We start from the raw sequence: 67,916 nt of genomic DNA, 5'->3' as shown, positions 1-67,916 counted from the left end.
GCCTTGGCGACCTACCAATCCCTAAATTACGAACCGTTCAAGTACCTCAGTGCTTGACAGGAGGTGCGTGTGCATCCGAAGTATAGAGGAGGCGTATCATCCTCCTCCAGCTCATCCAGCAAACGGTCGAGGTCGGTATCCCTATTCGACGCCGGCGAGGATGAGGTGGCTAGCCAGCTTGCCGGAGCTAACTTGGATAGCCCCGACGCCTGCCCGAGCAGTTCCCAACGCCGGCCGCAAGGAAGGAAGAAAGCGAAGGCCAACCGCCGTCGCGCCGCGACTCCATCCGCCCTAGCTCCCGCTCCCTTTGTGCCACCTCAACCCCCCACCAACTTGTTGTGGACCCTTTTGGCCCAACTCAATTTGGCCGATAGGTCAAATATGACCCCCAAGCAACTTGATTCACATTTGGCAATGATACGAGGTCTCCGAATAACATTGGGGATAGGGCCAGAGGAATAGTCTTCAACGGGGGTATTTTTTAGCCTTTAATTATGTATTTTTTATTTTTTAGGATTTTAATTATGTATTTTTATTTTTTAGGATTTTAATTATGTAATTTTTAATTTTTAGGATTTTAATTATGTAATTTTTAATTTTTTTGTAATTTGTAATAGTATTCCGAGTATTTTTAATGCATTTTAATATTGTGAAAAAGTTTTTATTTAAATTAAATAATAGAATGGTGGGACCCTTGAGCATGTCCTTGCGGAAGAGCATGGATGTGGGTGTTGTGCTCTTGAGGAAGAACATGATGTAAAAAGGTAATAAAAGTGGGTCCGGGCCCACATCCGTGCTCTTGTCAAAGAACACGGATGCGAATGCTCTTACTAGTAGTATATTGTACTCCCTCCGTTCCTCTACAATTGAGGCGGAACTTTTGGGCAAGGAGTCTAAGAAAATGATGTTTAGTGGATTAAGTAATTAGGTAATAAAGTAGAAAAAATAGTTGGACTTTTTGAATTTGAATTTCATTTTTTATTTGAAATTTTTATTTAAAGTAAACACAATTTGTGTTACAAATTCAATTTTATAAATTGTTTATTCTTTTGTTAATTAACAAAAACTTCAAAATTAAATTTTGAATTTAAGAGAGAGAGAGAGCAGAGTACACATATGATAGAGAGTAGAGTAGAAAGAAAAGTCTTTTTTTATTGATCCATTGGTGTTGTAACATTACATTAAATTTACAAAGGGGGGAATTAAATTGAAACTGGCCCCCCTTCACATTAATTGCACTAAAGGAGCTGTAACAGTACATGAAATTGAAAAAAAAATTGATAGGGGAAAATCTGGCGCCATATTCTAGTCATTGCTATAAATACTCCTCCACCAACTTCAAACATTAAAAATCTCAACCATCAAATGGAGTAAATGCTTTCCTTGGCTGTTGAAGTCTTTTAAATGCTCATAAATGGGGCACCAAGAGTATTCCTCAGAATTCAAGAACCAAGTGGTCCAATTCATCATCAGAAGGTGTGTGGGCGGTGTACCTCCTCGTGGCACACTTAAGGAAGCACAACTGAAGTTTACAATCTCCCGGCAAACCTGTACAAGGTGGTGGAATGCTGCAAAGAAACAACAACAACGAGGAACATCAGTTCAATTGGTAAGTGTAAAAAAAGTGAGGCCTTACCCCAAAAGGCTGCATCTGGATGTTGATCTATTAAAGAGTATGCATTTCTCCAAAAGGTGCAACCTCTTGAGTGTGTCAGTGGGTTTAAGTTGTTCAAAAACAACAGTATGGAGGTGGGTTAAGGATGGCCTGATTATACCACACACATCAGCCATTAAGCCCAATCTAACAGCTGCAAACAAGCTGTTGCGACTGAGATTCACAGTTGAATCATTAGAACTTGACAGAATCCTGAACAAAATCAGGTTCAGGAATATGCACAACTATACATATTGATGAAAAGTGGTTCTACATGACTAAAGGAGCTCAGAGATTCTATCTTGCTCCAGGAGAGTAAGAACCTCATAGAACATGTAAAAATAAGAAGTTCATATCAAAACTAATGTTCATGTGTGCAGTTTGTAGGCCATTGTTTGGTGGTCATGGTGAAGTGTTGTTTGATGGAAAAATTGGAATTTTTCCTGTTACCAAACAAGTTGCAGCCAAGAGGTCAAGTACAAACAGGCAGGCAGGCACTATGGAGACAAAACCCATAGAGAGTATCACAACAGATGTGGTGAGGGATTGCTTGATCAATAAGGTAATGTTTGCATCTTTTTAATGCATTTAATTTATGCACATCAGCCATTACATACCAGTGAGCCTACATTATCATGAAACACTGTTAATAAATGGTGTAATGTTGTGCAAATGATGATTTTATGCATGCCACATTATTGAGAACAAATATTGTCTGCCATCATAGCCAAGTGGCCAGATGGGGCAACTAAAGTTCTCAAGATACAACAAGATAATGCGAGACCACACATCAAAGACAATGACCCAGTTTTCAGAGAAGCTGCCCAACAAAGTTGTTTCTCAATATCAATTGTGCAACAACCACCTAACTCACCTGACACCAATGTGAATGATTTGGGTTGGTTCAGGGCAATACAGTCACTACAAACTCAGACTGCATGCAATAATGTGGATGATTTAGTCAATGCAGTTGAGAAATCATTCCATGAATTACAACCAGAGACTTTGGATAATGTTTTCCTAAGTCTTCAAGGCTGTTACATGGAAATTATGAAAGTCCAGGGTCAGAACAGATACAAGCTGCCCCACATGGGGAAAGCACATTTAAGGAGGACAAATCAACTTCCACTGAATCTAGAAGTTCCAGTGGAGCTGGCTATGCAAGCAATTGCTTATCTGCGAGACCAGGGGAGCAACCAAGGATTGGAGACAATTTCCCAAGCCTTAGGATTATGAAGGTATAGAAGAAGTTTTTGTGTTTTTTGGATAGACTGTCAATGTGCATGAATGATGCATTTATTGAAGGAACATGAATGCACATATCATGCTAGTTTTTTGTGTTTTGAATTGACTGTCACTATGCAACAATGATGCATTTTGTGTTTTTAAAAGGATGTAAATGTGCAACTATGATGCAATTTGTGTTTTGTAAAAGGATGTAAATGTGCAAAAATGATGCATTTTGTGTTAAGGTTGTGAATGATGCAACAATGACAGTTGACAAATAGAAATTCACAACATCACCAACCAAAGTCACAACATCACTAACCAAATTCAAAACATCCGCCATCAACAATGACACACACTAACAGCCCATACTACAGTAATCACAGATCACAGATCACAATTGGAAATCACGAATTTATGCATTTGTCCCACAATGCCTTTCCAGCCTCGGTGACGACATATCTCCTTACAAACTCTTCATCCGACATTAAGGTTGCATCGCCTTCATCGCCAGCCTTGCATTTCTCCCACAACGCCTTGCCAGCCTCAGTGACGACATATCTCCGTTTAAATTCTTCATCCGACATCGCCTTCCCCACCAGCTAGGCCTCCAGTCGGGGAGGCGCCGCCTTCACCGCCAGCAATGTATCTTGTCGGGGTGGCGCCCCCTTCACCGCCAATTACGCCTCCAGTCGGGGGAGAGTCGCCAACGCTGCCGGCGGGCTCGCCTATGGAGGAACGACAGATGTTCGACCATAGATGGTGAATTAACCCTTCATCATCTCGGGCTGATTCTCGAGATCTACGGCGGGAACCGGCCGAAATACGACCTCTACCCCGAGAAGCGGCCGAAATACGACCTCTTCCCCGAGAAGTGGCCGAAATACGCCCTCTACCACGCGACGCTACTGGAATACGAATGATGCGAGGTTAATCCAGCCGTCTCCATCGGCGAGGGGGCTGCGTGGCTGTCTCCGATCGTCTGCGTTGGCGATGTGCGACCGGTGCATTGTTTGGGGTCGGCGAAATGAGAGAATAGACGGCGCGTGAGTTGAGAGAGAAGAGTACAATCGACGTTGTGAGTGAGAATAGGAGGTCGGAACCTTGATTTGGTGTTCGAATTTCAGAGGCAGCGACGAATTTTAGATCTAGGGTTTTAAAGATGAAGGAGATGAAGAAGAGAGAAGGGGGAGCGTTTTTTTGTTTTAGAGAGAGATAGGGAATGCGGCGTGTGATTGGGAGAATTAGGGTTGGGGATAGTTTTTTTAAGTGTGTAATTAACTTAATTAATTGTGATAAGGGATGTTAATTAAACCAGCTAAATCACCATTAAATATGCTGATTTTTTCCATTTTTAGAAACGACTCAACTATGGAGGAACTTCCCGAAATGAAAAAACAACTCAGCTATAGAGGAAAGGAGGGAGTAATAAAGAAATGAGACGATACTTATCTTATATGAGCATCTTATATAAACACTAAAGTTATTTGATTATATATTTAATTTAATTTTAATATATTAAAAAATGTTATATTAATTTTTTCATAAATATAAAAGCTCTATTTATTCGTTTTTATCATATCATTTCTCTATTATAATATATTTTTATTTATGGTATGAAATTGAAATATTTTCATACACATATATATACATCCCATAGTAAAAAAAATTTATTTCACAAGGAAAATAAAATATCCGAAAAAATATTCTTTGATTATGGAGGATGCAAAGTATAATTGTGATGACCATAAAACAGACAGCATCATAAATGACGACTCAACTCTTTATTCGTTAATTATGATTGATATCTTAGTCCCATACCATACCCTATCCTAGCGGCATACCCTATCATTCCCTACGTTCTCTCTCTCATTTATTTTAGCGGTCATAATCTTGCAATCTACAACTATATATAAGTAGGCATTCAACTAATAAACCCCATTCCAACATCCTACCAACTCCCAGAATAGCATATTTTGCTAGCTGTTGTGCCGGAGCAAGCTCCTCCGCCCCAGCAGCATATTGTGCTGGACGAATCATGAGCCGCATTCGATCTTCTTCCGCTCTCTACCTTGCGTTTCTCCTCCTCTTCTCCCTTTATGTATCCGTCATTGCCGATGAAAGTGAAGTTGGTAACACACACACACACACACACTCACTCTCTCTCTCTCTCTCTCTCTCTCTATATATATATATATATATATATCACTATAACACAGCCCTAATTCGTTAATTGCAGAAAATTCTCCTATTTTCATCCAGATTGTGTTTGCTAATTCTTTCTCTTCTTTTTGATTCACATCAAGATGCATTCCTCAATCTGATTTTTGCTCATTATTTTCTTGAGTATTGATGTCACAAAATCATTGTTTTAATTTATTTGACCTGAGAATTAGTTCAACTCAACATGCTTTGATCTGGCTAAGTTGAGGATCATAGAAGATGAGTAAATTAAGGAGGAAGATAGGATGAATTAATGGTCCTTTGACAGAAAAGCGCATTGAAAGATGTCTCATATTGTCTATACACATAATATTGGCATCTTTGGCAGACAAGAATATGTCCACCTGGCTGACTAAGTTTTATAATGTCTTAATAAATAACTTATGCTAGGTGCATGCAGTATGTTTTGTAATGGTAATTTTATTTATGTTTCCAAGATAAAGCATACTTTATATCCTTTTGATGCCTACTCCAGCTCAAATCTTAGTATACAATCTAGTATACAAAGATTCCTAATATTGTTTTTGAGGCATAAAGCATGCAGCATTGCAATCTTTTATCAAAGTGAAACTTGTAAGCCTTTTCTGTCCTGCATTGGCACAAGTTAAGAGTAATGTGTGCTGTCCGAATCTTGCTTTCTGTGTTATGATGGTTTGCTTTGAGTTGTATGATCAAGATTCTAACATGATAATCTGGAAATGTTGTATCTATGTACATTTTCTTGCAACTGATCGGTGGAATTGAACTAATCTAAGATTTCCATCCTTAAGAAGTTTCACTGACTTATTCTTCGCAACAGAGGATGAAAGGCCATTTACATACACCCCAGGTGCTAATAAAGGGCCAGGGAAGTGGGCTGATCTCGATCCGAAATGGAAGGCCTGTGCAAACGGGAGACTTCAATCTCCAATTGATCTTGCCGACAAGAGAGTGGAGGTCATGCCTAAACTAGGCACTTTGAAAAGGCAATACAAGCCAGCTCCAGCTCTAATTGAGAATCGGGGCCATGATATTGAGGTATACAGATCACACTTGGAACTGGAGTTGAGCGACATGTTTCATGTAATTCCTTTGTACAGAGCAAACAATTAACCGATTTTTATCAGGTTGTATGGCAAGGAGATGCAGGGGGTGCTATACTAAACGGAACGAAATACAACCTACTACAGTGCCATTGGCACACTCCTAGTGAGCACACTTTGAATGGGAAAAGGTTTGGATCAATTCTTCTCGTATCTCGACCATTGGAGTACTAGCATTTGCCTGTAACTGTACTCTTCCTCGGCCAGTCGGATTATATATCATATGAATGGATTTCTTCGCGTGCAGATATGAATTGGAGATTCATATGGTTCACAACAACTCTCTCGGTCACCTTGCTGTGATTGGTGTCACGTACAAGCTGGGACGTCCTGATCCATTCCTAGCTAAGGTGAGTGGTTTTGAGTTGGTCTACATCTTATGTCATTGATATTCTCGAAGATCACTGTATGTTAGCAGTTGCTGATGATGTCTTACCGTCCTCCCACAGCTTCTAGAGACCATCAAAGCATCAGACCATGATGGGAATCATGTAGGAGTGGTTGATCCTTGGGAGATCAAGTTTGGGAGCAGAAAGTACTACAGATACATCGGCTCTCTCACTGTTCCCCCTTGCACAGAAGGGGTTCTCTGGACAATACTAAAGAAGGTGAGTCGAAACAGTATCAAGAGAGGATGCTGCTGTTGAAGATGTCTGAAACTCTTCTTGTGATGCAGGTGAGGACTGTATCAAGGGAGCAAGTGAAAGCACTAAGGGATGCTGTCCACGATGTAAGTGCCACTGCTCCATAACTCGATGATTTTTTATGTTTCTTACATTAAGTCAGCATGTTCATCGTATGTTACATCCCATGTTTCAACCACAGATTTACATGTTCCGTATTGTTACTTCTTGTTCTCAACAGTATGATCCTTGTTGTTACGTCTCGTTTCAACCATAGATTTACATGTTCCTTGTTACATCTCTTTCTAAACAATGAATTTGTAGGGATATGAGAGGAATGCAAGGCCAACACAGAGCTCAGATCTAGAGGTGTACATGTATCGTCCGGCTAATTAATTATTCGTACTTGCGCGGTTGTATATGCTATTCTTGGAGCAGTAATAATTTTGGAATAATGGACAGCAGATGATTACTGTGCTGTGCATTTTTATGTGTATTTTGTTAACTTCTTGATATATTTATACAGTATGCAATGTTTGCCCAGAATATAATGTACTACATTGGAGGTTGACTGACGTTAATGCCTTAACTTTGTTACTAATTAAATTAATATTCGATTTTTTCTATTCCTTTTGACATTTTAACAAAATATTACAACCTTAGGATAATTGTATAGAGGTGCTCAACACTTGAAATACAGTACACTGTTCATAAATTTTCACAAACAGCAGATTATTACCCTGCTTAATATAACAGCTGCATAATGGTGCGCCGTTTAAGAAAGTAAACTAACATGAACACGTAAGAATGAAATTTCCTAATTTGAGGAAGATAGCAGAAGAGAAGAAATTGCAGAAACGAAACAATGTGCATTTTCCTGAGCAATTAGGAAAGGTAAAACAATTAGCATGAAGGATTCATAGGTGAAAGAAGCGGAACTAGAGAACGAGGCATGCTTCTCTTTGAATTTCTCAGTCAGTCACTGCACAAACAAACACATTCAACATTAGAAGTTAGAACCACCATCATTGGAATTCATTGTAGCCAAACCTCCAAATACACCTGGTTAAGAGGGAAAGAGGAAGGAAAGAAGTGTAAATTTGCCGTCCCCATCCAGCACCAGGCAAAATGATTTGTGGCCGTCTCATTCAGGAATGATGAGCCAACAAATCCACATTGTTGATGACTTGATGCCTTTAGCTTTAGGCTTTAATTGCATAGTTTGGTAGAGAGTTGAAAACTTGCAATTGGGCAACAGAATCTTCATAAACATCATTTGCTTCCTCCATTACGCACTGCTCCTTTTGATTACTAGTAGTACAGTATTGTTTAATATTCGTCGTTGCATTTTTGGAGTACACATTTTCTTTACTTATTTTCGGTATTTATTTGGTTTAAAATTATACAAAATGGGCATGTCAATAAGGAATGTGTAATTTCGGCTACTATAATAATATTTTGATAGCTCAATCTTTTTTGTGGAAAAATAGATATAATTCGCTAAGCAGTGGAGTATTTTTAGATGAACGCATAAAATGATAAAATAAGGAGACAAATTGGCCTAAGAACTACTCTAGTAACCAACGACGTACATAATAATTCGTAAAACGCTAGTACGCGTCAACATTGACCTTATTCAACTTTTATATCCCTTTAACTAAAATATAGAAGTAACTAAATACTATTGATACCACTACTACTACTATAATTATACTACCTACGTCCCTGAAAATTCGTCCCAGTTTTCCATTTTTGTCCGTCCCCCAAAATTTGTCTCATTTCACTTTTACCATTTTTGGTAGTGGGTCTCATATTCCATTAACTCATTTCTACTCACATTTTATTATAAAACTAATATATAAAAGTAGGTCCCACAATTCACTAACTTTTTCAACTCACTTTCCATTATATTTCTTAAAACCCGTGCCCGGTCAAACTGGGATGAATTTTGGGGGACGAAGGTAGTATTTATGTAGCTAATTTATTAAATATTCCAGGTGAGGTCTATATTGCAATTTGCAAATCGTTATTAAATGTGTATTTATTTATTGAGAAAAAAAGCAATTCAATCCAAATAGATAACGAAACAGCCAATATTTTGATTGACCAACCCCACCATAAAGAACGAATAAGGTTTTAAACATTTTTTATAACAAAAATTTTCTTTTGTGAAAAAAGATTTGCATAGTGGTTTTCCGTTTTTATAAATAAGTATTTTTATAAATAGAGTCAACTACAAAAATGGTCTATAGATTATGGGTTTATCTCGCCCATAGTCTCTGGACTTTAAAAATATCGTCAGACATCCATGAACTAAGGGTTTATCTCAAAATGAGTCGTTTTACCATTTTTTATACGAAAATACCCTTTTAAGGGTTTTGGCAATTTGGTATTTTTACACTTTTAACATTTTAAATATGATATTATTTCAGTGATGTACTAAATCTGATATTATTTAAATCTAATATTGAAATAAAGATACAAAGTGAAGGATGACAAAAGGTAAGAAGATTGATAATTTTGAAATAATATCAGATTTAATACATCACTGAAATAATATCAGATTTAAAATGTTCAAAGTGTAAAAAGACCAAATTGCCCAAACCCTCAAAAGGGTATTTTCGTATAAAAAATGGCAAAACGAACAATTTGGAGATAAACCCTTAGTCCATGGATGTCTGACGATATTTTTAAAGCCCAGAGATTATGAGCGAGATAAACCCATAGTCCATGGACCATTTTTATAGTTCACTATAAATAATTCAATATCCTATTTAATATGCTCTCATTAGCAAGCATTTTCAAGTGTTAGTAATTCAAGCACATATATTCTGCATTAAGATAGGTGATCAAATCAGAAAACGAGAGGGGAAAATCAAATACAATAAACAACTCCAACTTTTATTGACTTCTAATAATTTTTCAAGTTCCAACAGAAGCAAAGTCCATTCTGACATGATCTAGAGCGCCATGGCATTACAGATTAAGGGCTTGAGCGTGGTGGCGGATATGATCGTCGATGAACGTAGCAATGAAATAGTAGGAGTGATCGTAACCTGGTTGCATTCGGAGCAGCAGCGGCACCTTGGAATTCCGGCAAGCCTCATCAAACTTTTGCGGCTGGAGCTGTTCACTCAGAAACTTGTCCGCATCTCCCTGCACAAGACAGAATGCTAAGATATCAGCAACAACCTTCGCTCCTCCTATACTTTTGACTTGAAAGTAGAAAGAAACGGTAAAATCTCAAGTCCAAACACACAAATGTTAACTGAATAATGAAGATACAAGCGCAGTTAATCAAAGCAATGGTTTTTCTATCAGTTCAACTATAATCTGAACAGACATTTGAAGTGATGGAAAAAGGCGAATTTTACCTGATCAATGAGAATAGTAGCTGAAACATTGGTATACTTCGATACAAGAATGCTGGCATCATACTCCTGCATATTGACATATATATCTTATGTTTCAAGTATACACCAGCTTCAAACGGGCCATATATAATCACAGAAAGATCATACCTCCCAGGCAGCCTTGTTTTCACCCAAATAATTTGTGAATGCTTTCTGGCCCCATGGACAGTTTATAGGATTTGCAACAGGCGCGAATGCTGAAACCGACTGAAAACATGCAATAAACAACTTAAGCAAAAGGATTCGGGTGCAAAGTAAATGAAGGCCGATGAGAACATAAAATTGTACACATCAACCTTGTACTTGTCCAAGTTTTTAAGGTAAATTGTCAGTGCTCCATGTCCACCCATGGAATGACCAGATATAGAAGCACGAGACGTGTCAAGCTGAGGAAAGTTCTCCTTAAGAACTGCTGGCAACTCTTTCACAACATAGTCGTACATTTGCCAGTTCTTCCACTTCTCTTGTGTAGCATTCAGATAAAATCCAGCACCTGTTCATCAGAAACCTTTAATAAAACAATAATACTAATCCTTCATCTTGAAGATGCCAGTGTTTAACCAAGCAGGAATTAGGAGGCTTGTTGTGAACGAAGAAAAGCTGCTAAGACAGGTTATGTCTTAATTTATATCCATTCATGAATGACAGGGAAATAGAAGAAAGAAGGTAGTAAATTATAAAGGTCCTCTTTACAGACCTACACCAAAATCCCAGCTATCAGCTTCTCCTTCAATGTTCATGCCCCCTGAAACGAAAGGAGACAATTCACCATTAGAAAAATAACAAGGTTTAGAGATAAGTATATCTAATGCTTTAATTAGGAAGGAAAGTATGGAGACAAATTAAAAAGGAATACAGAAAAACTATTTACAGTAAAGCACACGCATAAATTGAGAACCATATGAAACCAAGGCTTCATATTCCTAACTTCGGACAACATGATAAACCGCAGCATGCTCCTCATTTACCATATGGTCATAGAGAGGAATCAGTCATCAATATAATATGGGAACTGATTGTTGGAAGTGTTAAGATTGTTGAGGTTGATGAGAAAGAAAGAGACCGTGGCAAAGTTGATCAGCATGTGAGACATGGCGCTGACATGGATCCATGCACAGCTGGAAAGATGGGAGCATGTATTGAAGCTCATTATGGAAGCATTGGATCACCACCTTCATGTCCAGCTGTAGCTCGTGAAGTATGGGACCACCCTCGTACGTTTAAGGATGTGTTGCTCCAAGGAATAAAGAGCACTGCTGTTTGTCAGGATTAGCATCTTAATACATGTTTAGTTGATGTTTTAGTTAAGTAATTATAACCGTTTGAGAGGTCTAGATGGTTCCATGAACTTGTATTTATTGCTGCTTGTAATGGAATTTTAGCATCAATGAAACAGTAGCAAATCAGATTCTCATTCTATTCTTGGCTATCTTCATTCTTGCTTTCACAATCATGGTTTTATGTCTTTCTTTTCATGGTATCAAAGCAGGATCCTTGTGATCTTGTCTCTATACTCCTTTTCCCTTTCTTGTTTGTTTTCTACAAATGGCAAGCTCCGGTTCAACATATGGAGGAGCTGTTCAGACTTCAGAGCCAAGGAGCTCAACCCATATATGCTCAGCTTCCACCAATTTCGGTAAAATTAAATGATTCCAATTTCTTGATGTGGCAACAGCAGGTAGATGTCACGGCCTATGGATATGGCCTCGAAGGTTATTTGAATGGTGAGAAGCAACCTCCACCTCAAACCATATTCATTGCAGAAGGAGAAGGAGGCTCCATCGCTGCAAATGAAGATTTCGTCGCCTGGCAGCGGCAAGACAGAAGAGTGGCGGCTTGGCTTCTTTCTTCTCTATCAGAGGGAGCACTTGGCCTTGTTGTTGGTCTGAGATCTTCAAGGGACATCTGGAGTGCCCTTGAAACCAATTTTGCCAGCCGGTCCACTGCGAAGATTATGCAATATAGGCAGATGATGCAAAATCAGAAGAAAGATTCACTCACTATGAGTGAGTATATTGGGAAGATGAGAAATTACTTCGATCTACTAGGATCTGTGGGCTGTAAAGTGTCAGAGGATGAACAAGTCATGCACATCCTTGGAGGCCTTGGGCAAGAATATGACCCGGCAGTTTGTGCTGTAAGTTCAAGGTCTGATTCATGGAGCCTCGGAGATGCCACTGCCTTCTTGCTAACTTTTGAGTCTCGGATGGAGATTACAAGATCTCATTCTTCCAGCTCAGAAGGGTCACAACCTTCCCTCAATCTGATGCAGCAGACAACTCAGAAAAGAGATTTCAATCCCTACAACTCCAGCTCCAATCCAGGAAGTGGCAGAGGTGGTTCAAGGAACCAAAGAGGTGGAAGAGGAGGCAGAGGCTTCGGTAGAGGAAGCAATAAAGTAGTCTGCCAGTTGTGTGATAAACCTGGGCATAGTGCAGCCAAATGCTGGCATCGATTTGAACAGAATTACTCACCTCCACAGCCTCAGTTCAGAGGGAACTCACAAAATCAACAGCATCAAGGGTATTTTAACCCCTCAGCACATCTGGTTCAGGCAGCCACAGCAAGACCTCCTCCATCTTTGAATTCTGCTGCTGCATCAGAATTTGGTTTTGAATCAGGAGCTTCAACAAGCTGGTATCCGGACTCCGGAGCAACTCATCATGTGTCTGGAGATCTTAGCAATCTCAACACTAGCTCGGAGTATACTGGAGGTAAGAGACTTTTACTCGGGAATGGATCTGCTGTATCTATATCTAATATTGGTGAATCGGAATTGAAGCCTCATTGTGATTTCTCTAGAAAACTAATATTGAAGAATCTGTTGCATGTTCCTAGTATAACCAAGAACCTTCTTAGTGTATCTAAGTTTGCTAGAGATAATTGTGTCTTCTTTGAATTTCATCCTGACCTTTGTTTTGTCAAGGATCTGGAAACCCGGGAAACCGTGCTCAAGGGAGTTTTTAACAAGGGACTGTATCACTTTCTAGTTGACCACTCACCAATCAAAGGAAGCTATAGCTCAGCCATTCCTTTTTCTTCTTCATTCAATCAAGGCAATCCATTCCAGCAGCCAGCAGCCTACTCTGTCAGTTCAGCCATTTCAGCTCATAGTGCTAGTCTAAATCGTAGTGTTGATCTTGAATTAGCCTTGTGGCACAATAGACTAGGACACCCTACTTTTGATGTTGTTAAGAGTGTCCTTAAGAGCTGTAATCTTCCCGTGAATTCAGTTAATGAAAATCAATTATGTCATTCGTGTTGTGTATCTAAGGCTCATAGACTCCCTTATCATGCTTCTGAATCTGAGGTTCATTCCCCTCTAGAGCTTGTGCACTCTGATCTGTGGGGACCATCCCCTATCACCTCAAGAAATGGATACAAATACTATGTCTCTTTTGTTGATCATTTTACAAGATTTACATGGATATACTTGTTAAAGACTAAAGGTTCTGTTATGGATGTTTTTAAATTATTCAAATCATCATCAGAAAATACTCTGGGAACCAAAATCAAATGCCTACAGTCTGACTGGGGTGGAGAGTATCAAGGCTTGAGCTCTTTTCTCAAACAAAGTGGCATATCTCATAGAGTTTCCTGCCCCTACACTCCTCAGCAAAATGGTTTGGCTGAGAGAAAACATAGACATGTTGTTGAGACAGGTCTTACCCTCCTGACACAAGCTTCTCTTCCAATTCATTTTTGGGATGATGCTTTTGTCTCTGCGGTTTTCTTAATCAATAGAATGCCATCTAAGGTGATTGGAGACATATCTCCATTTCAGAAGTTGATGTCAAAGAAGCCTGACTATTCGGCCTTGAGGGTTTTTGGATGCTTGTGCTATCCCTTGGTTAGGCCATACAACAATCACAAGTTAGAGAACAGGTCAGAAAAGTTTGTTTTTCTGGGGTATAGTGGATCACACAAGGGATACAAGGCTCTCCTTCCAGATGGGAGAGTAATCATTTCCAGAGATGTTATCTTTGATGAGAAAGTTTTTCCTTACTCATCCATTTTTCCCACTGATGCTTTGAACAGTTCCACTATTGCCCCACACTTTTCTGCAGATCCTGTTGTGCAGGGTCAACAAGTTACCACGTCTGTTGCTCCTGTGCAATTTCCTGATGATAATCATTCTCCACCTTCTTCACCTCCTGGTTTTCTTCTTGACACAGATACTCAACGCTCATCTTCAGCCGCTGACACAACTGCTGCTGAATCTGTCTTAGGTACCCAACCAGTGATTGCAGCTCCAGTTGTCCCTATGGATGACACAAATGTCTCCAGCAAACATCACATGACTACAAGGTCTAAGGCAGGTATTTTTAAGCCTAAGCTTTATCATGTCCTTGTCACCTCACACTACACTCCCAAATCAGCTTCAGAAGCACTTATCATTCCAGTTTGGAAGGCTGCTATGCAAGCTGAATACTCAGCTCTCCTTAAGAATAAAACTTGGTTATTAACAACTCTTCCACCTGGGAAAAATCTTGTGGGGTGTACTTGGATTTTTAAGCTCAAACTTCACCTCTCTGGAGAGATAGCTAGGCACAAGGCTAGGCTTGTTGCACAAGGTTTCTCACAGCAGCCCGGGTTCGATTTCACTGAAACTTTTAGCCCGGTAGTGAAGCCTGCCACCATTAGACTAATACTAACTATTGCTGTGACTTGTGGTTGGGAAATTACTCATTTGGATGTTAACAATGCTTTTCTTAATGGAGATTTGAAGGAGGATATATACATGAGACAACCTCAGGGATTTGAGCAGGGTGGTTCACATCTTGTTTGCAAGCTGAACAAAGCTATCTACGGGCTTAAGCAAGCTTCCCGGGCTTGGTTCTTCACTATACACTCCGTACTCATTTCTCTGGGATTCACTCAATCCAGAGCAGATGCATCCATGTTTATTAGAAAGTCAGAATCAGAGACCATTTACATCTTGATCTATGTGGATGATATGCTTGTCACAGGCAATTGTCAGAACTCCATAAAGAGTGTGATTTCTCAGCTCAATACTCATTTTTCTCTTAAAGACCTTGGTGAAGTAAGCCTTTTTCTTGGAGTTGAGGTTGTTAGAACTAACTTTGGTTTGCATCTGTGTCAGTCAGCTTATATTAGAGACCTTCTAAAGAAGGCCAACATGACTGGAGCTAAGGGCTGTCCTACACCCATGATCTCCACTTGTGAACTCAGCAAGATTGTTGGGGAGCCTGTCTCTAATGCTAAGCTTTATAGGAGTATCGTGGGTGCTCTTCAGTATGCTGCTATCACACGGCCTGACATCAATTATGCTGTAAACAAAGTTAGTCAGTATATGGCTTCCCCTCTTGATTCTCATTGGAAAGCTGTTAAGAGAATATTGAGGTACCTTTCAGGCACCATAGATTATGGGATTCAAATTCAGGCATCGAATGGACTTCTTTCTGCATTTTCTGATTCTGACTGGGCATCAGACATTGATGATAGAAAGTCGACTACTGGTTTTTGCACATATTTTGGGAGAAGTCTCATATCGTGGTGTGTCAAGAAACAAACCGTTGTGGCTCGTTCCAGTACAGAAGCTGAGTACAGGAGTTTAGCTCACACAGCTGCTGAAGTTGCTTGGCTCCACTCAACACTGCATGAGTTGAAACTGTCTATCAAGTCTGCTCCAGTGATATGGGTTGATAATCTCAGTGCTATTGCTATTGCATCCAACCCTGTGTTGCATGCTAGGACCAAGCACATTGAACTCGATATTCATTTTGTTAGAGACAAGGTTTTAAACAAGGATATAGATCTGCGGCATGTTCCTACACAAGATCAAATAGCGGACATATTTACTAAGCCCTTAAGTCAGCAACCTTTCATGAAGCTAAGAGAAAGACTCGGTGTAGTTTCTCTAGCCTCACTCAGGTTGAGGGGGGATGTTGGAAGTGTTAAGATTGTTGAGGTTGATGATAAAGAAAGAGACCGTGGCAAAGTTGATCAGCATGTGAGACATGGCGCTGACATGGATCCATGCACAGCTGGAAAGATGGGAGCATGTATTGAAGCTCATTATGGAAGCATTGGATCACCACCTTCATGTCCAGCTGTAGCTCGTGAAGTATGGGACCACCCTCGTACGTTTAAGGATGTGTTGCTCCAAGGAATAAAGAGCACTGCTGTTTGTCAGGATTAGCATCTTAATACATGTTTAGTTGATGTTTTAGTTAAGTAATTATAACCGTTTGAGAGGTCTAGATGGTTCCATGAACTTGTATTTATTGCTGCTTGTAATGGACATTTTAGCATCAATGAAACAGTAGCAAATCAGATTCTCATTCTATTCTTGGCTATCTTCATTCTTGCTTTCACAATCATGGTTTTATGTCTTTCTTTTCACTGATGAGATTCCAGGTGCAGAGTAAAGAATCTAAGCTGCTATCAATTATAAGTTGAAAAATCAAGCTAAAACAAAGCCAAGTGTGACCAACGGGCATGGTGGTTACCTTCTAAACATTAAACGAAAGGAAAAGAGTTCTGCCACTAATTCTTGACAACAATACTTTCACGAAGTGAATAGATCAAGCATTAATATATAAAATCCAGCACAAAAAAAGACTCACTAGGAGAAGTGTCTGGGGCTATCAGAGCAACACCCTCAGTAGAAGCAACACGCTGAGCACCGGATTTAGCTATAAAATTCTCATCATTGCATGTAAGGCCAGACAGCCAGTAAAGTACCTTAAAATCATCAAAGCAACCAATGTCAAATAAAGTTTTCACTGAGCAGTAACCCCCAAATTTTCGGGATTTTTGCTTTTGCTACTAAATGCAAGAACAATTAACCTAAGCTAATGATATTTCCCAATATAATACACCTCAAATCAACACTACAAAACCCAGAAAGACACGAAACCATACATTTCCCCCAATTCACTAATTACTAGCAATTCCACCAAAAATAAAATTCTTAGGTTGATAAAATGAAAAAGGAGACAAAATTTGCAGAGATTAAGACACGCACAGGGAATTTTTGGGAAGGAGAAGATGAAGGAGGGAAGAAAATGTGGAATGTCATGGAGCAGCCGAGAGTTGGGCTGTAGTGTTGGTATCGCTTGTTGTATCCATCGAACATCTTCGTGCTGCTGATCTCCGTAGGTTTTCCATCGGACTCCATTTTCTTTCACACACAACACACAACACAACACACACTAAAGAAGCTCCTCTCTCTCTTCAGCCTGTTTCTGAGGTACGTAATCGCAGTTGCAGAGATATTTCTAGCAACAGTGACGGAGCGTGAGTGAGGAATGGGCCTTTGGGCCTCGAATAACATGGGCCGGATATTTCTCCTTTTATTAGTTCAAATAATTTGGGCTACCAAGTCCAATTTGCTAACCAAAAAATTAATTAAAATGTCCAATTAACTTATAGTTTATGGTTTGATTTTGTTTCATAAATCTGAAGATGTCACAAAGTGATTGAAAATGAACTTGATACTCTGATTATATTTATTGGGATCCGAATGTTCTTGTGAATGTTGATACAAATGGAATGATCTCAAATAATGTGAAAACCGTTCCAACTATGGAAGTCTGATTAATATGCAGTATACAACGAAATCCATGTATGCATGTATATATCCTTTATTTAGAAATTAAAGAATCTAATTTAAGTGTGATTTTGGCAAGGGGTGGCCAAGGAGTGAAGGCCTGTAGAAGGCATGTGTCTGTGCTATCTCGATCCGGTCGCGTGGATCATTGAGGTTTTCGTCTCTCAAGGCTTCGAGGATAGCTTGTGGTCCCTGCTCCCTGCACTCGAGTATTTCAACGCTCAGAAATATTCCAATCAATTTAACATACTCGACTCACCTTGTAATGAGGATCTTGTACAAGATCTTGAGGATAGGGCATAGTTCGACTGGGGCAACCGCCTTGTTTGAATCCGGATGCAGCACGTTCAAGCTAGGCTGCCTCAGCAGCTCGTAGAATGCTTCGATTGCAGACACTCCCTGCAACACAAATACATATGTATGTTGTCCTAAATCAGCCAACCACAACAAGAATCTATCTCACTTATACCAAAGGTGTTGATGTAGACCTGAATAGTCCCTTTGCCACTGATGCTATCCCCCATATCTAGGCTTAGTTGGCCTTTGGCTATCATCTGGCCGTACCATGCATTGCGCCCTTTCAAAAGGGTGACGTACGTGTCTGCAAGCAACGGCCCTGCAAGCTTCTCCGGCTCTTCTGTCAGCAAGTGCGTGATGAAGATCATCTCCGACGTGCAGTGTGCAAAATACACTGATTTCCCTGTCGCACTCTCGTTGGTTAGAGCTGCCACCATGCCTATAAAACACAAGTTTCAACACAACACCAAGTTTTCTAATGCTATATGTGCGGATTATGATCAACAAAAATGTTACCAGCTCCAATTGCGTACACATTTTTCAAGCCTCCCATGACTTCATGTGTGATGAGATCACTGTTATCCCACACAATGAACTGAGGCTGCCTCAAGAACTTTGCTAGGGGCAATCTCCATCTCTCTGATCCACATATACGTGCATTGCCATACTCCTTGTTGTAGATCTCCGAGGCTATGTTAGGCCCTCCCAGATACAGAATGTTCTCTATTGGGACTCCAGCTGATATCGCATAGTCAGAACAAAAATACGATGAGTAATGCAGCTGCATATCTCTATGTGACTAAATTGGTTGCAATCAACTTACTTTCTTGGCTGATCATCTGTGTGGGGGTGATTATCCGAGGAGACGGGCTGATCTCCGCCTCTATCCCCTTTGCCAGAGATATGATGACCGGTGTGGTGATCCTCTCCTTCCAATAATCCCTAATCTCCTCAAAGACCTCACGTGTCTCAGTCGAGGGCAGGCCGTTGATGACAATATCAGCATCCCAAACAGCCTCCTGCAGGTTAGTCACAACCTTCATAGGGCAAAGTGGCGTGTCAATCATGTTGAGGCAGAACCCGTCTTTCAAGATCTCGTCAGCATAGAGCGTCCGGTCACCCAGGCGCGCCTCGACATACTTGAGATACGCGCATCTCCTAATCAGCCTCCTCAGCACGTCCTCCCTTGAGTTGATCACCTCAAACAGGTGCTCAGCTGTGGCTCTGTCAACAGCCCTCCCAGGCCGTCTCCATATCCTGATCTGGACCTTGTCCCGGTACTGGCCATAACTGTCTTGAAGCAATGCTGCAAAGACACTCCCCCACGCGCCTCCTCCAACACCAACAATCTTCAAGAGGTCACCATCGGCCTTGCCTATGTATCTACGAAGCTCGTCTAGCTTCTCCTCGGAGCCATTGCTGCTCTGTACGACCCCATTTGAGTGCGTGCAGTTGTTTGCAACCTCAATGCTGCCAACCATCTCTTCCAAGTATAAGGAGCTCAAGTTTCAACAAGACTTGACAAATTTGCAAGTGCAAAAGGAGTTGCTTATCAATGATCTTTCACTACAATCACCGATTTATGAAGCAGAAACAAATCAAGAAACTTGTATTTCTCCAAAAATCCAAATCAAGACACCCTTATCCAGAATTTAAACTAGTTTTCAAGTGCAAAAGGAAAATCCCAAAAGAATTGCAGGAGCAGGATGCTTGTCAATGATAACTATTCCAACAACAAAAATATGAAGGAGAAACTAATAAAGAAACTTGCATTTCTCTGTAAAAGTTCAAATTAAAACACTCTTTAGTAAGAATTTTAACTAATTTGCAAGTGCAAAAGGGGTGACTTATCAATGATCTTTGACTACGATCACAACTATTCCAACACAAAAAAATGATGAAGAAAACTAATCAGCAAATTCGAATTTTCTATCAAGAATTTATACAGATTTTCTATAACTTGTGCTAATATTTTCTGGATCTATGATCTATCTAAGAAGCAATATTCAATCACAGAAATCTGGGGTTGGCGGATAATCAGAAAGGCAGAATCTTTTCTAGTGAAAGGTTCACCCAACTCTGAACTAATTTTAAGGTCAAAATCCAACCCTCCAATTCTTTAATTTTTGTCAATCCCATCAACAAATATTCCACAAACAGACAATGCACAGTCAGAAAAAGCCTAATCTCTTCAAAATTAAGCTTCATTGCACATGTAATATCACAACTAAATATACTAGTAAAATAAAGAAATGGGAAACTTTGTGAATTCCGCCTGGACACCGGAGTTTGTTCAACTACCAAGTGATAACCTAAAATTCTAGAAAAGAAAAGGAAAAAAAGCACCAACCTTTGCTTGAGTGAAAATTTCAACAACTCTGGAATCTTGGAGAGGTTTCTTAGAAAGATTAATTGTTTTAAAATGATTGAAATTGCATGCACCTCCTAGCTAAATTAGTCATAGTTATTGCATTCAGAATACAGAAACGTGTGTGCTGTTATGTATGTATATATAGTTAGTGAGATAAAGGTGGAGAGAGAGAGGGAGTGGGCATTGATTGAAGCAGTTGGATGCCAAACCATGCATTTAAGGTGGTGGTAATGGTATGGAATGGAATGGATCCAACTTTACAAACGGTCATTAATTTCAGAGGTTAAGAGTTTGAGCTGCTGCAACTACTACTACTTCTCTTTTTAACTAAACTAATCATGAATTTCCAAATCATTTTTATTTTCAACTGATGATGCAAGTCCAACGACTTAGAATTGGAAGAGATAACTAATGCAGGAGTATTTAATTATATTAATCAAATCGATACACTATTTTTTCGCGCATATTTTCCCGTTTCCCGTGAGTACGAGTTTTTTTGGCGTATCATATAGTAGTATAAGTCTTATAGCTATAGTCTAATGGCTATTGGCGTATTGCAATATGCAATGGCATTATGGTACCACATTAATTAGTAAAATGTCACGTCATAAAACTAGGAGTCGTTTGGTTCGTATGTTAACTCATGTTTACGTTTCATATCATACTTATACCAGTTGTTTGGTTGTCATGTTTGATATTAGATGGTCCGGTCGAGGCCCGTAAGGCCCGCACTGTTCACACTACAAACCCCTGACCCAAATCACACTTGTGGGGGCTGGTTTATTATCATGGCTCGAATGCCCAGCCCCGACAAACCTCCACTTCTCCATTATGCCCTCCCTATTTTCACAATTTGAAGATAGAAAACAAATCCTCTCTCCACTTCTCGTTTCCCCTCTTGTGCGTATCTAGTCAGTGCAATCACCAATTCGACGCCGGACGTTGAGCAGCCAGTGAAGTCTTCATCGATCCCGGCGAGAACGGTAAAACTCAGTTCTGTTACATTTTTCCCCCTTGATAAGCAAGCGCCGACATACAACTATCGGCGTTAGGGCTCCGATTCAGCTACCGGAATCGGTCGACATAAACATCATCAAGTTTTCTCCCAATTTCGGACGGTTAGTTTTATTTTTTACGTGCTTGATTTTCCAGATCTCCTTTTGTGCTTTATTTTTATGTGCTTGAGTTTCCAGATCTCATTTTTGGGCTTTATTTTTATGTGCTTGATTTTCCTGATGTCACACTGTAATTGAACTCACAGTGCAAAAATTAGAAATTGTATCTGTTCATACTTTGAGTTTTTCAATTTTGCGTATGTGTATGTGCATCACATGGCTGTGTATTTTCCGTAAAATAATACATTACTGAATCTACATTTCTCTAATTGGAATTTTATGTTATGTGGTCCATAAATTATTGTGCGATTTGGGTTTGCGCAATTAGTTGTGCCCCAATATTCATGAATTTCATTCTGATTTTGTACCATTTCATTGCTAGTTGTAATTGAATTGCCCGTGATGGCTCGTATTGTTCGTGTACCCCCTTCCGTTAACCTGATGGTGGAAGATATACTTTTATTGCTGCGTATTCAACACATCATCATTTTGTACTTATACTTGAAAAGAAGAAGGCGCTTTGCACGTCGTGTAAGAAATCACCAAGTTAGGTATTCACTAATTGAGCGAATCCCTCCACAAGTGAGGCATATGAACAGGCTAACCGCAGTTAGTGATGTCGACTGTTTTTCGAACCTCCGTATGGATAGGAATGCATTTGGACGATTGTGTATTCTTTTAAGAGACCGTGGTGGAATACGGAATGGTCGATTTGTGTTACTAGAGGAGCAAGTAGCAATTTTTCTAGGCATTTTAGCACATCATAAGAAAATTAGACCTTCTGGATTTGAATTTCGACGTTCGGGTGAAACCATTTCTCACTATGTGCATCTTGTACTTAAAGCGGTACTCAAGTTGCATACCATTTTATTGCCTCGTCCTGATCCGGTAACAAACAATTGTGTTGACCCACGATGGCAACCCTTCAAGGTAATCTAACTTTGATTTGCACGATTTGCATTCAAAACTTGCTGTTTGTTGGTGGTAATATACTGTTTTCATAATGCTGGTACGGAATTGCATATAGGGTTGTATTGGCGCTTTGGACGGCACTTACATAAATGTGCTCGTCAGGACCTTAGATAAGCCAAGATATCGCACGCGAAAGGGCCAAATCGCGACCAATACTCTTGCTGCTTGTGACCGCAATATGAAATTCTTATACTTTTTACCCGGTTGGGAGGGATCGGCGGGTGACTCTCGAGTGCTTAGGGACGCTGTCACTAGAGAAGGTGGATTGAGAGTAAACAAAGGTGTAACACTGTGATAATTTATTCATTGTAGATTTCATTTGCATGATTTCCCATTATTTACCCTAGATAAAGACCCCATCGTATTTTGCCACTTTTATAGGAACTTATTATCTATGTGATAATGGATACGCAAACAGTGAAGGATTCCTTACTCCCTATAAAAACGTGCGCTATCATTTGAAGGAATGGGGAGTCGGGACCCAGCGTCCGCAAAATGCACGAGAGTTGTTTAATCTAAGGCATACTAGAGCTCGTAACATAATTGAGCGGGCCTTTGCGGTGCTAAAGATGAGATGGGGCATCTTACGGAGTGCTACTTTCTATCCAATTAAGATCCAGATCCGGTTAATCGTGGCATGCTTCCTGCTACACAATTTTCGTACGGGGTGAGATGCACAATGATCCAATTGAGCAACACGTTGACGGAGATACACAATCTCTGGAACATGAGGAGGTTCATGGTGACCTAGAATTCGTAGATCAAGTAGAGCCAACCACAGAATGGAATCAAATGCGGGATGACTTGGTTAACTCCATGTGGAGTAATGTGTGTACTTATGTGGCTTTTCCAAATTTAATTTGGTTAATTTTGCCTAAAGTCTCCTTACATATGTTATATAAGCATTATCTTATTGTGAACCTATTATAACTAATTACATATTTTGCTCAATGTTTTGTTTTGTAGCGAGCCAATGTCGACGGTAACTGAAGAATTGGACATTATACCCGAGTGTCTTTGCGGCGGTGGCAGGATGAAGTTGTTATGTGCTGGGAAAGCGGCCACACACGCTGGTCGTTACTTTTATAAATGCCCAGCCGATGAAAAACATTCCGGCTCTTTCTTGTGGTGCGATGACTACCATTCTCGGAATGGGGATGGCAAGCAACCGACATATGTGAAGAGTCAATTGTATCGGCCTAATAAACAAACGTGGTCCAGTGAGGAAGCGAAAAATAAAAAACTCATCAAGAACACTAGTGATTGTGGGGTCTGCGGCCGCTGTCGTGTGGAAGCTTGGGTGAACCTCTTGTTGGCTGGAATGGGTTTAGTTTTATTATTGGTTGGATTTGTGCTAGGGAAAATGGTGTAGTTTGTTTATGCAAAATGTGTGACAAAGAGTCAAAGACTCCCTACTTATTATGTAGTTTTCTATTCATCAATTATGCTTTTGGTATGACATTTGGTGAATCAGCTACATGCACTTTTGTTTTGAATTAAATGGTTTGTAATTTGTATATTATGTCGTTTATAACCATGCAGTATTGATGTCAATGGGGTAGGTGTTGTAGTTTTGATTTGTAGCTTCTTTTGCGGGATATGCAAAATCACTTCAATGAATTATCTTTAATGCTACAAATGGGGGATTTGATATGATGCAACCACATCACTCGCCGCATAGAAATGAATGAGGGGTAGATAAGAGTGATGGAGGGTAGGAAATGTGCTCATAAATGAGGAAGAAGAATAGATTCTATATTTGTCCCCTCAAACTATCATTTTGAAACTATCATTTTGTTCCCTCAAACTATCATTTTATGATGCAAAAGTATCATTTTATCCAACCAAAGAACTCAAACAATCAATTTATCATGCAAAAGTATCATTTTATCATCCAAAAAATCTAAAACTATCATTATTAAACAAAAGTATCATTTTATCATTTGAAACTATCATTTTATCCCCTCAAACTATCATTTTACGATGCAAAAGTATCATTTTATCATTAAAAAAATCTAAAACTATCATAATGAAACAAAAGTATCATTTTATCATTTGAAACTATCATTTTATCCCCTCAAACTATCATTTTAGATGCAAAAGTATCATTTTATCATCCAAAGAACTAAAACTATCATTATGAAACAAAAATATCATTTTATCCCCTCAAACTATCATTTTACGATGCAAAAGTATCATTTTATCATCAAAAAAATCTAAAACTATCATTATTAAACAAAAGTATCATTTTATCATTTGAAACTATCATTTTATCATCCCAAACTATCATTTTATGATGCAAAAGTATCATTTTATCATCCAAAGAACTAAAACTATCATTATGAAACAAAAATATCATTTTATCATTTGAAACTATCATTTTATCCCCTCAAACAATCATTTTACGATCCAAAAGTATCATTTTATCATCAAAAAAATCTAAAACTATCATTATTAAACAAAAGTATCATTTTATCATTTGAAACTATCATTTTATCATCCCAAACTATCATTTTATGATGCAAAAGTATCATTTTATCATCCAAAGAACTAAAACTATCATTATGAAACAAAAATATCATTTTATCATTTGAAACTATCATTTTGTCCCCTCAAACTATCATTTTATGATGCAAAAGTATCATTTTATCATCCAAAAGTTTAAAACTATCATTATGCAAAAGTAGTTGGTTTGAACATATAAAATGTTAATTAATGACGTAGCAATATTAATCAGATTATCCATAGTGTTTAAGAACGAAATTAATCAATGTCAATATCACTCTCATCTCATGTATTAAATCATTCCACAATAAGAACACAAATCTAACCATTCAACACTAGCTACTGAGCTAAAATATAGAACTCCATTCTATAAGAAAAAATATATGTTTAAAATATAGTGATTAAATGTTTTTTTCATAAATAAAAATTTGAATATTCGCCTTCAATATATTCTATTGTAAATATGCAAAGCCCGAATTTTGTTTAATAATGATAGTTTTAGATTTTTTGGATGATAAAATGATACTTTTGCATCATATAATGATAGTTTGAGGGGATAAAATGATAGTTTCAAATGATAAAATGATACTTTTGTTTAATAATGATAGTTTTAGATTTTTTTGATGATAAAATGATACTTTTGCATCGTAAAATGATAGTTTGAGGGGATAAAATGATAGTTTCAAATGATAAAATGATATTTTTGTTTAATAATGATAGTTTTAGATTTTTTGGATGATAAAATGATACTTTTGCATCATATAATGATAGTTTGAGGGGATAAAATGATAGTTTCAAATGATAAAATGATACTTTTGTTTAATAATGATAGTTTTAGATTTTTTTGATGATAAAATGATACTTTTGCATCGTAAAATGATAGTTTGAGGGGATAAAATGATAGTTTCAAATGATAAAATGATACTTTTGTTTCATAATGATAGTTTTAGATTTTTTGGATGATAAAATGATACTTTTGCATCATAAAATGATAGTTTGAGGGGATAAAATGATAGTTTCAAATGATAAAATGATATTTTTGTTTAATAATGATAGTTTTAGATTTTTTGGATGATAAAATGATACTTTTGCATCATATAATGATAGTTTGAGGGGATAAAATGATAGTTTCAAATGATAAAATGATACTTTTGTTTAATAATGATAGTTTTAGATTTTTTGGATGATAAAATGATACTTTTGCATCGTAAAATGATAGTTTGAGGGGATAAAATGATAGTTTCAAATGATAAAATGATACTTTTGTTTAATAATGATAGTTTTAGATTTTTTTGATGATAAAATGATACTTTTGCATCGTAAGATGATAGTTTGAGGGGATAAAATAATAGTTTCAAATGATAAAATGATACTTTTGTTTAATAATGATAGTTTAGATTTTTTGGAAGATAAAATGATACTTTTGCATCATAGAATGATAGTTTGAGGCGATAAAATGATAGTTTCAAATGATAAAATGATACTTTTGTTTCATAATGATAGTTTTAGTTCTTTGGATGATAAAATGATACTTTTGCATCATAAAATGATAGTTTGAGGGGATAAAATGATAGTTTCAAATGATAAAATGATATTTTTGTTTAATAATGATAGTTTTAGATTTTTTGGATGATAAAATGATACTTTTGCATCATATAATGATAGTTTGAGGGGATAAAATGATAGTTTCAAATGATAAAATGATACTTTTGTTTAATAATGATAGTTTTAGATTTTTTGGATGATAAAATGATACTTTTGCATCATATAATGATAGTTTGAGGGGATAAAATGATATTTTCAAATGATAAAATGATACTTTTGTTTAATAATGATAGTTTTAGATTTTTTTGATGATAAAATGATACTTTTGCATCGTAAGATGATAGTTTGAGGGGATAAAATGATAGTTTCAAATGATAAAATGATACTTTTGTTTAATAATGATAGTTTTAGATTTTTTGGATGATAAAATGATACTTTTGCATCATAGAATGATAGTTTGAGGCGATAAAATGATAGTTTCAAATGATAAAATGATACTTTTGTTTCATAATGATAGTTTTAGTTCTTTGGATGATAAAATGATACTTTTGCATCATAAAATGATAGTTAGGGATAAAATGATAGTTTCAACAGAAGCATAAAACACAAGTTCAGATTTAGCTAAATTACCTGAGTTGAAGTTGTGGGAGAACGAGAACGAAATCAGAATAGGTCACGCGATGCCGATTTGATGAAGACAATGCAGCAGAGTGGAAAAAATTGCGGGAGTGAGGAAATGAAAGTGACGATGTGTGTATGTATCAAAGCCTCCCAAAATCGGAAACCCTAAAGGGGTAGAAGAGTCATGGATGGTGAAATTTCTTCATTAAACATATGTACCAAACAAAACTTGTAAGATGGGCCTAAACACTCAACAGTGAAACCAAACAGCAGGTTTATATACCAAACATAACCTGAGCCCATCTAGAAGCCCGAACATGTCCTATACCAAGCAAACGAACCAAACGACCCCCTATGGTATTATATTCTATAGTTAGGTCCCGAATTAGACCATACATACACGGCTTCGACTTATGTGACATTACGGTGTTCACCACTTCAATTTGCTTTTTTTGGATGGAAACTAGCAGGAGAGAAAATAAGAGTTCAGCTCGAGTTTTGGAGTCTCTGTAACTTGTAAAAAGAGGTTCTGTCACCAAACAATATAGCTAAACCTACACTAAGGAGTAATATCTAGGAAAAGAATTTTCCATAGTTCCAGTGAAACTTGCATAATCTGTGTGTTTTGATTGTATTGCCATAAAATTGTTTTGACACTTGATTACGTTGTGAAGGATCGCCTGGCAAGACTTGAAGCTTCTCTGGCCAGAAACAAAGGTATTCTCAAAGATGATGCTTCACTTACTCAGCTCAAAAACTTGGACATAAGAAATGGTCCTCTGATTCTTGGTCCCCTTTGCAAATGGTCTTGTTCAGGATCTGGAAACGACGAACAGCTTAAGTTGGTTGGCGACCTAGATTTCTTTCTATAGAAGATTAGAATATTATCTCTACAGATGATGATCTTTTCATTCCTCCTAGATTTCAAATCTTTGTTCAGTGATTTTTTTTCCTCATCATTTAACAACAGAGACTCATTACGGTTGTTTGCTATGCCGAGTCCAAGTCAGGACTGAACAGCTAGATTGCAAGTATTGAGTTTATCAGGAACATCGGCTTTGCAGACTCTCATGATTTAACCTGTCATGGTGTTAAGTAATCTGGGAAACTAATTAGATCGTGTATTGTCTAGTGTGGAGAACTTCGTTCCAGCGCATATTTGATCATAATATAATTGCTCTAGCTTCCCTCAAGAGATGTTATATCTGATCATGAGCAGATTGCTATTTTGCTTTCATAGTAAAGAAACCATGTTTTGCTCTCAGAGTAAGCACTGAGTAGTTATAGACTTGACATATTTTGCAGTAATAAACTTCACAACAAAATTACCATCCACTAGTCACCTTTTGGCACACCTTTTTTTCTTCTGTAAGTCATTAGATTTGCATTCACAGATGAGAACATACAAAATAGATGAATGAGTATGTATGCTTGATGTGTAAAAACAAATTTGATGAAACAAGGATAAATGAGAGAATTACCACAGTAACAATTACTCCAATCCAATACGTTCTTGCAGCTTAAGTATATAGTAGCCGTGCAAATTTGGACTCCCCTGAGATTACTAAGTAAGTAATTTCGCGTTGGTCTTGGTGGTGTAATTTTAAATAGGGTTGGTTTAGGGTACCAACTTCTTGGTGGTATCAAAATAAAAAATGAAGTAAAATAAAACAAATGAAACTGAAAATGAAAATAACACACATTGAAGACAGGGGGGGGGGGACACAACTTCTTGCAGCTGTTCCCTCTTAAGTCTAAGGAACGGTCCCTGGGACAAGGGATGAGTGAGTGACTGACAGTCGAAGCCCTTGGAACGGGACGAAAGCTCCACGTTACGAATGCTCTCATGCTATTATGTAGTGTAGTGTACTACTATAGATTAGTGGGTTGAGTTAGTTATGTTGTTACTATATGTTATACCACTTGGATTAGAGAAGGTGGGTATCTATGTTATGAATTGTATGTGTAATCTGATGAGTGTGTGTTGTTGGGACCAAAGGTAATGAAATGAATCTCCTTTTGTATTTCATCTTTGTTCATTTTCATTATGTAGGTCAGCCAATTGAGGGAGGGAAATGGTGATGGATGATACAGTATGTCACAACGATATGATTTTGCCGCACTCCACGTTAGCTTCACACCAATAGTTTTCTACTTTTAATGATTTGTAGGATTTTTAATTTTTAAGATTTATAGCTTTTTATATGTGTAATTTTAAATATTTTTTTAATTATATATTGTTATTTTGTATTTCAATTTTACAACTATTTGAAGTGGTACGCGTTGCTGAAGCGTGAAAATTGAAATGTAATAAATCATGTTAGGCAGACTCCATCGCCTCCACCTATACAACAATAATTTGGCAACACAAATTCTTTAGTCTTTACCACACACATCAACCAATAATTCATCCTGCAATTGCAGAACACAGATCTCTTCAATTAATCCACCAATCGCGACAAATGAAAATCCAGCAATTCAATCCTAATCCAATCACAAAATAAACAATGTCATCTAAGAAGGACGCAGTGTTCATCACCAGCCTCGTAATCCTGTGGTACTCAACCAACATCGGCGTCCTCCTCCTCAACAAATTCCTCCTCTCCAACTATGGCTTCTCCTTCCCCATCTTCCTCACAATGTGCCACATGTCCGCCTGCGCCGTCCTCAGCTACATCTCCATCATCTTCCTCAAACTCGTCCCCTTCCAGCTCCTCAAATCGCGCTCCCAATTCCTCCGAATCGCCACCCTCAGCATCGTATTCTGCGCCTCCGTCGTCGGCGGCAACATCTCCCTCAAGTTCCTTCCCGTCTCCTTCAATCAGGCCGTCGGCGCCACCACTCCCTTCTTCACCGCGCTATTTGCCTATCTCATGACGCAGAAGCGGGAGGCCTGGGCTACCTATACCTGCCTCGTCCCTGTCGTGGCTGGCGTCGTCATTGCTAGTGGGGTATGTATGCATCAGTTTTTTGCGATGATGATTTGAATTTTGTGGCTTTGATTGGCTATTTTATAAAACAAGATCTGAATATTGATGCATCATAATTGATACTGTGGTTTATGGTAACAACAATTAATTCCCGTTTTCCCTAGTTGGATCGATCTCTCACTTTTGTTACTGACTTTGGCTGTTCACTATAGAAATGAAGACCAGATCTGCGATCTTGTTACTTCGTGTGTTTTATTTATCACGGTTAGATGTATGTTTGCTTGTAATGTAACTAAATGATCTAAAGTTTACAGTATTTACTATATTGTGCAAAGACTATACCTTTACTTGCGTGGTTATCTTTTGTTAGTTAGACATAATAGGATCGGCAGTGCTCATACATGTTCATTTTACCTCTGTTGCACAGCGCATTCACAATTCACAATGTAGTTTCTATCCACTTCCTGTATATCCTCAGAAGTTGCCAACCTAGTTCCCTTAATAACAGTGAATGCTGCGACTGAGCCCTGTTCTGGAGTTTTTAGTATATACGCATTTTGAATTTAGTCTAAAACAGTACTACTATCTTTGGTTGATGGCATCTGTACTGCCAATTGTTTCGTACTCAATCTTGATTTATGGTTTCTGATATTACATTAGTTTCTCGTCTCTTGTAGGGCGAGCCCAGCTTCCATTTGTATGGATTTATTATGTGTATAAGCGCAACTGCAGCGAGAGCCTTCAAGTCAGTGCTTCAGGGGGTCCTTCTTTCTAGTGAAGGGTAAGTAACTAATCAAAATATCTGCTAAACTATTTTCTCAACTCTCCTTTTGCCTTTCCTGTATGACTTCTTCTAGCTTAAAAAAGAAGCTTTAGGCAGTAAGTCTAGACCGTTTCACATTTTATTTTCTTCAATCATCAACAGATAGAAGCTGAAGGAGAAGCAACATATAGTCTAGCTGACTGTCCTAATAAAAAAATTGTTGTATCCGCATTTTGATAATAGTCGACAATAAACCACGTATTGTTGCAGGGAAAAGCTGAACTCCATGAATTTGATGCTTTATATGGCACCAATTGCTGTTGTAGTTTTGATCCCTGCTGTGTTTGTAATGGAGCCTGATGTGCTCGACTTAGTTGTCACGCTTGGAAAGGAACATAAATTCATGTGGACTTTTCTTTTCGTCAATTCAACAATGGCTTATGGAGCGAACTTGTGCAATTTCTTGGTGACTAAGCATACCAGTGCTCTAACACTCCAAGTACGTTTTCCTCAACCAGATTGTGTGTACGGATGGATAGTATTGAATACGTTTCTTTTAAGGGTGTTCACACCACAATACATATGATCGTGCATTTGAAAAATAAGACCAGTGATGTGATAAAATTAGCTATATTTGTTTATCTATCTTAAGTCTTCTGGTACTTGTTTATTTTGTGATCAGGTTTTAGGTAATGCTAAAGGTGCAGTGGCCGTTGTCATCTCGATCCTCATCTTCAGAAATCCAGTCACCTTCATCGGTATTGCTGGTTACACCATGACAGTCATGGGGGTCGTTGCCTATGGAGAGTCGAAGAGGAGACTCAAATGAGCATTCATGGTGCTATTCTTTGCACGTCATCTTTTCCTATGTTAAGTAGGAACATACAGAGGCTACTATTGTAATTGCAACTACAAGAGACAGAGAGATCAGTGCTTGCACATTGTTGTGCAAAATCAGCTTTAGATAGATAGAGTTGATTTTTTGGCAGTTCCAATTTACATTATGTTATGCCCAGAATCAGACTAGTAGACAAGTTTAGAAATGTAAGCGTATATTTAGTGAGAAATTTATGGATTTAACACAGCAAACAGGAACATCAAGCAAAACAGAAACTTGGAACAATAAAAGCAAGCATTGTTCGAAATCAAAATAAAGATTCAACAGCAGCTCCTAAATACAGGGATTTTGGTGAGCTGTAGCTGCAAGTTCTTCACACGTCGGCGTCATAGTCGAAGCCAAAGGCAGTTCAAAAAGATGGAAATCACGCTTCAACACTCTTCAAATTTGAATGTGATGAGCAAAAATCAGAATATTTGCACCAAAAAGGGCCCATGATTTTAAAATGATGTACAGCTCTACGTCAGCACCAATGGAAACATGGTTTCAACTTCACAAATGTGTTTGATCATCTGCAAAATCTTTTTCGTTCTTACCTTATTAAAAGATCTCAAAGAAAGTGTCAGTGGGCCGAAATGGAAACTGCAAAACTCCATTCAAGTCAGAGCTGGAAAAATATGGTGTTTAAGCAAGTTCTGGACCAGTTGGGAGCGCATCATAACCGTCGTGCTGTGACGCAGTCATGTTGTTCTTGACAGGAATGCACTTCAAGACTACAGCGATAGGCATGCCCGCAGAGCCCAATGCAATACTGAGTAGCCACAGCTGCCAATTCAATGGTACGGTGCTGGCTAACGCGCCCAGAAACTCGACTATGATTACTTGGAAGACGACTGTGGCTGCAATGATTCCCAAGAATATCCAGTTACCAAACAGCCCGTGGAAAATGTTGATCTTCTCAATCTCACGACTGTTGATCTCGTTAAACACCTGGATGCATACAGGCAAGATGAATTCATAATTCTGAATTTTTTAACAGTCAAAAGAAAATGAAGAAACAATTACCTGACAGAAGACGAAGGTGTTGAAGATGAAGGTATTGAGCACTTCAGTGGCATTAGAGCACGTGAGCCCCAATATTTGCTTCCCGATGAAATTGAGGACAAGCAGAATAGCTAACTGATAGATGCTCTGGCCGAAGATATTCCTCCACATAGTCCTCGTTATGAAGCTTTCGTTTCTTCGTACAGGAGGCCTCTGCATCAGGCCGTCGTTTGGAGGCTCGGTGGCCAGTGCAAGTGCACCTAGAGTGTCCATTATTAGGTTCACCCACAGCAACTGCACAGCCGTGAGGGGAGCTGATCCTGAAGGGACAAGAAAAGAAAAGCAGTGTTGTGTCTCAGTTTCATGGAAAGTAAGTGCTCGAGTTTAGGAGAAAATGAAGATGCAGAGTGAGAAAAGTTACCTGATACACAAGCAGATATGAAGTTGATCATGAGAGCAACAATGTTGACAGTCAGCTGGAATTGAACGAATTTCTGAATATTGATGTACACTGAGCGTCCCCATTTTGCAACATTTACAATAGTTGAGAAATTGTCATCTAGCACAATCACATCTGCACTTTCTTTTGCAACCTGGTTAAATTGTTTGATGGGTGATTAGAGGTTCTATCCATGAACTTGAATGTTTAAAATAGTCCTGTCATCGGTCAGCATCCATATGCCAAAAAATGTTCACATGCTATTCACCACAAGAAAATTTTGCATGCCTTTTGATTGTTCTGGGGTAGAGCTTGGAAAAAAATGTTTTGAAAAAAAGTGATGCATTAGAAAGAAAACATTGTAAACATTAAAGTGTTGGATTGTATTCTGGGAGAATAAATAGGAAATGGATTCTTAGAGAGAAGACGAAATATATAAATGCATGGGGACTACTTAAAAAAAATCATCTGTAGGAAACATAATATAATCAGACCTCTGTTCCTGCGATGCCCATAGCAAGTCCAATGTCTGCCTCATGCATAGCTGGAGCATCATTTGTTCCATCACCTGTAACTGCAACGACCTCTCCTAGTCCATTTCTTGATGTCTTCACTAGAATATGCTTGTCTGTTGGTGAGGACCGTGCCATTACCTAATCACAATATATTGGCACTTTAAATCATGATTTTGAAAAAGTGGAGTATCTGCAGAAAGATGGATGTATATACTAGTAGTATTTGTTATCCACCTTTAGTTTTGGTATTAGTTCCTTCATCTGGTTGGTACTTAGAGAACGAAACTCTGGACCTTCTATAGCAAGATCACCGTCTTTAAGAATACCACACTCTCTAGCAATAGCTTTAGCTGTATTAATATTATCACCAGTAACCATGCGCACAGCAATGCCAGCATCTAAACAGGTCTTAACTGCTTCCTTCACACCAGGTCGAACTGGATCCTTGATTCCCACTATTGCAATCAATGTATAGTCACTCTCAGGGATACTATCCTCGGGAGAACCATTGCCAATGTCTTTAAAAGCTAAGCAGAGTGTGCGTAAAGCTTCATTAGCAAACCCATTGATGATATCCGAGATAGAGCTTACTTGCTCTTCTGACAACTCGACAACCTCCCCATCAGCATTAATTACCCTGCTGCATTCTTTTAGCATAATCTCTGAAGCACCTTTGCAGAAAGCTCGGGTCTTGCCATCTGGAAGTGACACAAGAACAGACATCTTTTTCTTTTCAGAATTAAAAGGTTCAACCTTCAATATCTTACAGACTTTGCGTTGCTCCTCGAAATCACCTAAAAGCAATCCGTATTCTAGAATCGCTGACTCCGTTGGTGTACCCAGAATTGACCTCTTTCCATCTTTAACATTGACAACCTCGGCTCCTGTGTTGTTAAATATTCCTTGCAAGAGAACAGATAATACTTGTTCTGATATATAGCTATCTAATGCATCCTTGTGTCCACTGGCATCAACCTCCTTTGATTTTCCTGAGAGCCATATTTTACTGACTACCATGTGGTTTGTGGTTAATGTACCTGTTTTATCCGTACAAATGCACGTAGCAGAACCCATCGTTTCACATGCTGACAAATGCCTTACTAGTGCCTTCTCCTTCATTAATTGCTTCATCGCGAAGGCAAGACTAAGTGTAACCGCAAGGGGCAATCCCTCAGGTACAGCAACAACGATAATGGTCACTGCAGTAGCGAAGTAGTTCAAAAGCAACAGAGCATCACTAGAGCCCCATTGGCTAATTTCACCGCGAAGTCCCTTCTCAATCAAAAACCTGACAGTCAGGACTAGGAAAGTCAAAACAGCAAAGCAAAGTCCAATTTTACCAATAATTGTCGCAACACCATTCAGCTTGACCTGCAGAGGGGTCTCATCATCTCCACACTCACTTAGAGTTTCCATCAACTTTCCCCATTCAGTTCTCATTCCAACTGTAGTCACCAACATTTTACCAGACCCATCTTGAACTTTTGTTCCTGCAAGAAGAAATGGTCTTTTTTCGTATATGTTTATGGGCACACTTTCACCAGTCAAACTTGACTGATCAATCAACAAGTCAAACCCGGATATGAAAATTCCATCAGCTGGAACCTGGTCTCCAATGGACAAAATAACAATATCTCCAACAACCAAATCATATATGGAGACTTTCTGTCGAACACCATCCCTAGTGACATTGATAAATATCTTCTTTTTCTCCTTATCCAACTCTTTGAACTGTAGTGATTGCTTATAATCACTAATCGCAGTAACCATGACCACAAGAAGTATGCTGAGGATAATTCCCAGACCATCATATGTACCCTTTGGCCAACCTTCAGTAGCAAGCCCTACTCCAATAGACACCACAGCGCAAACAATAAGTATAATTAGTGTCAAGTCATGCAAAGCCTCCCATACAAACACCCAAAAACCTTTAAAAGGTTTCTCAGTGTAGCGATTGGCACCATATATACTTTGCCTTGCGGGCACATCACTTGAGTTCACTCCTTTTTCTAGTGAAACATTCAATCTATCAGCAAGTCCATCAATGCCTTTTAGTTTAGTTAAAGTCTTAATGTCATAAGAAGCAACAAGTGATCCAAGCTTATCAGGGTGGATTTTAAACCCCGCATGTCTAGCTTCTTCCTGAAGCCCATTTTGGATATCCTTTTCTATATCTTCTTCCACTGGTTCAGGGTGAGTTCTTTTAAAATGTGCACCTACAGTGAAAGAAGACAGATGTCAGAAAACAAAGAGCAGTACGCTAAATGATAACCAAATATTGAGCATTGTAACTGGCAAACCAACATGAGTGAGCAGAAGTATTACCGTTAAGAAACCTTAGGGCAGCCGTTAGAGCAAGGAAAGAAATACGAATCTTTTCCTGGTTATAATAAAGAAAAGTCGCATCATCAGATATAGAATGGGCCATGAAGGTAATTAAGATGATGCAACTTAGGGAAACGTATAAAACTCTTATGAACAGATATTAACCAAGACTCAAGGACCATGATACCCTAGAACCACCTCCGGGCCAATCAATATCATCACTAGAAAAAGAATGAATATTAGAACATAAAAAAATTTGTTCATTCAAGGCTGGGTTTGTAGATTTTAACTATGTGAAATACACTGATGTATGTGTAAGCAGAATTATTAGTGTTTATTTACTCAAATATCAACTTTTGACTTAAATTTCCTACATTTTACAAAAAGGAGCATGAAACCAGCTCATGTGCAATGTCAGCATGGCCCCTCACAGCAACCAGTCCCATTATAAATTTCTATGACCCACATACTTGTTCAGAACTTATTTTCGTAGGCCCAGTTAAACATCTCATAACCCATTAGACTCCACTGGTAGATGAAGAAAAGAAAGTCAAATAAAAGGCATTGTTGCTGCTGGGTCAATTCCATGTAAAAGACCTTAGCCAAACTAAGCTGAAATAGTTTCCGAAAAGCAACACCAGAAACCATCACGATTGTAAAGACAAACAACCATTCCCAAAAGCCATTGCTCATGCAAAGGCAGCTCAATGACTATTCCCTAACTCTCCCTCTCTCTGTTATGTGGTGAAATTAGTTTTTACAGAAAAATGTAATTAGTCTTCATAGAATAAATCTTATTCAAGAGAAACATATTGAGTTGTTAGTGTTTACTAAGTTTTTAAAGCTACAGAGTACAGTAGTAATAAGATGGACCAGCAAAATATTACCAAATATATAAACATGATTTATTACGGAGTAGTGGACAGTAATTAAGATAAAGAGAGCACATAGTTTTAAGGCAGCATTAGACGATACTCATACCTTATACTATTAATTTTGGGAGTATATGAGAATATTCTTTTTATTCCAAGAAGAAAAACAGATTTGAAAAGTCAAAATCCCGGTTAAAGTTTCGTGAAATGGAAAATTAGATCTGATATACCCATGGCAACGAAACCCTACACTCCACAGTAATACAGATCTGCGGTCCTTTACAAGCAGAAGGAAACAAAGAGATAGTTCTTCTTTTTCGCTTTATGAAACACATCCAATAAATTAACTTAACAATTACTGTACAACCAAATTATCGTTCTCTAACAACAAAATAAATACAATAAATCCTAATTCTTTTTAAAACTTTACGCAATCAATCGCTTTGCTTTGCCTGCAAAAAAAAAAGAACTCCTCTTTCTGAAGATACTCGGGAATCTCAATTTTCACAAAATAATAGTATCTCTTCAAAAATTAACGCAACAGACAGTTTACGCCTTCCAATCAGGAAAAATTGACGAAGTATCACATGAAATTTCAAAATGGAATTGGAAAAAAAATGAAAGGAAATATTATGTTGAACAAAACAAACACCTGACAAAGTGATGTAGTTGGAAAAAGAAGCATGAATAAACGTACACTGAGTTTCTTGAGCTGCTCTTTGGCTTCGGATCGCTTCTCAAGATCTGCGGCGTACCTGAACCTTCTGCGGCGGTTCTTAACGAGCTTCCCGACGGCTTTCCGCCACTTTTTAAGAGCCTCATCCGACCTATTCCTGTGGTCCAAATCGAACTCCGGTGGTATAAAATTGTCCATGATTGGGCTGCTTTAGGGTTCCTCAGTCAATACGTATGCATATGCACACAGACACAGTGGAGAAGTGAGAGAAACAGAGTGATGAATGACTACGATCAGTGCGCTGATATCGCTCCCTCTCTCCCTCTTCTATTGCTACAAACTAAATCTTTTATAGCGCTACCAAAGTTGTTCAACATAATCTATTTTTGGAAGATAATTTCTTAGTTGATAGTAACATTTTTTTTAAATTGAAGGCATTTGATTTTCATATATTATAACAAATTATCTATACCGAATTTACTTTAAATTATACTTCATCCGTAAAATAGTTATATTTTGCCATTTTGAAATATTCATAAAAAATAGTCTCATTTTTATTTTGCCTACTTTTTTTTCTCTCTTTTTTACTTTACCAATTTTTTATTAAAATCCGTGTATCATTTACAAATGAGACTATATTTTGTGCACGAAGAGAATACTTACCATCAAGTCTTACTAACAAATTCTGTATACAATTTAATGGATTTTCAATATTTCGTTCGTAGAATCGTAGCTTACCATTTTACCGAAGAAGTCAAAAGTCATTACTACTTTATAGGCAGAATATAATTATTAGTAATAGATTTACATACAATTAATTTCGGTTTGAATTATGTCAATACTACTCCCTCCTTAGTATATATAAGATCAAATTTTGGATCATACATATACACTTTTGTGTAATATAAACCTCATAAAATTTGACTTGGTTCAATATGTCGATGAATGAGAGGGGAAATTTAAAAGAAAGTGAAATCATGGAAGAAAGGTCTCAATATTGATAAGTTTGTGTGTTGCCTCAATTGAATTAGTTAAACAGCTTTACATTTGGATCTATGTACAGCTGGAAGGTTTTGTAATACGGTCCAAAATTCATTGATTATTTATAGGAAAATGCTTAATTATTCGAGATGATAACTACTAAGAGCACCCGCAACGCGTCCCGCGAGTGTCTCTTATCTCGTCCCTCCGAGACGAGACGGACGCGAGACGCGTTGCAGCGTCCCGTCTCGTCCCTGTCTCGCTGAGACGCCCGTCTCACCGAGACGGCTGGCGCGCCAACTCGCCATGCGCCCGCGCGATGTGGCACGCTGGCGCCACGCGTGACGCCCCCTCGCCGGCCCGCGAGTGGGCTTCGTCACGCTGACGCAATAAATCATTTTTTTTAAAAAAATCGAATTTAATAAAAATTTTAAAACGGTAATATGACCGTTCAACGGTCATTTTAAAAAAAATTATTTATTTTTTCTTTTTTTATTCTATAAATACTCCTCTTTCACACACACAAACACACATCTATTCTTCTCAAATCATCTCTCTTTCCTCTCCAATTTTCATCTCAAATCATCTCTTTTATTCTTCTCCCAAATTTAATCCATTCATGGATCCATTTGAGCAAATGCGTCGAATAATGGAAAAATCGCTTGAAGAAAATCGACGTAGGGAGGCGGAGGAATCCGCGCCGCCCCAACGACGATCCCTGACTTACATCCATCGTAACCGGGAGGAAGCCGCCGACTACTTCTGTGATAACCCGGTATGGGGAGAGACCTATTTCCGTCGCCGTTTCCGCATGCGAAAACTGCTATTTCTGCACATCGCAAATACATTGGCAGCCCGAGAAGAGTTCTTCCAAGAAGGGTTCGACGCCGTTGGCCGTCCCAGCCACACGACGCTGCAGAAATGTACTGCAGCAATCCGTCAGCTTGCTACTAGACAAACGGCGGATTTGTTCGACGAATACCTCCACATTGGAGAAAGCACTGGGAGAATGTGCTTGATGAACTTCTGCAAAGGCGTCCGAGCAGCCTTCACCGACGAATTTCTCCGGAAGCCAAGCACGGCAGATTGTCAGTTTCTGCTCTCCACCTTCACCAAGAAGTGCACGGATTCCCCGGGATGCTTGGCAGCGTCGATTGCATGCATTGGCAATGGAAGAATTGCCCTGTGGCGTGGAGGGGGTCATACAGCCACAAAGGCACCCACCCCACCGTTATACTCGAGGCCGTTGCCGACTACCGGCTATGGATTTGGCATGCGTACTTCGGGGTCCCCAGATCGAACAACGACGTCAACGTGCTCAACCAATCCGACCTCTTCGCCGAAGTTTTGGATGGTAAAGCGCCGCCCATCAATTTCATCGCTAACAACCGGCGGTATAAAATGGGGTACTATCTTGCCGACGACATCTACCCGAAGTGGCCAACCTTCATGAAGACGTTCAACAGGCCGGTGAACGAAAAACAGGCTCTTTTTGCGCAAAAGTAAGAGGCTGCTCGCAAGGATGTGGAGAGGGCGTTCTAGGTTCTCCAAGCGCGCTTCAACATTATCAAAGCCCCGGCTCGTACGTGGTTTATGGAGAATATGGTCGACATCATATATACATGCATGATCTTGCACAACATGATTGTCGCCGACGAAGGAACTGAGGCGGGAAGTTGGTTCGACCCTGAAACCCCGGGAAGCTCTACCGCAAGTAGTCCGCCTCGCAGTGGAGTGCATCCGTCTATGCAAGATCGGTTGTCTATTCGGGCAATGACACGTGATTCTACCGCCCACGCCCAACTCCAAGATGATCTAATGGAGCACATTTAGGCAAGCTTTGGCAACCAGTAGAGTGCGCAGAAGAAATTAAATTATGTATTTTAAATATTTTTTTTGAATTTTAATTATGTGTTTTTTAAATTTTTTTAGAATTTGAAGTTGTAATTTTATTTTATTTTATTTAATGAAGTGTGTTTTTATTAATTGAATTTGTTGGAAATAAAAATAAAAAATGAAATTGAATGAATAGTTAAAGGATGATATGGTTAAGAGACGGATAAGAGATGGAGGGTTGCAGGTGTTGTCTCTTAGTTAAGAGATGAAGTGAAAAGTATAGTGAGACTCATAAATAATTAAGAGATAAGACGGATGAATAGTTAAGAGATGAGACGGTTAAGAAATTGATAAGAGAGTGCGTTGCGGATGGCCTAAGCATTATTGAATAAATAATGTTGTGCCAAGTGTGTCTTACTATATCAATGAGGTTTTTTTTGTACCATTAGTAATCAGTCTATTTTGAGTGTGACATATACCGCTCTTGTTCGAGTATGCACTACTATTAAAAGATAAGTACAGATAAATCACGACTTTAGCTACATTTTGTGATTAGAACATTAAGCTTTAAATAAGATAGCCACAATTTATTCAACAATGGTCCCAATATGAATGTATAAAAGAAGAAGTTAGTACTCCCTCCGTCCACAAAAAATAGAGCACATTTACTATTTTTGGTTGTCCACGGAAAATATAGCACATTTAAAAAAGGAAAGTTTTCAACAACTTCCCTCTTACTTTTTTCCCTTTCTCTCTTAAGGAGTACTAATAATATGGACCTCACATTCTACTAACACTACTTCTCTCTTACTTTTTCCCCTCTCTCTTAGTAATAATATGGACCTCACATTCCATTAACACTACTTCTCTCTTACTTTTTTCCTTTCTCTCTACTTTACCAATTCCACATTAAAACTCGTGTCATTTACAATGTGTCATATTTTTGGTGGACGGAAGGAGTATAACTGTTGCCGAGAGTTGTGTCAAAAATAAAAATAAATCATGTTTTCACATTTTCATAACCAAAAACCAAAAAATATTTGGTAAGCATGTCAACTCAAATATACTCCATAAAGTCACAATGTGCGAAAGAGATAAGGAGAATGTGTAGATATATTTTAAAAAAAAAACTCACAAATTTAGTATTTGGTGAATGCAGAATATGCATACTTGTAGTACTTTATAAAAAAGTGATTATACAATCCGTTATACAGTACAACCAAAAAAGAATTAGGATTAAACATTTTGAAATTTGAATGGTTCTAGAGCTGGAAGCTGGCTTGAATAGTATGCTTTCTAATTTTTTAAAAGATCAGAATAGTTCATTCAAAAGAATATATATTAATTGCAAATCACTATTTTATATATGCAATCAATTTGACAAAGAATATAAATATTAATAAACTAGCATATTTTTATAGTATAGTACTCCATATTTCATTGGAGTATACTGAAATCCGGCATAGCTATGCCGGCAGATTCAATAGATTTCACATGCCATTTCATTCTGTTGTAGTTATAGCACATGGCGACTACGAGATTTGTTTTCGATTAATTTTATACAAATAATACTTTGCCATTCCCCCATATCACTGATACAAGTTACAACCATCTAGTTATAACTGACATCATTTTGTATAAAAAGATACTAGTCCGCATTATTTATGAGAATCTACGTAGATTTGAATTTTATATTTTCAAGTATGTATATGCATCTAACAAAAAATGATGTAGTGATATTTTTTTATTTCCGATCGTGGCTCCCCGTCATTTTTTTTCTCGTGGGTCGCTTTATTTGTTATGGATTCCCACTATCTCTAATTCATAATGTAGGAAAAACATGTGGGAAATTAGAAAGGACTCAAAACCTTTCCTTTTCCTAAGTCTTTTGGCTTTTCAACCTCCAAGTGTTTATGAGGTGCCTTAAACCCGAGACCTCTCGTGTGGCCACTCCTAGCCTATAAATAGGCTTGTTTTGAGAGATGGAAGACGCACAACACAACCTACAATCATTATCTCTTCTCTCATAGCTCAAGCACTCTAGTTCGCATCTTAGGAGCATCGCATTGCTCGGTTCTCGCCTCCAATTCAAGTTCGCCGGAGCCTACGAGTTTGAGGTGCTTCAACTCGATAGGAGGAAAGTCGTTTCATCTTTGGGGACATTACGCCAATCCGTGAGCACTAGCCGGGGCGTATTTCGTCTTGCGGAGAGAGGGATACCTCGACTCGACTTGAAGAATACTATAGTTTGCATCTCTTTACTTTCGTTGTAATTTATATTATTATATTTACCTTCCAGTTTTGTTCTTTTGTAATAGCAAGAGTTTTCCCGTGTAAAGGCTACAATATTTCCAACATTCGCAAGATGAAATATTGTACTCTTGTTGAATTCATGTCGACCGATGCCGGAGGAAACATGAAATTCAAAGCTGGAATAAAGCAACGAACGGTCGCAATGTCGATGCGCTATGGAGTGGTTAATTCCTTGAGATCTATTCTCTTGAGAATGATGTTTATCGTTTGTCATTTGACAAGCAAGACCAATTTAGATTTGGTAGTAGTAATTGGGATGCATGGGTTGATGAATATACCAATGCACATTTGGTTCAATATAATTGTGTACTTATTGTTGGAAACAATACTGTACAAATTATTTGAACGTGTTATTATAAACAACAAAGATCACGAGGTGATCGCAGTGGTCTCCGACGTGGACCATGGTAATAAGCCACATGTCATGTGTGCTCCGAGAGAAGCGTTTTTTTCTACTTACAAATCTGTTGGAGGTAGAAAAGTACGTATGGGAAACCAAGCCTCTTCCGAGGTGGTTGGTGTGGGTAATGTGTTTCTAAAATTAGGATCCGGAAAGGTTCTTACCCTCAAGGATGTGCTGCATGTCCCAGACATCCGAAATAATTTGGTGTCAGGCTCACTTCTAGTAAATTATGGATTTTCACTAGAATTTGAGTGTGAAAAGGTTATATTGACCAAGTATGAAAAGTTCATAGGTGAAGGTCACCTAGTGAATGGGCTTTTTGAGCTGAATGTTACGGTCATTCACCGTGGAAAAGGATTAAGAAATAAGGAAGATGATACATCCTCCTATTTGCTTGAGTGCTCTGATTTATGGCATAAAAGATTGGGATATGTAAATCTAAATGCCATAAAAAGATTAGTAAATCTTAACTTACTAAAAGTAGATAAGTTTAACTCACAAGAAAAATGTGAAGTCTGTGTTGAAGCAAAAATGACCAAGCTACCGTTTCGCTCGGTAGAACGGAGCACAAAACCTCTAGAGTTAATCCATACAGACGTATGTGATTTAAAATTTGTGCAAACTAGAGGTGGTAAAAAGTACTTCATCACATTTATAGATGATTGCACAAGGTATTGTTACCTTTACTTATTGAGAAGTAAAGATGAGGCAATTGAAGCGTTTAAAGACTTCAAAAATGAAGCTGAAAATCAACTTAATTGTCGAATTAAGTGTGTTCGAAGTGATATGGGTGGTGAGTATGTAGCTCCGTTTGCAGAATTATGTCATGCAAGTGGTATAATTCACCAAACCACAGCTCCATATTCTCCTCAATCAAATGGTGTTGCTGAACGCAAAAATCGAACACTAAAAGAGATGATGAATGCCTTGTTGATTAATTCAGGATTAACCCAGAACATGTGGGGGGAGGCTGTGTTAACAGCGAATCATATCCTGAATAAAATTCCACTAAAAAATAGGGATGTGACTCCTTATGAGTTGTGGAAAGGGAAGAAACCTTCATATTCATACCTCAAAGTGTGGGGGTGTTTAGCGAAGGTAGAAGTGCCACCTCCGAAACAAGTTGCAATAGGCCCTAAAACAGTCGATTGCATCTTTATTGGCCATGCACTTAATAGTAGTGCCTATCGTTTCCTAGTCCATAGGTCAGCTGTGCCTGGCGTGGCTGAAGGAACAACGATTGAGTCAAGAAATGCTATATTCTTTGAGAATGTATACCCTTGCAAGATGCAAGAGGATCGTTCTAGTGAAAGAATGATGGATGAATCCACTAGTTCTAATCCTCCAAAAAGGACGAGGTCAAGTTCTGAGGATGTTGAACCAAGACGTGGTAAAAGAGTTAAAGTTGCTAAAACATTTGGTCCTGACTTCATAACTTTTATGTTGGATGACGAACCAAAGTCATTGGCGGAAGCTCTGTCTGGCCCAGACGCGGCGTGGTGGCAAGAAGCTATCAACAGTGAAATTGAATCCATCATGAGAAATAACACTTGGGTGTTAGTAGACTTGCCTGAAGGCTGTAAGCCTTTAGGGTACAAGTGGATTCTGAAAAGGAAATATAAGCCCGATGGTACTATAGATAAGTACAAAGCTCGCCTAGTTGTCCAAGGCTTTAAGCAGAAAGAAGGGCATGACTTTTTTGATACCTATTCACCTGTTACGAGAATCACTTCCATTCGGGTGCTTCTTGCGATTGCTGCTTTGCACAATCTTGAGATTCACCAAATGGATGTGAAAACTGCGTTTCTGAATGGTGATCTGGAAGAAGAAATATATATGGAACAACCCGAAGGGTTTGTTGTGCCTGGGCAAGAGCGTAAAGTATGCAAACTGGTAAAGTCATTATATGGGTTGAAGCAAGCACCATTACAATGGCATTTGAAATTTGACAACGTGATGTTGGCAAATGGATTCACTATCAATGAGTGCGATAAGTGTGTTTACATTAAGAACACAGATAACGGTTTTGTTATTGTGTGTCTGTATGTTGATGATATGTTGATAATGGGCAGCAATAGTGCCATTATTAACGAGACAAAAAAACATGTTGAAAAGAAATTTCGATATGAAAGATATGGGTCTAGCTGATGTGATTCTTGGAATCAAAATATTGAGGACTAATGAGGGAATTGCCTTCACGCAATCTCATTATGTTGAGAAAATGCTTAAGAAATTCAACTCGTCTGATTGTAAGCCAGCAAAGACTCCTTTGGAGCTCAATGTCCATCTGAGCAAGAATATGGGTGATTCTGTTGCTCAAGAAGAGTATGCAAAGGTCATAGGAAGTTTGATGTTTATCACAAACTGTACTCGACCTGATCTTGCTTGTCCTGTAAACAAGTTGAGCAGATTTACGAGCAACCCAAGTAAGGAACATTGGAAAGCTCTGTGTAGAGTTTTGAGATACTTGAAGTATACTCTTAACTTTGGGTTGCATTACACAAGATATCCCCAAGTACTTGAAGGGTACTGTGATGCAAATTGGATCTCTGATTCAAAAGACTCATTTTCTACAAGTGGGTATGTGTTCACTGTGGGGGGTGGTGCTGTCTCGTGGAAATCAACGAAATAGACGTGTATTGCTCGTTCCACCATGGAATCTGAGTTTATCGCTTTGGATAAAGCAGGGGAAGAAGCCGAGTGGCTTAGAAACTTCCTAGAAGATATTCCATGTTGGAAGAAGCCAGTGCCGACAGTAGTGATACACTGTGATAGCCAAGCAGCTATAGGTAGAGCACACAGTGGCTTATACAATGGTAAGTCTCGACATATTCGTCGGCGACATAATACCGTCAGACAATTGATCACAAGTGGTGTTATCACAGTTGACTATGTAAGGTCAGTGGATAACTTAGCGGATCCGTTAACAAAAGGTTTAAACCGTGATCAAATGCATAAATTGCTAAAAGGAATGGGACTGAAAACCACATCTTAAAAGATGAGTATAGTGGTAACCCAACCATACGATTGGAGATCCCATGTGATTGGTTCAATGGGAAAACGAAGCTATACAAATCTAGCTGTAACACTTAGAAGATTTTTAATCTTCGCCCATTCTTTAGAAAGCTTTGAGTGTTGTAACCTGCAGGTGGTAAGAGGTTAAGTCTTTTGACTTTTAATGATTCTTGAAATCTTAAGGAGATGCAGTATGGCAGGATACTCATGAAAGAATCACCTATATAAGTGAGAAGTGAGGCCGCTTCGTGTGAGTAAGTCACTTATGAATTCCAAAGAGGTGTTCCACGGCCGAAACGGACACAAACGTGAGAACTGATGGAGTTGAGACAATATTGTGTTGATGCTATTGACTAGGCATACACCAAGGAGGAATAGTTCAAGGCATCGCGTCCACTAGTCCGCCGGTATGTCCGATAGTGTTGACTATGGAAGGTTCAAAACCACAAGTTACCTCTCCAAATACAGTATCGTTTCCTGAGAACTGAGCAAAAGAGTCTGCATACATGCATTTGTGCCTGATGTTGGTTTGAGCTTGCTGCGCTCTAACCAATGTGGGGGATTGTAGGAAAAACATATGGGAAATTAGAAAGGACTCAAAACCTTTCCTTTTCCTAAGTCTTTTGGCTTTTCAACCTCCAAGTGTTTATGAGGTGCCTTAAACCCGAGACCTCTCGTGTGGCCACTCCTAGCCTATAAATAGGCTTGTTTTGAGAGATGGAAAACGCACAACACAACCTACAATCATTCTCTCTTCTCTCATAGCTCAAGCACTCTAGTTCGCATCTTAGGAGCATCGCATTGCTCGGTTCTCGCCTCCTATTCAAGTTCGCCGGAGCCTACGAGTTTGAGGTGCTTCAACTCGATAGGAGGAAAGTCGTTTCATCTTTGGGGACATTACGCCAATCCGTGAGCACTAGTCGGGGCGTATTTCGTCTTGCGGAGAGAGGGATACCTCGACTCGACTTGAAGAATACTATAGTTTGCATCTCTTTACTTTCGTTGTAATTTATATTATTATATTTACCTTCCAATTTTGTTCTTTTGTAATAGCAAGAGTTTTCCCGTGTAAAGGCTACAATATTTCCAACACATAATTGTTGCTTTCAATATCGATGAATCTTCTCAAGATTTGTTTTAGTTTTGTTGATTACTTTCCACAGATATGAGATTTGATTAGTAGTTGTCACGGTTGCGGTGCAGACCATGGATCAAGTAAAATTAGAAGCTATATGTTCCAATTGGAAAAGTGTCTTAAAGTTAAAGACAAAGTCGCGAGCACTTGTTTCAAAACGGATAATATCATACTACTATGAAGTTTAGTTGTTTAGGTGTATATGACGACCCTCACATGAATATCAGAGCTCGGGTTTGGGATGACCTGGTGTGGCCCGTGATTCAGTCGATTGATTTGCATGTTCCCAGTATTCCTATGTGGTCTTGATATTAGAGTACAGGTTTGAGACGAGTCTGTGTGGCCCGAGTTCGATCAATTGTTTTGCACGTTCTTGGTTTTCTTGCGTGGTCTTGTTATCAAAGCACTAGTTTGGGACATGCATGTAAGACATGAGATTCAGTCGATTGTTTTCTACGTTTCCCAATGTTCAAATGTGACTGGCCATAAAATAGTACTATATTTTAGTAAATATATCAATTATAGATGCTATTCGTTTAATTATCTCATTTAATGCTCAAATATTTTTACATTACTACCCTTCCTTTTTTCAAAAGCAAACGCTTTTTTGTTCTCTACTTGAATTTTATTATGTTCTTTATCTTTTAATACTAATTTTTTTCACTCATTTATTTTTATTTGTTTCGCATTGTATAGTTTCAATAACAATTCATATAATTAAAGTGAGAGAATATAGATAAGAATGAAATAATAGATATTATCTCATTTTTTAAATAAACACATTCACTTTTCCGAACTTAATAAATATTACTAGTATAACTTAGAATGATCAAATTTCCGAGTCATCCATTGAATTCATAGTTATTCCCCTTTTACATTTAATCGATTGAACATCAAATACTCTTTAATTAATCAAATGAACCTCCATTTGATAAATGAGAATTATATTCAATTAAAGATACTAGTCATGTAACTATTCTTCATATTAAATTGTTCTTCATATTAAATTGTGACACAACGTTATATAAATTCCACAATACCTGAATATAGATTTAAATATATCATACTATTATTTAAATAATTTGATATTTCAAATTATCTAAAATTCAACTACTATATTTGTGTATATATGGTACGGGATGTAATCAATTTTTGTCTTAATTTTGGATTATGATGTTATAAGATTTAATCTCATCCACTCATTTAAAAATCTAAGGGTGAAGATTTGATCTTAATTTTAGATTATGATATTAGAGTAGTGATCTATAGCAAGTGCTCATTAAGTACATAACTAGAGAACAAATCTCAGTCACACGTCTTAATACTTCATAATGTTAATAACCAATGTTCTACTCGTATGCACTAAAGCCGTCATATCAGACAAGATATAATTATTAGTTTATTACTCCATCAAAATTTGCCTAAATAATTTTCGAGTCGTGTCAAAATTTACTGATTTCTAGTATTCAATTTGTAAGTGATATTTACTTTGAAAAAGATTATCATTGCATTAGCTTTTTTTAAAAAAATTACCCCGTTGACAAATTTTCAATTTTGATTAGTATTTTTTTTTCGAATGCTACTAATAATAATTCTTATATTTATACTAAGGAATCAATCTCACTCTAAGGCATTAATTCTCTTAATTTTACAATTTCATGACTAGCAGGAATTATTTTATCAGTTTTCTTATAATTCAGTTATAACACAAAAAGTTCTTCATTTATCAATTTTCTGACTCCCACAGTACAAAAGTCGAGGGAATTAATCAAAATAAGTATTACTCCGTATATCTCAATTTTTTAAATCTATCACAATCTTTATAAATCTATCACAATCTTTATAAAATATTCATTTCGTATTCAATAATCCATCACTCTAACCCTAGAACATATCACTATACCCATGTTTTTACTTCACTGATGTTAACAAAATACATCACTATAGCAAAATATCAAAGAAACATCACTATAACCATGTTTTTTCTTCACCGTTGTTAACAAAATACATCACTATAGCCAAAAATCAAAGAAACATCACTTAACTGTGGAACACATCACTATAACAATGTTTTTACTTCACTGATGTTAACAAAATACATCACTATAGCGAAATATAAAAAAAACATCACTCTAACCCTGGAACACATCACTATAACCATGTTTTTACTTCACTAAATACATCACTATAACCATGTTTTTACTTCACTGATGTTAACAAAATACATCACTATAGCAAAAAATCAAAGAAATATCACTATAACCATGTTTTTACTTCATTGTTGTTAACAAAATACATCAGTATAGCAAAAAATCAAAGAAACATCCCTCTAACCCTGGGTTATATCACTATAACTATATTTTTACTTCATTGTTGTTAATAAAATACATCACTATAGCCAAAAATCAAAGAAACTCACTTAACCGTGGAACACATCACTATAACTATGTTTTTACTTCACTGTTGTTAACAAAATATATCACTATAGCCAAAAATCAAAGAAACATCCCTCTAACCCTGGGTTACATCACTATAACTATGTTTTTACTGCACTGTTGTTAATAAAATACATCATCATAGCCAAAAATCAAAGAAACATCTTAACCGTGGAACACATCACTATAACCATGTTTTTACTTCACGGTTGTTAACAAAATACATCACTATAGCAAAAAATCAAAGAAACGTCACTCTAACCTTGGATTACATCACTATAACTATGTTTTTATTTCACTGTTGTTAATAAAATACATCACTATAGCCAAAAATCAAAGAAACATCACTTAACTGTGGAACACATCACTATAACCATGTTTTTACTTCACTGTTGTTAACGAAATACATCACTATAGCAAAAAATCAAAGAAACATCACTCTAACACTGGATTACATCACCATAACTATGTTTTTACTTCACTGTTGTTAATAAAATACAACACTATAGCCAAAAAATCAAAGAAAATCACTTAACCGTGGAACACATCACTATAACAATGTTTTTACTTCCCTGATATTAACAAAATACGTCACTATAGCAAAAAAAATCAAAGAAACATCACTTAACACATCACTCTAAGTATATTTTTACTTCAGATGTGAACAAAATAGATCACTATAAGAAAATATCATAGAAACATTAGTAATAATATATGCGTATAATAATATGTATCAGTTGGGCTGGTATGAATATAAAGTTATAGTAAGATGATTGGTCTTCCACACCTAATCCAGCAGAATAATAATTAAAGAGACTTATGTTCTTAAAAGAATAGTGCATTGTGAAACAAGAATTAATATTAACTGTCAGCACAATTATCGAATCTTGTCCCTATTATCAGGTATTGTTTTTTTGTCTGGTAGTGGTGGCTTGATAAAATTTATCAACAATAAATATTTCTATGGGAATTCTCCACTTAGTGCTAATTAAGTCACTAGTTGAAGTCGAGCAATGAAATCAGAAAATCAATTCGAAACCAGAAAAGATAAGAAGAAAGATTCAGAAAAAGGTATTTTGTTTTCTCCCTTTGAATAGTTTCAAACTTGATCGTATAACTAAGGGCACCCGCAACACTGTGCCGTTGCGGTTCCTATGCCGTTCCGGCGGAACGGTTCCGCGGCGGCACGCGTTGCGGGGTGCGTTCCGTCACCGTTCCGTGCCGTCGCCATTCCGTCGCCGTTCCGTGCCGTCGCCATTCCGTCGTCGTGCCGCGTTCCGTTCCGGAGGAACGCGGAATGGAACGTTCCGCCACGCGCCGAGGCGACGTGGCGGCCTCCCATTCGACGCGTGAAGCACACTCGCTGCCCAGCGAGTGGGCTTCGTCCGGTGACGCAATAATTAATTTTTTAAAAAAATTCGAATTTAATAATTTTTTTTTTTGCAACGGTAATGAGACCGTTTTTTTTATATCCGTTTTTTATTTTTTTTTTAATTTTTATTTTATTTATTTACTCTATAAATACTCCTATTTCATACTCATTTCAATCACAAACACACATCTATTCCTCTCTATTTTCACCCCAATTTTCATCTCAAATCAACTATATTTTCCTTCTCCCAAATTTAATCAAACTAATGGATCCTTATGAATAAATGCGTAAAATATTGGAACAATCACTTGAAGAAGATCGACGACGGGAGGCGGAAGAAGCCGCGCCACCCCAACGACGCTCCCGTACGTACATCCATCGTAACCAAGAGGAAGCCGCCGCAAGGTTAGTACGCGACTACTTCTGCGATAACCCGGTTTGGGGAGATACGTACTTCCGTCGCCGTTTCCGCATGGGGAAACCGTTATTTCTCCACATCGCGAATACTTTGGCAGCCCGGGAAGAGTTCTTCCAGGAAAGGTTCGACGCGGTCGGCCGTCCCAGCCACACGACGCTGCAGAAATGTACTGCAGCAATCCGCCAGCTTGCGACTGGACAAACGGCCGACATGTTCGACGAATACCTCCACATCGGAGACAGCACTGGGCGAATGTGCTTGCTCAAATTCTGCCAAGGCGTCCGGGCAGCCTTCACCGACGAATTTCTCCGAAGGCCAAGCACGACCGATTGTCAGTTCCTGCTCAACCTTCACGAAACAGTGCACGGATTCCCCGGGATGCTCGGCAGCGTCGATTGCATGCACTGGCAATGGAAGAATTGCCCGGTGGCGTGGAAGGGGTCCTACACGAGCGGCCACAAAGGCACCCACCCAACCGTTATACTTGAGGCCGTTGCCGACTACCGCCTTTGGATCTGGCACGCGTACTTCGGGGTCCCCGGGTCGAACAACGACGTAAACGTGCTCCACCAGTCCGACCTCTTGACCGAAGTTTTGGATGGTAAAGCGCCGGCCATCAACTTCGTCGCCAACAACCGGCTTTATAAAATGGGGTACTATCTCGCCGATGGCATCTACCCGAAGTGGCCTACCTTCGTGAAGACGTGCAGTGGGTCTGCGAACCCAAAGCAGACTCTTTTTGCGCAGAAGCAGGAGGCTGCTCGCAAGGATGTGGAGAGGGCGTTCGGGGTTCTCCAAGCGCGCTTCAACATCATCAAAGCCCCGGCTCGTACGTGGTTCATGGAAAACATGGTCGACATCATGTATACGTGCATAATCTTGCACAACATGATTGTCCAAGACGAAGGACCCGAGGCGGGAAATTGGTTCGACGACGAATCCCCCGGAAGCTCAACCGCAAGTAGTCCGCCTCGAAGTGGAGCGCATCCGTCTATACAAGAACGGTTATCTATTCGTGCAAGGACACGCGACTCTAGTGCCCACACCCAACTCCAACATGATCTAATTGAGCACATTTGGGCAAATTTTGGCGGATGAAATTATTAAAATTGTGTACTTTTATTTTTTTAGGATTTTAATTGTGTGCTTTTTATTTTTTTACGTTTAAGTTGTAATTTTTTTTAATGTTGTGTGTTTTTTTAATAAAGTGTGTTTGTTTTTTAAAGTGTGTTTATTTAAATTGAATTGGGTTGGAAATAAAAAAAATGAAATTGAATGAATAGTAATTTAAGGAACGGTTAAGGAACGGAGGGTTGCAGGTTCCGTTCCTTAGTTAAGGAATGGAGTAAAAAAGTACAGTGGGGCCCTCAAATAGTGGTTTAAGGAACGGTATAGGAACAGCGTTGTGGATGGCCTAAATATGTTGTTTTTCAATTGGTTGATTTTAAACAAGGATATGCGGTTTCAGAATCATTGGATGGAGGGCCAATTCCAGCGTCGTGCGTGGGTATGCGTTGATCACCTTATTTGTGTGACCGAGATTTATTCTCTAGTTATACACTTAATATTAATTATATTTTAATCATCTTCTTATGATACTATAAGTAATATAAGAGAACTATATAGTACTACTCCATCTGTCTCACTAATTAATACTACTATATAGTAAATTGTTATATTATTGCATTACTATATATTTACTACTTAATACTCCATTTGTCTCACTGACTCATTATTACTTTTATATGATTAAAATTTTAATTATCAAATGAATTTCAAAAATTATTTTGAATTCAAATTAATTTATATCATAAGTTTTCAATGGAGCCTAAGATCAAATAAAATTACTTTTAAATCTTCAATTATTTTGAATTCAAATTAATGTAGATCTCAATTATTCAGTTGAACTTAAGATTAAATAAATTTTCCAATTGATCCACGATCAACCGAATTTTAAGAACAATTGAAATTTCCAATCCAAACATTAAATTATTCAAATACATATGGATTTAATGCTAATTCAAAATACTAAGCTATTTAATTAAATCTAAAATTTATTTCAATTTTCTGACTATTCAATGAATATACAATTAAATTAATTCTCCATTTATAAAATTGAATCATATTATATCAATTAACCATATATAACATCCCTGGCCTGAAATATGTTTGCATATATCAATTAACTATATATGATTCTAATATTCACATATTAGAATCATATATTATTACTAGTGGTTATACTATATCTTATTCGAAATAGTAGTAGAATTTTAGTTTTATAAACATGAATTAAAATATGTTTATGTTCCTTGATTAATTATAGGTGTGTTGTATATAAGCACGTATTTATTTGCATGTGATTGTTGAACCATAGGTGGCAAATATGAATGTGACGCCCCAGAGTTTCGATCTTTTCTTTCGATTTAAATCGGATTTATTAGCGTAATTAAATTTCATTTAGAAGACGTGCGATCGTAGAATTTTCGTCGTAATCCCGACCTTTTGAAATTATAAGTGCTCGATCTTGGAGAATAAGGAATAAGAAATTATTCATGTAAAGGAAAAGAGAATAAATTAGTGCAATACTTTGTTAAGAGGATTTTACATATGTTTTGGGGAAGACAAAGTGAAAGAGACTACACTATGTTGCTTACATCATATGGTACCACAATTGTGGAATGCAAAAACTTCCACTTTAAAGATTCTAACACCTGACATTTGGTTGTTAGCTAAAAACAGTAATAAGATAGATTAGGATTGGGACAAGTCCCTTCCCTTTTCTTCTTCTCGATGACGGCCACATAAGACTCCAATTTTGACAACCGTATGCCTCCGTCTTCTTGGGCAATCGTATACGCGCACACATTGGATCAAGCATTATAAATTATTAGATGATTCAGTTAAGTTACATATTATATCTTAATCTTAATTAAAATTATATCTTAATCTTAATCAGGTATGTATAAATCATTCTGTAAATTTTTGTACTATCATATATTATTTGATTTATTGCTATGTGTTGAATTTGAATGAGTAATTTGACTTATATGGTGTGAAACTAGTATGGATATGTTTTATATATTGTGTTGGAATTATTTGGTGAAATATGGTATGGATATCTGATTAGTGTACTGAATATGTGGGTGATGCAATGAATATGTTTACATATATCATTGGAATTATTTTGCATCATTGGATTAAAGAGTATCTGAGACAGTCTAACCTGGGTATGAATCAATGGCAATGGACCTTCATATATATTTATACAATGGCAATGGAACCTCCGGGTCATATTATACGATGACAATGGACCTTCGGGTCGTATATATATGTACAAAGGCAATGGGACCTTCGGGTCATATACAATGGAATTCCCGGGCGCGTATTGTGGCGGCGGCCAAAGCTCGGGCAGTTGATATGCTCGTGGAACGCCGTCGCTGTGATCGTGGCGTACAGCGTGCGCCTCGGCAACTGCGTGCTCGCGGTGCTGGCTTGCGGGCTCCCCATTCGACCCGTCTTGAAACACGGACCAAGGAGTCTGACATGTGTGCGAGTCAACGGGCTAGTAAACCCGTAAGGCGCAAGGAAGCTGACAGGCGCGATCCCCCTCGATTTTTTCTTTGCAAACACTTACGTTTGTCATTATTGTTGTTTTGGTAACGACAAACATGTTTTTTTATTAACTAATATGTTTAGGATTTAGGGTTTAGGATAAATTACAAAGGAGATAAAGTTAAACATTCATTTTTTTTACAGTAACATGTTTTTTCTTATATTTTTTTTTATTATTATATATTTTATTTTTTAATAAATAACACTTGCTTTTGGTTAATAATAACTAATAGTAACTAATATTGTTTTGGTTATCATTACAAAAATATACTTTGTGGATTTAAATCATGGTGAGGTAAGTTTATCGTACACCAGACTTAATTTGTCACAGAATAATAAACTGAACAAAGTGGCATACACATATTGATATAGAATTGTTAATGATATTTATTGCTTCTGGTTATACGTGTTGGTCAAAGAAAGCGTACGATAAATATTAGCTTTTGGTAATTACAGTATTTGGATGAACCTAGTCGGATATGTGATTACTTTATTTTAAGTCGTACTTGTTTATTAAAAATTCATATGTCAAAGGGGTTAGGGTGTAACACCATACAATTGTAAAATTACTAGTATTAACCTCCGTGCTATGCACGGGACATAAGAGTTTCAAATAACGAATACAAAATATAATAAAAATATAGAAAAGAAGAACTCAAAGCAATGTGAAGATTAAAAAAAAATGTACTTATCTTCTCTCACTCTAAATGAAGAATTTACTACTCCTTTATGAATGTATTATTTATATACAATTTTAATTTATGATCCAAGTGGAGTAAAAACAATAAAATTAATGACAAAAAGAATATGTGTAACTAAGGATCAAAGAATATAAGTTAATTAGAATGAATATACAAATAAAGAAAATATGTGTGATTAAAGATCAAAGAGTAGAAATTGGAATAAGAAACGTACAATAACAGTATACTCATATTAGATAATTCAAAAAATATTTTAAATTATATATTTGTGTTGCCATTTTAGTTTATAGATTAATTCAGAGAAGAAATTATTACAATGATGAATACAATTTTGATTTTAACCCAAATAGAAGGCAAATTATACTCTTTAGCACAATTCCAATTTTAACTCAAATAAAAGGCAAAATAACAATGCATAAACTTAGTTAAAAAGATGAGTTTAAATTAAAAAATATTTATACAAAGTCCAATAAATTAATAGTTTAAAATTAAAACCTAATTTTTAAAACATAAATATAATGATATATACGTAACACCCAATTTCAAATTATATTTTTATAATTTTTTTCAAAATCATAAAATCCAACACAAATAAAGCCCAATTTTTTGTCCAATAATATCTGCCTCTTTTCTGTCCAATGTTGCCATTTTTTAAATGACCAAAAGGGTAAACAAAATAGCTTTACATTTTCCTGCCAAAAAGGGCAAATAAGTAATTTTTAATTAGTAGTCATCTATGTATTTTGTCTTATTAATGGTGCAACATAAATTAAACCTCTTGGATTAAAATACTTAATTGTATTAAATTGACAAAAGTCTAATTTAATTATTTATTGGTCAAAATGACTAACATTTTTCATAGCCCAAAGGAATTAAATTCCGTGGCCCCAAATTTATTAAGGGAAGTGGCCCAAAAGAATTAATTTGATGGCCCGAACGAAATTAAAACCAGGCCTAAGTTCATCATTTTTTTGTGCCCCAATTCAATTTAACACAAAGAAAAAAAAGTAGCCTAATTTTTAAAATATACTCCCATCCGTCGACTGCCTCTCTCACTTCTCTTCTCCACAATCCATTCCTCCCCCAAAATTGAGGATCGGCGAAACCCTAGCTCCATCGCCACTGCCATTTCCCGTCACCATCGCCGACCACCACCGTGCCGGACTCCGCCTCTCCTCTCTCGCCTCGCTTTCAAATTTTCCAGCTTAGGTAGGAACCTTAGCTTGACGTGAAACCGGAATCCCCCCTTCGCCGTCCGTCGACCACCGCTCCGGGCGGCACCGACGCCTTGGCGGAAGCCACCGTCCGTCGGCTCGCTCTCACGAAGGTAGGAATACGTCCGGCGATCATCAGTGCCATGCGCCCACTGTCCGCTGTCTCCTCTCGTCACTCCACGGCGATCCGGCGCCGCCAGCCTTGGTGTCGCCGTCGTCCAGCCTCGGCAGAGGGAAAAAGAGCATCGATCCCCCCCTCCGAGCTCCGGTTCCGATCGAGAGCCCAGCCACCCGTCGGCCAGTAGCTAAGCCCCCCCCCCCCCTTTTTTAGTCCTTGATGCACTATTTCTTCTTCTCACCCTTCTCTCTCTACGTTTCATTTTGGGGTTTCAATGTTGCTTTTTAATTGTTCCAAAGCTTACTTGGGAAGCTATCATTTTATTGGACCAATTTTCCTCCAATGTTGTCATTTTTTAAATGACCAAAAGGTAAACAAAATAGCTTTGCATTTTCCCGCCAAAAAGGGTAAATTTGTCTTTTCAGTAAACTGGCGCTTTAGATTATGATAGATTAGTGTAGTGTACGATAATTTGTTATGATATAAAAATATAGAATTGATATGCTACATATCTTATATGAGCATCATCTTTAAAGTTTACCATTCTTGTACAAATATATTTTGTTTCATTATGTCTTTTACAATTTTTTTGTTTCATTAGTTTTTTATTATTATAATTTTCCATTTTCAACAAATTTTTAGTAAACATTATATTTGGATTAAAAACCAACGAATAAAGCAAATTTAACTGTTTTAATAAAAGTTAATTAAATTGTGAATTCTGTTAAATAAAGACCCAGTCAAATTAAAAACGAAAATAAAAAATGCAACGTATACGGACTTAATGTAACAAAAAATTGTATAATGACATAAAGAAACAAAAAAAAATTGTATAATGGCTTAACGAACCGAAAAATGGTAAAATAGCTTAATGAAATAAATAGTTGTAAAAGGCTTAATGCATGACACAATACGTTGATGAACTAAAAGTTTATAGAAGGATCTAAGAAACAAAATGTAATAGTACAAGAAGCTTGAGATGTATTTTAACTATATTTATATATTCAAAATATGATAAGAGTAATTGAGCATTCTAATATGTTTTATATTTAATTAAATAATTTGATATTTCAAATTATCTAAAAATCAACTGAATAATTGGTTATATTAATCTATCTTATATATATTTGGAGATTTCAATTAATCCTAAATTCAATTAAAATTTTAATTAATATTAGATTCAGTTTCCAAATTAAGGAGTTCAATTGAGACTTTAGTTGATCTTCGTCCGAATTGATATTTTAATTAACTTTTTAATCAACAAAAACTATACTCAATCAAATAATATTAACCAGTGATACTAGACTATAATACATCAATACTATTAATATTATTGTTGCTGAAAATTTTTATTGATTTGCAATTTCAACCGTTCACTCTATTTCACACTAGTACTTTTTATTTGCGCGCAAATTATCTAAGTATTATTAAATTAAATTTAATTTTATATCCCTCAATTTGCCGCCATCATGAACTGACATACACCGTCGCCGGTTTCCACACAGTGTTGATTGAATAAGAATGAATGTTAATTTACAGATGTATTGGCTCATATAATTATATTTTACATAAAATAATTATTTAAGGGTACAATAGTCATAAAAAAAAGCTTATACTTCCAAGGCCAGCTGATTTCATTAAATGAGTATTAATTATACCATTTTTATTAATATTTTAATATTATAACGGATCATAATATGACCATTTAGCATCATTTAATTCTTAATCCTATGGTACTGATCTGTGTAACATAGGTGGTCTTGGTTGTTGGGATACAAATTATTAGTGTGAAATAAGTAAAGTTGTCAATATATAAATTTTATTCCAACTCTTTTAATACGAGGCTTTCCAAAATAAAAGATAACATAATAATATAAAATTCAAGAGTACATTGACGAACTATCACCAATATCTCGGTTGTTGGTTCCAAAAAAGAGCTATAAGTATTGTATTAATCTTATCAGCAATAGCAAGAACATTAATCTTGCTATCTTAGTGTTTCATTTTTTTCTAAAAAAGATATTCCTTCTGTCCCATTTTAAGTGTCAGATTTTCTTTTAGGAATGTTCCACATTAAACAATATACATTTCTTAAAATAGAAACATTAATATATATTTTTTCTTCTCTTATTTTATTCTCTCCATTAACTCAAAAAACCACATTATATAAAATCTCGTGCCGAAAATCAAATGCAGCACTTAGGGTGGGTGGGTGTGACGGTAGGGAATACTAGTTACTGTATAATCGAGAACAACATAGGTAGTGTTTGATTACTAGATTAAATAGTACAAAGATATAATCTAGGATTGAGTTGTGAGATATTGTAGTCACACGGGGTTAGCTATGACTAATTATCCATCTAGGATTGAGTTATGAGATTAAATCTCATAAATTAAATACACTACATACTTTTAATCACGGATTCAATCTTGCAAACAGAACACCTTGGTACAGTATTATTCATTACAGGAAAGGCCCGACGTCTCTCTTCTCGTTTTGCTTTTGGGCCAAATAAATTTTATTTTAAATGTACGATGATTTTTATTGGTGTTTTGGGGGGTGCATTAATTGTTTATAAGATGTGCCTAATTTAATAAGTTATGTCTGGGCTGTTTTCTCTTTAAATACTGGGTTGAAAATAATTTAAACTTTGGTCCAATGTTGTTGCGGAATTTAAAAGTTCCATTGGGTTTGGGCTCTTGCTTTTTATAAGGCCCGATACCATTAATCCCTTGATTAAGTAATTGGTACTCTACTAAATATTTAGAGCTCCAAATTTAACCGAACTCTCTAATTTAATTAATTCACTTGCAATATTAATTAATTTGAAGCAATTAAGTCTCCAGATCTAAATGGGTCCAAATTAATTTGTGACCTCCCGCATTTAAATAATGTTAATCGATATTCTAACTGTTTTGTACTCAAGTAAATGCAAATATTAAAGTGAGTATAGTACTTTAAATATTAGTACAATATATCTTTGTTGCTTTAAATCTTTTATGGATTTATATTAATAATCAAGTGCCCTTTTACAAATAATAAAGTCCCTTCTCTAAAAATAAGAAATGCACCAAGTAAATTTACTACTCCATATTGCTACAAAAACAAGCTATGATATTGTCGAACACCCGGTGCTCCATTTTTGAGAAGCTCCAATTCCCTTAGCATGCTCCTTCAAATTAAGATGCGACTCCTCAAATACTCTTACTATGAGTAAATAGTAAATACTACTAGTAAATTAGGTTAATGTAAAGAATAATATTTTTTTTATCAAAATAAAAAACGATGAACAATCCCAGATATCAAGCTTCAACAGTACTATTACTTCTTATTTTCCCGGAATAATGTATAAAAGGGTAATAGAGAGTGAATTGACATCTTTTCAAATTATCATTGCATAAACATATACACAGTGTTTAAAATTTTTGCCAACACGCCAACAATCTATATGCATATGCAGAGATACAAGGTACAAAGTACAGCAGGAAGAACATTGATCGAAATCTTCATGATAACTATCCCCAAAATAAAGCAAAAGACGATATGTCGTTGAACTAGAAAGTCTTCCCCAATACCAACGAGTTGTAGTGTAGTTGGTAGCGCGGAGCTGTGGTCACGGGCTCAAACCCCGCCACCTGTTCGGAGACTTTCGACTTTAATCTGCAAACCAGGTCAAGCAAGATTAGTCAAAATTCAGCCAAAGGCGAGTTAGTTACACCCGTGTTAAAAAAAAAATCTTCCATAATCATCACATTAAATCCCAGTATATGCATGTCGGAAAAACTTTAGTAATAAAAGGGGGTTGATTTTCATCATCATCACACCAAAATCTACTTTCACCTATGCAGTCAAATTTTCACTTTCAAGCCTACAAAATGTAGGGATGTCAATGTAATCCGAACCCGCGGGCCGACCCGAATAACCCGATAAAAATACAGGGTTAGGGTTGTAATTTCGCAGCCCGAATTTAAAATCGGGCCATTCGGGCTGACCCATTCGGGTTGTCGGGTTAGGCGGGCTGACCCGTTCGGGTTACGGGTTGGCCCGTCGGGTTGAAGGCTTCTGCACAACGAGCAGTTTTTTGTAACGGTCATAACTTTCTCTACAAAGCTCCGATTGAGGCGTGTAATATATCCACGCGAAGCTCTTTCGAAGACGAAGAGAATGATATGTATTAGAGGTTTATCAGACTTCAAAATCGCGAGAAACATTGACTCAAACAAGGCTGCTGCACATCCACATATTTTGTGTACATTTTCTAATCAATTTTCTATCATTTCTCAACAAACATATAAACATACCTGATAAGGCTAATTTCATGCATCGGTCTAGGGGTTCATTTCATGAAATTGCTGGGTCTAACGCATTGAATTAAGTCAGGTATGTGAAGTTTTTCGCCAGATCCAGGAAAAGAAGAGGACGCTTGCATGATCCTAGGAAACTGGCGAAAGGGTGAACAATTGGAAGAAAATTGCTAGACGGAGGAAGCCTCGGAGTTGAAGGGTAGAATAGGGATTTCTACGAAAACTCTAGAAGGCTATGTCCGCATCTATAAAAGGGAGAAGCATGCAGGCTGGAGGGACCTTCTCGGCTGGAGGCCTCACTAACAGCTCCTTGCTCGATTCACCTTTCCACACACTTGACTCTGAATTCGCGAGAGATTCCAGTTAGCACTTGGCTGGTGGTTCACGTTTAGCTTTCCAACAATGGTTCGAGGGTTGTAACACCGTCCTAGTTCAAGGGCGAAGAAACAATTTACATTTCCGTTGCTATTTACAGTGATTCCGCCGAGCTTCGCTGTTCGAAGCTCGGTTTTCTTTTGACAACCAATATTTCCGGTTTTATTCCAGATTTTACTTTCGCTTATGTCTATTGTGTTCATTTCTGGTTTGCTGGTTGAGTTCGATTGATTTCGAGTTAGGATTGTCGGAGTTAGTTATTTTTGCAGTTGGTTCTGATTTATTGCCGATACTTGTTGTTTGGATCTGAAGAATGGTTCTGCTTTTTGGATGAATCGGAGGTTGGGTTTTGCTGGAGTTTGTGATTTGTTTGCAGATTGTTCATGATTGATTGAGATTGGAGTAGATCTGTGAAAATCGGAGTTATGGCGTTGGTTTTGCTGTTTGTTGGGTTCGGATGGCTTGGATCCGGAGTGGATTAAGCGTCCGACGTAATCTGAGAAGGAGTACTTGATTTCCATGCCTAGTTTACGTATTTACATTTCATTTCGCCTAGTTTACGTAGATCTGTCGTATCTTCGAGTTATTGTAAGTTTCCGTCGACCAAATCTGTTTATTATGTTTGAATCTGGGCATTTCCTCTGTTTTCTCCATTTGCGAATCTGAATTAGTTAGAAAAGTGCATGAAGATTGTTAGCTGCAGCTTTACCGTACGTTGTCAGGCTTGGATTTCATGGTCCCCACTTTTTATTTCCTTTGTCTAGTGGTTATCGGTAGTTATGTACTCGGTCTAGGAATTGTTTAAACTTTTCTGCCTGTTACTTGGTTTAAGAGTCCTTTGTTCTTCGGTCTAGTATTTACGTTTTGTGCCTAGGTCTAGTAGTAGTTAAAATCTCAACCCCTTTTGCGTGGCAGCAGCCATTTTGTCCAAATTCTCTCAATACTAGCCTACGAATCCATCTCTGTGGGATCGACTCCACTTCCCTATACTAATCCATAGTATTCGGGTTGAGGAAATTTAATTGTTGAAGGAGAGTCGTGAGTGCCCAACGACCGGAGCGCCATTCGATCCCTCGAGTTACTGGACCCTGTGATTCAGTTAATTCGGAGAAGCGTGGTGTCTCGACCTAGCAATTGCTTAGATCGAATTTTGCAAGCGCATAACTCATAAGACTCCCACCCTTCAAATGGAGCCGTTGCCGGGGATGGATGGCGTGCTTAGTGCTAGTGTTAAGAGTCTGTGGTGTAAATAGTTTTGATTTGTTTTCTTTCTCTTTTTTGTTTGCAGTTTATGAGCAGAGGCTCAAGGTCTACCTACTGGAGCAACTCATCTGGGTGGACACACGGTCAGTTTGGTTGGCGGGTTAAGGATACAGTCTCTACTGTGACCACCAGATCAGGGTTCACCACGTGAGGCCCGTTTCCGAGTGAATTTACTAGCGACGAATCTTGGACGTCATCAGGACGCGAAGATCCAGAATCACCACCCGAATCAGAAACAGAGTCAGAAACAGGGGAAGCAGAGGAATTAGTCATGGCGCAGGTGGTAGACCCAGATCCAGAAATCGGCTCTCTCACTGCCCATTTAGATGGAGAACCAGCTCAAGCTATAGTAATGAATCCACGCCAGAGGACTATCGAGATCAAGACAAACGTACTCGGCATCTTGCCGACGTTCTCTGGGCGTAGAAATGAGTGTCCGTATGAGTTCTTAAATGAATTCAGTAAGTTATGTGGTATTCAGAAGAGGCTGAATGATGCAACAGAGGAGGATTATCGCTTACGAGCGATTCCGTTTACCTTGAAGGGGGAAGCTAATACGTGGCTATTGAGGTTGCCTCCGGATTCTATCCGCACGTGGAGGGACTTCAAGTTGGAATTCTTAGATTATTTCTTCCCATCCAACAAGACGAATGCACTTAAGAAAGAAATACTAGAGTGTAAGCAAGATTACGATGAATCGTTGAGTCAGTACTGGTCGAGATTTAAGGGGTTGTTGGATGCATGCCCGAATCACCGGATGATAGAGGCAGAGACCTACTCTCTGTTTTACGAAGGAGCCACTCCCGAGTCAAAGGACTTAATGAACTCCTCGAGTGGGGGAAATTTCACAAGAAAAAGGGGAAGTGAGGCAAGAGAGATCCTAGGGAAGTTGATTGACGCTAAGAAGGCGTACGATAACCCTAGGAATGCAGTGAAAAGAGGATCGGTGCATGTTGGGAGAGAACAAGAAGATAACAAAGTTGAAGCGAGGATTGATAGGCTCGAGAAGGCTCTTTTGAACGCGATTGAAAAGACGATTCCACTGGCTTCACAAGGGAAGGAGAAATCTCCTGGTCCAGGAGATAATCAAATGCAACAATATTACGGGACCCAGGAAGGAGATTATCAGGCCCAGGTCAATGCAATGGGAAGTTGGAATCCCGATGGGAGCTGGAATCCAGGGAGACAGAGAGATGCGCCTTGGAGAAACCATCCGAATTTCAGATGGACTGACAACGAACAGAATCAGCCGGCACCACAACAAAGTCAGCAGTTTGCACCTCAGCCCGAAAGACAAGGTAACTGGTCAGGAAGGAATCAAGAGGGGCAGGGCAACTGGATTAATCGGAACCAAGGAGACCACTCGAGCTGGGGAAACAGGAATCAGAATAATCAAGGGAACCCTTATGTACCACCGCACCAAAGGAATTTCCAAAATAATTACCAGGGCCAAGGAAATCAATACAATAACTCTTCAGGCGGTCAAGGAAACGCTCGTCAGAATCAAGCAAGTGGACCGACTCTGAGTATAGGGCCGGGACCCAGTCAACCACCAAAGTTAACAAAGAATATCGATGATATGGTGCAAGACCTCGTCAGTTCTCAGCAACATATGCAAAACAACCTGCAATCGAACAATGACGTAGTGCACAAGCTGCAAGATGCTCAACAGGAGCAGAAAGCAGCCATGGATATGTTGGCTATGCAATTGTCCCAAATAGCCACTTCTTTGAGTGACATGCGGGGAAATGAAGGAAAAATTCCGGCCTCAGTAAGGCCACCTGATAGAGCTAATATAAGTCAGATTACCTTGAGGTCCGGGAAAGGATATGAGGGACCGGTGGTGAGAACAAAGGAGGGGACAGATCCTAAGGAAGGCAAGAAGAAAGAGGATACAACTCCCAGACCCAGACACTTGGAGGGAGGAAGTCCCTTGGTCAAGGATGACCTTGAGGAGAAAGATTTGGAGAAACAATTGCCTAGACCGACCGAACCATTCTTCCTCGATCCAGAGTCGGAGTTGGAAGATGAGGCAGTGGGAAAAGAAACTGGAGAGTTATCAGCTGAAAGTTCTACCGGAGCAGGGAAGCGACTGAAACCCTTTCCGAGTCGGGGGGAAGCCAAGAAACAGAAGGAAGAACCGGTAGACTTCATGGACATTTTTGGGAAGTTGGAAATCAATCTGCCATTTTTACAGGCCCTGAAGATGCCAGTCTTTAGCAAGTTCATCAAGGAATTTATAGCTGGGAAGGCTAGGCCCAGTGGGAAAATTCTGATAGGCGAGAATGTCTCCGCAGTAATTCAGAAAAGGAAGATGCCTTCAAAATGCAATGACCCAGGTATGTTCACCTTACCCATCTCTATTGGTAATGTGAAAATCGAGCATGCTATGTGTGATTTAGGTGCATCGATAAACGTGTTACCACTTTCCATATACAAGAAGTTAGTTGGGGTAGGCATGGTAGATACGAAAGTTGTGATTCAATTGGCGGATATGTCATGCATCTGTCCTGAAGGGGTGCTTGAGAATGTGATAGTCAGGGTACATGACTTCTTGTACCCTGCTGATTTCCATGTGATTAAGATGAGTGATAATGAGTCTGCTGAGTCGGGCGGAGTACTTTTAGGGAGACCCTTCGTACGAACCGCTAAGACTATCATTGATGTTTTTGATGGAACAATTTGCCTTGATTACAATGGGGAGAAATATACATTCAGCATTGATGAGGCAATGAAGAAACCTCTTGACGTTGAAAATTTGCATGCTATAGATGTTATTAACCCTTTGGTCCAGGAATATCTTGAGACGGAATTAATGCAAGAACAGATTGAGAACTCCGAGATGAGTCTTGACATTGATAGAGAGGTAGCCAGTTGGTGTCAAGCAATGAACACAAGTGAGTTATCTGATGAGGAGTTAGCTGAAGCAATTCTGGAATTCTGTGCAAATCCGGAGCTAGCCAGGTCAAGGAATACACCTTATGTGGCGAGTGTGGAAGGTTCTGCTGGGTCAAGGAAATGAATGACTACGGAAGTAACAGAGAAAAATCCCTTGCCCCAGGAAAAAGATGTTCCCAAGAAAGAGCTGAAAACACTTCCACCAGGCCTAAAGTATGCTTATCTAGAGGAGAACGAAACTTTCCCTATTATTATCAACAGCAGCTTGACCGAGGGACAAGAAGAGGAACTGCTGAAGGTAATCCGAAGAAACAAGAAGGCTATTGGGTGGACACTCTCTGACCTGGTAGGAATTAGTCCAGATTTGTGCATGCATCACATCCGCTTGGAGGAAGGAGCAAAAGCCTGCAGAGACCCTCAACGCAAATTGAATCCTAACATGAGGGAGGAAGTGCTGAAGGAAGTATTGAAACTACTCTCCCTAGGAATAATTTATTCCATACCAGACAGTGAATGGGTGAGTCCAGTCCATATGGTACCCAAGAAGTCAGGAATACAGGTGGTCAAGAACGACAAGAATGAATTGGTGCCCACCAGACTAGTCACTGGGTGGAGGATGTGCATCGGTTATAGGAAGTTAAATGAAGCGACCAAGAAAGATCATTTCCCTCTACCTTTCATTGACCAGATGCTGGAGAGGCTAGCGGGCAAGCAATACTTCTGTTTCCTAGACGGGTATAGTGGGTATTTTCAAATCTATGTGGATCCCGAGGACCAGGAGAAGACAACTTTCACGTGTCCTTTCGGCACGCATGCTTACAGGAGGATGCCGTTTGGCCTGTGCAATGCGCCAGGCACTTTTCAGCGGTGTATGATGAGTATCTTCTCGGATCTTTTGGAGGACTGCATCGAGATTTTTATAGACGACTTCACTGTGTACGGGAATTCATTTGACTCATGTTTGGCTAGTCTGGATAAAGTATTGAGAAGATGCCAGGAAAAACATTTGGTTTTGAACTTCGAGAAATGCCACTTTATGGTCCCTAAGGGAATTGTCCTAGGGCACGTAGTCTCGGAAAAAGGTATACAGGTAGACCAGGCAAAGATTGAGGTGATATCAAAACTGCCTTACCCGACGAACCAGAAGGAGGTAAGAGGATTCCTAGGGCACGCAGGATTTTATAGAAGATTCATTAAGGATTTTGCGAAGATTGCTCAGCCACTCACTCATTTGCTGCACAATGATGTTGAGTTTGTTTTCAATGAGGAGTGCATAAAGGCTTTTCAACTACTGAAAGATAGACTAGTATCGGCTCCCATTATCCGAGCGCCCGATTGGAGTTTGCCATTTGAAATAATGTGCGACGCGAGTGACTATGCAGTAGGGGCGGTGCTAGGTCAAAGAGTTGACGGAAAAAGTTACGTAATTTTCTATGCGTCAAAAACGCTCAACCAGGCCCAGAAAAACTATGACACCACGGAGAAGGAAATGTTGGCAGTCGTGTACTCTTTTGAAAAATTCCGACCATATTTGCTTGGGTCGAGGGTGATAGTCTTCACTGATCACGCTGCGATAAAGTACTTGCTGGCGAAGAAAGAATCCAAGCCGAGATTAATCCGTTGGGTGTTGCTTTTGCAAGAATTCGATTGGGAAGTTAGAGATAAAAAGGGAACTGAAAATAAAGTAGCCGATCATCTGAGCAGGATATTTCAAAGGGAGACCGAGGAAGCAATACCGGACGCATTCCCTGAGGAACATTTGTACTACGTGAAAAAATTTCCTCGACCTACCAGCTGGGAGGAGGTTATGGAGTTAACAGGTCCAGGGGATGACGAAAAAGGGAAAAGCCATCAAAACGCTGAGCCATGGTTCGCAGATCTGGCAAATTACTT

The 67,916-nt window shown here is 38.1% G+C and overlaps 5 protein-coding genes across 7 annotated transcripts; 2 read left to right on the top strand and 3 right to left on the bottom strand.

Moving 5' to 3' along the window:
- The first annotated feature begins 4,688 nt into the window (after positions 1–4,688).
- On the top strand, positions 4,689–7,433 carry LOC121798033 (alpha carbonic anhydrase 4-like). Its single transcript, XM_042196853.1, has 7 exons — positions 4,689–5,013; positions 5,904–6,121; positions 6,211–6,317; positions 6,434–6,536; positions 6,636–6,794; positions 6,863–6,916; positions 7,134–7,433. Exons 1-7 carry the CDS (start codon positions 4,920–4,922, stop codon positions 7,203–7,205), a joined length of 807 nt encoding a protein of 268 aa, XP_042052787.1. The 5' UTR covers positions 4,689–4,919; the 3' UTR covers positions 7,206–7,433.
- A 2,256-nt stretch (positions 7,434–9,689) lies between these two features.
- LOC121798762 (S-formylglutathione hydrolase-like) lies at positions 9,690–17,445 on the bottom strand. Its single transcript, XM_042197929.1, has 7 exons — positions 17,214–17,445; positions 16,813–16,930; positions 10,920–10,967; positions 10,519–10,715; positions 10,331–10,429; positions 10,184–10,249; positions 9,690–9,965 (listed from the first exon to the last, which is right to left on the bottom strand). Exons 1-7 carry the CDS (start codon positions 17,364–17,366, stop codon positions 9,786–9,788), a joined length of 861 nt encoding a protein of 286 aa, XP_042053863.1. The 5' UTR covers positions 17,367–17,445; the 3' UTR covers positions 9,690–9,785.
- Positions 17,446–17,667: 222 nt separating this feature from the next.
- On the bottom strand, positions 17,668–20,645 carry LOC121798761 (probable glycerol-3-phosphate dehydrogenase [NAD(+)] 1, cytosolic). 3 transcript variants are annotated; one of them, XM_042197928.1, is made up of 6 exons: positions 20,446–20,645; positions 18,919–19,661; positions 18,612–18,833; positions 18,287–18,498; positions 18,058–18,197; positions 17,668–17,997 (listed from the first exon to the last, which is right to left on the bottom strand). In XM_042197928.1, exons 2-6 carry the CDS (start codon positions 19,574–19,576, stop codon positions 17,853–17,855), a joined length of 1,377 nt encoding a protein of 458 aa, XP_042053862.1. In that variant the 5' UTR covers positions 19,577–19,661; positions 20,446–20,645; the 3' UTR covers positions 17,668–17,852. The 3 variants fall into 3 exon arrangements, with proteins under 3 accessions (XP_042053862.1, XP_042053861.1, XP_042053860.1); XM_042197927.1 differs by having other exon boundaries at positions 18,287–18,534; positions 18,919–19,612; positions 20,446–20,644; XM_042197926.1 differs by having other exon boundaries at positions 18,287–18,534; positions 20,446–20,643.
- Positions 20,646–29,553: 8,908 nt separating this feature from the next.
- Positions 29,554–31,984, top strand: LOC121798759 (UDP-URONIC ACID TRANSPORTER 1-like). Its single transcript, XM_042197925.1, has 4 exons — positions 29,554–30,175; positions 30,832–30,935; positions 31,188–31,416; positions 31,600–31,984. Exons 1-4 carry the CDS (start codon positions 29,732–29,734, stop codon positions 31,744–31,746), a joined length of 924 nt encoding a protein of 307 aa, XP_042053859.1. The 5' UTR covers positions 29,554–29,731; the 3' UTR covers positions 31,747–31,984.
- Positions 31,969–37,975, bottom strand: LOC121798758 (calcium-transporting ATPase 4, plasma membrane-type-like). The gene is made up of 7 exons (XM_042197924.1): positions 37,648–37,975; positions 36,079–36,133; positions 33,988–35,969; positions 33,733–33,891; positions 33,221–33,392; positions 32,821–33,119; positions 31,969–32,745 (listed from the first exon to the last, which is right to left on the bottom strand). The coding sequence occupies exons 1-7, from the start codon at positions 37,822–37,824 to the stop codon at positions 32,440–32,442; spliced, it is 3,150 nt and encodes a 1,049-aa protein (XP_042053858.1). The 5' UTR covers positions 37,825–37,975; the 3' UTR covers positions 31,969–32,439.
- Positions 37,976–67,916: the final 29,941 nt, after the last annotated feature.

Source organism: Salvia splendens, chromosome 4 (assembly GCF_004379255.2).
Source record: "Salvia splendens isolate huo1 chromosome 4, SspV2, whole genome shotgun sequence".
In the NCBI taxonomy this organism is placed as follows: Eukaryota; Viridiplantae; Streptophyta; class Magnoliopsida; order Lamiales; family Lamiaceae; genus Salvia; species Salvia splendens.
Note: the sequence above shows the minus strand (reverse complement) of the source record. Positions and strands in the feature narration are given on the sequence as shown.

What these genes read in the sequence shown, in the direction of transcription:
- LOC121798033 (XM_042196853.1), top strand. Translation starts at nt 4,920, where the DNA reads ATGAGCCGCATTCGATCTTCTTCCGCTCTCTACCTTGCGTTTCTCCTC. An exon ending in TGCCGATGAAAGTGAAGTTG is followed by an intron (nt 5,014 to 5,903) that starts GTAACACACACA and finishes TCTTCGCAACAG; the next exon opens with AGGATGAAAGGCCATTTACA. An exon ending in ATCGGGGCCATGATATTGAG is followed by an intron (nt 6,122 to 6,210) that starts GTATACAGATCA and finishes GATTTTTATCAG; the next exon opens with GTTGTATGGCAAGGAGATGC.
- LOC121798762 (XM_042197929.1), bottom strand. Translation starts at nt 17,366, where the DNA reads ATGGAGTCCGATGGAAAACCTACGGAGATCAGCAGCACGAAGATGTTC. An exon ending in CTCCTTCCCAAAAATTCCCT is followed by an intron (nt 16,931 to 17,213) that starts GTGCGTGTCTTA and finishes GATGATTTTAAG; the next exon opens with GTACTTTACTGGCTGTCTGG. An exon ending in TAGCTGGGATTTTGGTGTAG is followed by an intron (nt 10,716 to 10,919) that starts GTCTGTAAAGAG and finishes TCTGATGAACAG; the next exon opens with GTGCTGGATTTTATCTGAAT.
- LOC121798761 (XM_042197927.1), bottom strand. Translation starts at nt 19,576, where the DNA reads ATGGTTGGCAGCATTGAGGTTGCAAACAACTGCACGCACTCAAATGGG. An exon ending in ACAGATGATCAGCCAAGAAA is followed by an intron (nt 18,834 to 18,918) that starts GTAAGTTGATTG and finishes ATGCGATATCAG; the next exon opens with CTGGAGTCCCAATAGAGAAC. An exon ending in TGTGTACGCAATTGGAGCTG is followed by an intron (nt 18,535 to 18,611) that starts GTAACATTTTTG and finishes TGTGTTTTATAG; the next exon opens with GCATGGTGGCAGCTCTAACC.
- LOC121798759 (XM_042197925.1), top strand. Translation starts at nt 29,732, where the DNA reads ATGTCATCTAAGAAGGACGCAGTGTTCATCACCAGCCTCGTAATCCTG. An exon ending in GCGTCGTCATTGCTAGTGGG is followed by an intron (nt 30,176 to 30,831) that starts GTATGTATGCAT and finishes CGTCTCTTGTAG; the next exon opens with GGCGAGCCCAGCTTCCATTT. An exon ending in GTCCTTCTTTCTAGTGAAGG is followed by an intron (nt 30,936 to 31,187) that starts GTAAGTAACTAA and finishes GTATTGTTGCAG; the next exon opens with GGAAAAGCTGAACTCCATGA.
- LOC121798758 (XM_042197924.1), bottom strand. Translation starts at nt 37,824, where the DNA reads ATGGACAATTTTATACCACCGGAGTTCGATTTGGACCACAGGAATAGG. An exon ending in TGCCCTAAGGTTTCTTAACG is followed by an intron (nt 35,970 to 36,078) that starts GTAATACTTCTG and finishes CTTTCACTGTAG; the next exon opens with GTGCACATTTTAAAAGAACT. An exon ending in AACTAATACCAAAACTAAAG is followed by an intron (nt 33,892 to 33,987) that starts GTGGATAACAAA and finishes TATTGTGATTAG; the next exon opens with GTAATGGCACGGTCCTCACC.